Source organism: Chenopodium album, chromosome 15, assembly GCF_948465745.1.
Source record: "Chenopodium album chromosome 15, dcCheAlbu1.1, whole genome shotgun sequence".
Lineage (NCBI taxonomy): Eukaryota > Viridiplantae > Streptophyta > Magnoliopsida > Caryophyllales > Amaranthaceae > Chenopodium > Chenopodium album.
The window spans coordinates 8,351,870-8,419,760 of NC_137848.1; the positions used below are offsets into that span (position 1 = coordinate 8,351,870).

Below are 67,891 nucleotides of genomic sequence, written 5' to 3' on the forward strand. Positions count from 1 at the left end.
GGGTTGTGATGGCCGGGATCAACAAAAATTTGCCAACTATCAAAATCAGAGTCCAATTATTTACAACTTGGAAACATGACTAGATATGAATATGGATCTAACCCACATCATAGAGGAACCAGTAATCTATATATACAGTATATGTTGATTGAAGATGAGGCAACCTTACAGAAAAATTCCGAGGTACATTTAGTTTTAAAGAGCCTTTTAAAGCTGGTATATTGAGAACAATCTAATGCTGATATTAGCTTTAAAAGATCAGATGAGAATTTTGCGGAAATAAACGTTATAATTTCCAACATAATGCTTTATGCTTTAAGCCATCTTTTCCTTTACACCTTTTTCATTATTGGAGTTTACTACAATCAAGGCAAACAAAGCTAAAATAACATTCAAGAAATGGTCATTTCATAACAATTGATCGTATATTTACAACTTTTACAAAAAGATGGGTGACTATTAATTTTTCTGATGACTGGTAAAATGAGATTTAAGAGAGTGTTGAGTTATATGAATAAATTACCAAAGACGATACATTTTTCATCAAACAGGCGTAAAAAGACTAACAGGATCTCCACAGCGGCAAGCACTCAAGGTTAAAAGCTGACTTTTCATCTATGGCTCAGATCTCCACAGTATGCTCCACACATAGCCGACTCTATCTCATTCGTATTTCTCATTGTTTTCCAATGTCTCCTGTAAGAACCTATAATTGAAGGAGCGTTTGAGTCCCAAACTCAATCTTTGACATGCTAGGACTTGTTTTTTAGAAAGTCAAAATTATAGAGATTTTTCTTACCAGAGATCTTTCCCTAAGCTTCTTAAAATATTTGACAAAGCCTAACTGCAGCTCTTCCATCTCCGAAGCTGGGGTTATTTTGGATGAGTTGGAGGTGCCTGCAACCAACATATAGCCTTAGAGATAAAAAAAAAAAAAAAAAATGTCACACAAAAAGGAGATCCATTATTTTGGATTCAGGTATATACATATTTGACTTAACCGAAATTTGTAGTATTCAAAATCTAATTTGAGGATGATATATAACCAGCATCTAATTTGAGGATGCTTTTAACATCAACCTTTATCGCAGTAGCTTTAAATTTGCTTCTATCACCTCCTAAGGTTAGCAGAAAATTTGATAACATATTTGACAAATTTACAGTTTTAGAAAAATCAAATAAGATAAGAAGCAGAGGAAGTGACCACTAATTCACAAACAATAGGAATCTTGTGACCCAAGCAAGATGTTACAAAGACCTTTGTCCTAGCTTTACCTTGAAGTTTCTCTGCTTCCTGCAACTGATGTTTCCCTCTACAATGCTGAGAATGAAAAATAGCTATAATTATTTCCAGAAGTTATTTTCTAAGGATCTATCAAAAGTAAAACGTACGACTTATGATGTTTTTTCAAGAACTTTTTAAGAGCAAGCTGACATCATAAATGGAAAATGAGACACTTTGACAGGAAATGATGATAACAGTCTCCAGTCTTTCCCTTCCCCCCTCTTTCAACTCCATGAATCTATTTGTTCGTATAATTATATATGCAGCAAAGGAACACAAGTTTACCTCGACTATTGGCTCCATTGATTTTGTTTTTGAGAAACCATCCCATATAACTTGGAACATTGCGGCCAGTATCTGAAATTAAGCCCAGCTTGTTGCATGTTAAAGTTATGAAGGTCTAAATAAGACCAAGCATCATTTAAGTCCATATTTGATCTTCAGCTTCGTAGAGCTTGTTTGTGATGGTGCTCCAGTTAATGCCTCTGGTTAACTCAGGGTTTAAACACCACTTCTTGATATTTCACCAATACCATTCCAGTTTCCGAGAACTTAAAAACATGCAGAATCCCTCACACAGTAACAGTAATACTGTTCATCTTTGACTATTTTACTAGATGGCAAGGCGTTGGTAACCAAAATTACTGAAGAAGTAACATCAACAGCCAAAATTCAAGTTGCTAAAATCCACTGTATTTGGTTATTACAGGAGACATTATTGACGTCTAGCCAGTAATACAACAGTGTATTCCATGTTGAATAATCAGGTCTAATACCTTTGCCAATCATTTGATGCAGAATCTTTAATGCTTTCTGCAAATCACCTTTACAGCAATAAGCAAGTATCAAAGGATTGTAAGTTTCCTTATCAAGCAAGCAGCCTCTCTCATCCATCTCCTCCATAAGCTTTAGAGCACTCGCAGTTTTTCCTTGACTGCAGAATCCACTGACAACAACATTATAGGTTGATGTAACAGGAAGGTAGCCATGCCCAAACATCTCATTCATCAGCTGAAATGCTTCTCGGACATGATTATGTTTGCAGAAGCACTGGATTAAGCTAGAGTAAACAAGAGCATTTGGAATTCCACCTTCATGAAGCATTTGGTGATAAACTTCTTTCGCACTTCCTATGTTATTCTCTTCACATAAACCTATAACCCTCAAGGTCCTGTCAACTGCCCTTGGAAACAATTTTCCCATCTTGTTTATAAATTCAAGGGCTTTGTCCCAGCAATTTTCACGGTATAAACCATAAATGACACTATTGTAAGGACTAATGCGACCCCCACTACCATCTTTTGACTCCTCCATGAGATCCAAAACCTTCAATCCACTTTCTAAGTGTCCTTTACAACATAACCCTCTAATCAAGGTGTCAAATGTTACAAAATTATAACTTGTTGCAGCCACTTTCATGTCATTGAACAAATCAAGGGCTACAGAAGACAAATTAATTTCACAGAAGCCAGCAATTAAAATGTTGTATGTGTCAACATTTGGGAGAAAACCTTTAATCTCCATGTCTTTCTTAAAATGCAATCCAACTTTTGCCTTTCCCAGACTACAAAATCCTTTAATTAAAGTATTATAAGCCACAACATCAACAATACCCTCATTCCTTTCAACTCTTTCCAAGACCTCAGCAGCTTCATTGGCACGGCCAACATTGCATAGTAATTCCATCGCCTTGGTTGTCGTCACAACATCAGGAGCATGTCCTAATGCAAAGTTCTTCTCCAAAAGCACCAGCGCTTGAACAAGATTTTCTTCTTTACAATATGCTGATATCATAAGATTATAGGTGACATGATTAGGTTCTACTATCTCACTCAACAAACTCCTAGCTCTACCAACTTTCCCATTCTTACACAGGGCGTGAAGCAATGTGTTATAGATCACCGTGTTTGGGGTCAAACCTCTAGTCTTCATAACCTGTAAGAGTTTGAACCCGTCTCCTATACGATTAGTCAAGCATAGTCCTTTCATCAAAGTCCCAAAAGTATAATGATCCCCCTGAACACCACACTCCATCATCTTCTTCCTAAAGAAACCCCTGGCAATATCAATATCTTCCTTAACCAATACATCAAGTATCGAATTATAAATCTTCAGCGATGGAGCCACACCAAACTTATGCACCAAATCAAGCACTTTGATAACTTCTCGTATCCTTTTGGCCCGTCCCAGACCCCGAACAAGCGTGACAAAGATATCTTCATCAGGCGGTGCGCCAAGTGAGGTTGGAATTTCATGAAGCAGCTGGTGTATTCCATCAAAACGACGAAAAGCACATAGCTTGTGAACCAAACCTCGATAAGTAGATTGGTTATGGGTAAAATTGGGAAGTTGAGAAGCCCATCTAAAGGTTTCGAGGGCTTCCGAGGGCGATTTTTGTTCAAGAATAAGATGAGCAATGTGTTGATGAGTAGGTGGAGGTAATCGGGTTGGGGACGATAACGAGCACATGAAATTCGATAGCAGGGTTCCAATCATAATCTTTGAATCAACATTACAAGAAATGGCAGGATGGCAATGCCAATTGGATGGTATAATTGGATTCCGAAAAACCCTAATTGTAAACATATTCATACAATCATACAACGACTACTACTACATTTCCCAGATTAAAATCTAGGATATTCTCAGTATTTCTGAGTTTAAGAAATTCTTCCAATTACTTGGTATTCTACTAATAATTATACAATTTATGAAAAAGAATCAACAATATGAGAAATGGGTACCCTTCCATAACACCAGAAACATAATCAGTCATCAAATCAAGCAAACCCTAGTTCAAAGATGAAACGTTGCAGGAGAAGAGAGATAGAGCGGTACCTAGTGAATGATTCTGAGTTTGATTTCAGGAAATCCGGCGAATTTCTTGTCGTCCCGTCGGAAAAGTTTGATTTTGCCGAGTTGTTTGTTCCTCGAACTGGGGAGAAGATTGTCTAATAAAGAGAACTGTTAATCAGGGTGTTGAAAATGTGCACAAAGCTACAAACTTTAACTACCATATGAAGGCTGATAGCCTTACTAAAAATACAGTTCTAGTTGAAGTGTTCAATTTCAACTACAGTACAGTAGTAGTTTAATGCAATCGTTATGTATGCCAATGCGGAACCTTGATCAATATTGTATTACTCTGGAACTTTAAGTTTATAAAACTTTGTGAGCAATCTGAGTCATTTTATTGAAGAGTGGGGTGGCCGAAATTGTTTCTGAAATCCACCTAGAGACTAGTACAGTAGTACTCGTAGTTTAAGTTGTTGTAAGTTGTAACGTCTTGTTGGCATAAATCATTTGCTCGGTTGAACGAGGACAAGGGTTCAAGGGTTGGTAAGCAAGGGAAGGGATGTGAAAAGAAAAAAAAACGTTGTAAATGTCATGAGGGTAATTGTAGACGACAATTTTGTGAAATAAAACCTCGTAGTTTCCAAACATGTAACTATTTTGTAAAGAACATACATTTATTTTGTAAAAAGCATATAGTTGTTTTGTAATGAACATCCAATTATATATATATATATATATATATATATATATATATATATATATATATATTTTCATATCTAAAGAACATCTGTAATATTAATAAAGAACATGAATAAACATTATCTATACATAACCACCATAATTTGAAGACAAAATTCAATAAACATTTCACAATAAGCAATGAGCATTATGTCGCAAATAAAAGTACATTACACTGATAATTAAAGAACATAAACATATGTTCTTTTGGTACAAATATGTTCTTTTCACTCTAGGTATATATGTTCTTTTCACTCTAGGTATATATGTTCATTACATTTTAATAGTATGTTATTTTCACTCTAGTTATATGTTCATTACATTTTAATAGTATGTTCTTTTCACTATATCTATATGTTCATTACTTTTATATATCATGTTCTTTCTTACAAAAACGATTGTACGTTGCACCGTATAGGCGCCTGTAGGAACCAACTATTGGCTATATTTTCTTTTACTACTGGAGTTACTATAAATCTATAATAAACGCAGAAAATGAATATCCAAGATTCCAAGTCACTACTTCAAAACCGGGAACATAGAGTAATCCTTGGAAGGATCTCTTTTTTATTTAACGTAAGAGAGTGATGATTGATGAGTGGTTTAATAAAGGTCAAGAGATGAAGAGAACACTGAATTAGAGCATAATGCAATCTCTCATTATAAATTATAAAATAAGTTAACAAAGATATACAAATTTCATCACACAAAACACTCGAATGAGTCCTCACATGTAGATGCAGTTGATTGAGTAGGTACATCTTCCCCAGCAAGTCAAAAGATAGAGCGATAGAGGACAAAGGGCAAAAAGAGGAAACATAAGAAAAAAGGAGCTTCAACTGGAAGTGAAATTCAACACTTTGACCCCCTAGCCTTCTGAATCAGTGGCTCATGATCTGCATATTATGCTCACCGTTCATAGAGCATGATATCGCTGCATTCATGACTGACTCATGTTCTTGTTCGATTTGCTCATTGTCTTCACATGTATCATCACTTATCTTTGGCATGCCAAGACTAAGGCGATTTCCCTTGTCAGAGTTCTTCTTTGCCTTGGCTCCTTGAGGTATGCCAACGGCATCACTGCAACTCTTCCGTCTTCCAAGCTTGGGTGATTTTGGACGAGTAGGAGGTGCCTGAAACTAGCGTAAATAATCATCAATCATTTTTCTTCTTTTTTCAAGTTCCAAGGGGTGTCCAATACAGACTTAAACAATTTTTGGGATTCTTAGGAGTATTCAAATTTTTTATGAAATACCTTCTTCAGGTCAAGCTTAGGAGGCGGTCCATCGTGGTAGAAGCTTGGCATAGGGGTGGCCTTGAACTTTAAATTCTTCCGCAGTTGCTTTATAGTTGCTTCTATCTCTTCCTAAGATTTACAAGAGTAGAAAAATAACCATGCTTGTGTAAGCAGCTTTGATAGAATCTCAGGACACAGTAAGATATTGGAAAGATACTGTACCTTTGTCCTTGCTTCACTTTGAAGTTTCTCTGCCTCCAGCGCTTGATGTTTTTCCTCTAATTTGGAATAATACTGAACATGAAAAATTGGTATAAGTTACTCTAATTTCTTCTGATGGTACATATTTCAGCAGATCTTAAAAATCAAATGCCATCGTAATGTGTATAGTGTGTGTAGATATAAGATGTTGCAATATGAAAATGGACAGAAATCTGTCATAACAAAATGGAATATGAGAGACAAAGTTTGAAAGGAAGTTGGAGAAACACAAACCCCCCCTCACCCCATATGTATATATTTCTATCTAAATTCTGAAAAACCTAAGCAATAACTATTTAAAAGCAAGAAAAGTGAAAAGGAAGTACCTCACCCCATATGTATATATTTCTCTCTAAATTCTGAAAAACCTAAGCAATAACTATTTAAAAGCAAGAAAAGTGAAAAGGAAGTACCTCCCTTCGCTTCTCTGCACGTTCAGATGACCTAAACACTGGAGCTGATGCAACAGTTGTCTTAGCTCTATAAGCGCTCGCAGATGGTGCAGCACTGTTCATGGTTAAGGTAAATCTAGACATCTAGTTCTTCACAACTTCAATAAATAAGCATAAATTGTTCAGCAAATAAAAGCAGCACACTAAACTACAAATACTAATATAATGGGCTGCTTGGAATCTTAGGATACTCAGAAACACCGGAATTTGAATCTTCCTCGTCAGGATGCCTTTTGTTGTCTGGTTGCAGCGGCTTCTTTGATATGAAGATTGAAACATGCTGCAAAGGAAAGAAGTAATATTAGAAAAGTAACAGCAGAATGAACTGTATCTGATTTACATGAAAATTGATAAGCAATCTCTTTTATTAAAAATAAAGGCTATAATGCTATATACCAAATAGCAAATGGGCATAAGTTGCAACTAAGATGTCACAAGATGGCTGGTAGAGTAGTGGTTCATGTAAAAAGACCTCAAAATTGAAAAATGTGCTTTTTACAATTAAAATTGTTTTATGAGAAACTAAAGCAAGCTCTTGTTTTCTAGGTGCAAGAAAAAAGGCATCAAGAAAAGTTGGGGGAAAAAAGGGAATGAGAGAAGAAGATGGTGGAAAGATGTATGCTTCAAGAGGGATAAAAAAAAACCTGATTTTTCTTGCCACCGCTGGGTGGATGTGTAGTCTTTGATTTTGATGACACTTTATTTGCATCAGTTTCAGCTTCTAAAGGGCGAGTTGATGCTCGCTTTTCAGTAGCCAAAGCAAATGGCTGCGGAATTGTGCAGTTAGCTCGACCATTCGTGTTACAAGTTTTTGGTGCAATCTTCGGCGAAACTTTAGCCCTTATTTCACCCTTTGTTTTCAAGCTTTGAGCTTTAGCCTTTTCCTGCATATGGCCATTGTGATCTGTCATACTGGGACAGTCCTGATCTTCACATATTTCAGCCTGACAAGCTTCAGAAATCTCAGCTGTATTATCTGTGGTACATTCCTTTACATCATAATCTTCAACCATGGAAAAGGATTCAGGGACCACATTGTCATGCTCAATTGATTTTAAGCCATCATGATGAGTTTCTACATCCTCATGACTTGAAACAGGGGAAGCACTGCTGGTATATTTTATGACACCATCAGGTTCTTTGTCAGTACATGCTTCTCTAACTTCCATCCCCATAGTACTGCAAAGCCGATATAAAAAATCAACTGCAGAAAAATGATTTGCAACACGAAATTTTTCTAATTACACTAATACGAAAGACACTATGTCTACCTTTCATCTATAACAAAGCAAGATGAAACTGATCAACCTTAGCATGCAAGGATCTCATATGAATAGTCTCAAACACAGTATGCACAGAATAAATCCATAGGCCAATAAATAAAACAAACAACTATAAGCCAAAAAAAACAACAGACAGCTATTGATTATATATTGAAAAAAAATTGTTTAAAGATTGGTGAAGTACAGCCTTCAAAAAAAGTCAAATGCTTGTAGTATCTGCATGCGAGAGCAAAACTATTATGGATAACACTTGGCCATAATAGCAATTATAAGAGAATGCTTCAAATATCAAAAATCATTCTAGGCTTCAAGATGGAAGGTACATCCATACATGAAACCTAAATCATACTGAGTACAAAATAGGAAAACCTTTTTTTGTGCTGGTAGGTTATTTAGACAATAAGAATAATACACCTTCCTCAAAATGGTACTCTCACATCCCAATCGAAATCTCAAAAACCATATATGTCCTCTTAAACACAATAGTGACATACTACTCTACTTTCTCTTGACACAATTCTTGAAAGGCATTTCTCTAATACAGGTGACCAGTAGATGTGACAGAATCACTTTGGCAGGTAAAATATATATTTCTGTACCTACCAAATCCCAAACAAAATTGCATCATCCTACAAAACTAAGCAATGCAAAATTGATTTTTATAAATAATAATTCATGCAAACATGGAAAAAAAAAAAAAAAAAAATTCTTTGAGTTCCTGTCAAAGCTCAAGATCCTTCCAAATTTAAAGTAATACATTTTCCTAGGCTGAACGTTGGTTAGACGTTTGAGAATTATGCAATACAATTCCTAGAGCATACATTTTGTTTAGGGTTGACCTATAGAAGTGGCCTTTCATAAAAGTAGCTTGTTCTTGGCATGAAATGAGGTGATCATATGTGCACACTCCACACCATTATCCAAGTTTGAAATTCAATGTAAACTCACCAAAGTCGGATATTTTCGCTGACAGACTATAAATGACAAGGGGGTAAATACCAAAACCTGTGACTGCAATATTGCTCACTAGAGCATCCAATGCAATGCCTTAAACATAAATAACTAAACCAGTAAAGATCATAATATCCACCTGACTACCTCAACAGCCTACAGCTTCTTCTAAGAAAGGCTAATTCAATTTAATGGTAGTGATAAAGGCAGTCACCACAAACGCGTGTCGTGTCGAAAACAAACATAGGTAGTTATTACTTATTACAGCTCCAAAAGTGAAAAGAAGCAGTTTTTTCAAAGTGACAACACCAACCAACCAATATGAATTTTAACATTGGAGGCACTACACGGCAGATGTCGGCAGCCTATCCCTTACTAATTCATTCATACAAGCATTATGTATTCCATTCCAATTACAAAGGTCTAATTTAACATATTTGTAGATAAACTGAAAGTACATTCATAATTTGAAAACACCCAGATTATAATTAATCATCTTCAAAGCAACATAAACTGACTTGACCTTAAATGATCCCAAAATAGAATTAGGAAGAAAAAAAAATTAAAACTTTAACAGATGTAGCAGATATGAAACTATGACAGCATTGTAAAAACAGACCAACCCAAATTAAGAAAGTTAATCAATAACCCAGAAAACCCCATTACCCTAAATGAAAACCCCAGCAAAATCTTTTCTTTCTTGCAATAAAAGAAAAAAAACAAAACAAAACAAAATTGAAGGTACTATAAAAAGAAACAAAAAAATGGGAAAAATGGCTTACATATAATGAAATCAGATCTAAAAAAGAGAAGAAGCGGCGGTTTGGCGGTGAAGAAGAGGAAGAAAGATTTAGCAGAAGAGAGAGAAAATGGAGTTTGATTGATGAAAATGAAGGTAATAATAATGTAAGAAATCTTACATTACATTTGAGTTTTGTTTGTTGGTCTGTTCAAGAGTAATGTCCTCCAAAATATGTAACGACAGGACAATTTTTATATATAACCCTATGTTTTTTATAAGCGCCGTTAGTTGACGGTGTAACATTTCTATTTTTTCAAAATTTTTAAAACTCAACTCCCACCTCCCCTATATCACCTTCTTCTGGTCCTACACCGTCTACTTTTTACTACCTTGTGAGTTTTGCCGGTTAAGGCATGGTGAAATTAGGTTTGGGTCGAGTTCATTTAAATAACAAAAATAAAAGGTAATGTGAACTTAATTTACTGTTAAAGTACGTTTTGGTAAAATTTGGTAAATAGAATAACCTTATTTCAACTAATTTACTAGTTAATATCAGGTGGATAGAATAATGTCTAAGGCTAATTAAAATAAAGTAGAGTTTTAGGCATGTTTTTCTTTAGATTATTTTCTTTTCAGCTCTAATAAATTCAGTTCAGTTTTTAATTTTCTTCTCTCATAAAATATTCAATTTAGTTCTGTTCAATTTTGCTCCAATAAGTTCAGTTCAACTCAGTTCAGTCAATCAGAACAGGCCCTTATACTTATGCTTATGTATGATTTTCATACCTTACAATTTGATGTAAGGTGATAAAAGCAATACCTCTCCATGTGCATGCTTTTAATAAAATGTTCGTATAGGACTTGTGGAATATCAATTACTCTTTTCGTCCATTTTTTTTTTTTGCCCCATTGAGATCAGGTAACTTTTTAAATTTTTGGTGGGAAGCAGTTGATAATGAGAGAGAAAAGCGGTGGAGCCAAAGTAAATATAGTTGATGACTTGATGCGAGTAAAATTGTGGTTTTAAATAATCATTTATGGTATGAGACAAATTTAAAGGGACATATTAAAAAGGAAATTTGGACAAACATTTCGAGATAGAGCAGAGAATATAAGTTAAAAGTATTATTGATGGTATTCAATTTAATTTGAAAATTTTTACTTACACTTGTATCATTGTGTATGATACATTGATACTTGGTGAACCCAATAGTATTTTGTTTAGTGGATGATTTCATACGGTAACTTCTTGTTAATATGAGTTGGTATAATTAATAGGAAAATGTTATACATAGCCCTAAGAGCTACATACAAGCATTAAATTTACACTTGAAAATCGTAATAAGTTAAGAAATCATCAAAATATAAACACTAATAACACTGATTTACGCGTGTTTTTGTCGTGAATTTCTAATTTTATGCAATTTCCAAGAATATATTTAATGATTATATATAACCCTTAGGGCTACATATAACATTTCCCGAATTAATAATAGAGGTTTATAATCAAAGAACATTCATGAGTTGGTATATCTAATACACTATATGGTGATAATCTTTAACTTGTGTAATCAATCTATATCATGCATTAATGAAAGACTTAATTAACTCAATAGCAGAAAAAAAAAATAAAAAAATAGTGAAATATTAAAAGCTTGATAATATATTCAAAGATGTACCTAACAAAAATTATGGGACATAGACTACTCTAACTAAAGAACAAGGTTAATGGGCCTCAAAATAACGATCAATTGGATAAAAAGAGTACGTGACTTGATATAATAATCTCTATTAAACTATGAATTATGAATAATTAATATGGGTTTATCAAGTGGTTTTGGCACCTTACTACACTCACCTACTACAGTCTACAACCCACTTAGCTTAATTAATTATCCTTGACGGTGTTAACATCACTAATACACTATTTATATGTGGTAGGACGACAATGTCGTTGCCATGGTGCCCATTAAAAATGCTATATATGGGAAAAAGATTGATAACAATGAAGATTAACGTTATGAACAATAAAGATTAACGTTATGAAAAGGGATTTATTTTAATATATATGATTGGTTACAGGTTTAAATAATCTCTCCGCCTTCATTTGTAAATTGTATTTTATGACTCATTCGGACAGCACAATAAGAATTAAGTTAACGTTATACTCCATTATAATTCGTATGTTAATTTAGATAAAAGAAAAAAATGAATAGAAGGAGAAGATGTTCTTTTCAATATTTATTAGGTTCATCATTGATTATTCCTGCTACCCTTTTTGATAAAGCCTTAACACCCTTTAATTATTTTAATTAACCCATTATGTATCCTCTCTTATCACAATCAACGAACCCAATTGCTGTACGTCAATATTAATTAATTGTGTCCCTTTGAAGTAACACAAACTCCTACATGTTGTGCTAAAATTTATATGATGCTAATGTTTTGCCAGGTTTTCTTTACAAAGTTTGTGGATGCATGACTTATTTAGAATAAATTATACTTCGCATATGTTATGGTTGGTGTTAAAGCTAAACAAATAAATGCATGTACATAAACAAAATGCATGACATGATTTTGATTTGAAAAAATTTGTAATTTCTAGCTTTCTAGCATCATAATTGGATAATATATATTGTAATCAGATCAGATCACTTGAATGGTAAAAGTTCTTTATTATCTCATGTAAGTAATTAAATCTATATTTTCCTTAATTAAAATTTGGCAATAAAATTTCATACTTACGATCAACAAATGAACACTCTCGATCTGATCGAAAGCTTTAAAGCTAAAGGTTAATTAGCTTAGGGTTGTAAAGAAAAGAAGGAGAAGAGTGGCATAAATAATTAAAAGGGTAGGTAATTACGTAAACAATGTAGTTAGACTACTTAACAATAGTTGTAATTAACTTAAGAGCAAGATTAGTTGTTTATTATAGAATAAAAAACTTACCAACTTAGGTGAAAATCCTCTAAGAAAAAGTACCTTTAATTTAAGGAGAGGGTAAAAAAGAAAAACTAATTTAGGTAAGTTATAGAAATGAGCTGTAACTTTAGTAGTTCAAGTGAGTGGAGTGCAAGAAAGGGATGCATGATAACATATCAACCCACGCACTAATATTATGTGATATCCTTGGATTACGGTTTCAAAATCAAATTGCAATTTCCCTTTATTTGGAGGGTAACTTGTCAATTTCTTTATTATTAAGAGACTCATCGTGGGTCCTTTAATTACTTGCACAAATCACAATTAATACTAATTGTGTACCCTGGATATTGACATCAAATCCTGGGTTTTTGACATTAATGGAATTCCAACCTTTTTTTTATTTTTTAAAACCAACCAGGAAATATATGATCAAGTTGGTAGTTTGTACATTTATCCCCATGATTTAGGAAATTATTCACTTGCTTGTTATTATTTTAAAGAATACTTTAGGAATAAATTTTCTACATCCGTCAATGTCACTTTGCAATAAAATATATGCATACAAGAAGATTGCAAGTTTGCAACATATTCGTTATAAAAACATGGTAATAGCATACATTTCGAAGTCCTCTTACAATAGATAGTGTCATGATGATTAACTTAACCTGTTTAATTTGTGAGATATTTGAATTCCAATCAATCAAAATTTGACTTAAATTACGACTCAAAATCTTGATGAGCTAAATAAGCAAAGATTAACTTTACTTGGTATATAAAGTAAAGTTGACAAATTAATTATTATAAAACAACATAATCAAAGTCTTTTCCAAAAGAATGGAGTCGGTTGCATAAATAAATAAATAAATAATACTCATACTTCGTACTACCTATAATCTATTATAGACGTGTGATCATCCACAAGTATCTACTTCATCTTCCTCCCTTCACTTCTATATAATTATCTTGCACTACATTTTATTTACAAATTAGTGGTCTATTTGATTCATGTATTTTAATTACCTCTTCTCGTTCAGATTATGTGTGATAATTAACTTATCATAGAAAATAGAAGGCAGAAAAAGGATTATGCTTAATCATTTGCACAATTGCACTTACTACTTTAGGCATCAAATTAATTTTCCACTACTTTTGCAATTTATAGTTTTATACTACCTATTATTCCGTACTACTTTACTTTTATTTGAGCACTATTCAAATCAATTACCAACCACCGAACCACCAACATTTGGTCTATTTTCTTATTCCTAATAGAAATTAAAGTTATTAAACCAATCATTAAATTTAAGTAATTACAACTCACTAGTTTGAATAAAGAGAGATCAATCACTAATTTGAATATTTTTAAATGACAAAACTTCAAGTATATATATTGAAAATATGGTGAAGGCCAATAATTGAGCTGATTAATTTACGATCAAGTATTAATTACATAATATTTTATTATTACTTGTAAACTTGAAGAGCATTTAGCATTATAAAATTCTTACTCCTCTGTTTCTTTTTATTGATTACGTTTTGACTTTACATGTTTACTAAATGTACTTGTTTATCCATTAATATCTTTTTTAGTGCTTAATTGTAAAAATTATAACGATTGGATATTAATAAAGTACTCATTGAAACGAATCAAACATAACCCCACATAAGTACATGACTATATAATGTCGTATCACAAAGTCTTATATATTGAGAATAAAATAGAAGATTACCTCATTTTATAAATAGTGCTAACAATCAAAACGTAACTAATATGGAGTAATAAGGAACGAAGGGAGTAGCTACCAACTTAAACCTTGAACAATAAGTTGTCTTTATTTGTGATAAAATTAAGATGCTATTAGAGTTAAATATATTAATGGAGATTAATATCTCCACCTTTGAACGAGTGACAAATAAATTGAAGGCCGAAAGCGAATGTAATAATTGAGAAGATAAGCTTATCTTTATTAATTGGCTCAAATTATGAGGCAAAAGAATGGGAATTGCGTAGTTAGGTAGGATGCTTAATTGCTAATTAAGCTACCTTCTAATCCAATGCTTAATGTCGGGGGTTACAGAGTGTTTGTATTAAAACAAAACTCAACAATATAAAGCATGAGGTTCTCTAACTACTAACCTTAAAAACAATAACAAATCTCAATGTATCTATGCATGCAAATTCAATGAATACTCCCAAAAATTAATACAAAGTAGTTTCTATAAGAAATTATTTCTAATAGAGAGTGAGGAATAGCTCAAGTGGTTAGAGCTTTCCTTCTGGTTATAGGAGATTCTGGGATCGATTTGTGGCATTTTTAATACAGAGTAATATATTGGAGGGTACAATTTTTATCCATTGATTGCCATACCAATTCACTAACTTTTCTCATACCAAGTAATATATCATGTCACTTCATTAACTTTTTTTTTCATACAAGTAATGTATCATATAACTATTATGTCAATTTCGGATTATATTAATAAACGAAGTAATAACTAAAGAATGCAACTTGTGCTTTACCTTAAACGACAATATTACTCGGACTTGGCACTAAGTTGGCAGTGCTATGATTCAAATGTGGGCATTTTATTGTTTAAGAAAGAGATATTTGAATGGCAGAAGCAAAGCATGAGGAAAAAAAAAAAAATCAATCGATAAAAATTAAAGACATAAGCAGAGTAGTTTTACTTCAATGAAAAATCGAGAGAAGGAAATGGGCAAAAGATAGGCCTTTACTGTTAAATTGACGAATTTTGACCTCTAGGCCTTTTTACATGAGTTTTAAATCCGCAGTGCTGCACAACTTCTCAGCTCTGCGCCTACATTACATCTTTATCACAAGCCTCAAATACAGCCCTTTCGCTTGACTACGTGGGAGACCTCTTATACATTCCTATACCCTCAATAGAACTACAACAACAGCTGCCATCAATACATTTACAAAACCTAATTAGCCATTTTCTGAGTAGAAAGCCTAGTAACAGACCAAAAACTACTATCCTAACTAGCCATTTCCTGAGTGGAAAATCCTAGTAACAGGCGAAAACTCCTAGGTGGAAAATATCTTCTTTCTCCAAAGCACAACTGTGTTAATCCAATTTCGATGCCAATTGCTGTCATTTTCCAGCAAGCCATCCCCCTATAAGTTAACTACAATTTCTGAAGATGTTTCTCTACTGAAACGAACACAGGCCTTAAATTAGGCACCAAAATCTGTATAGGAAAAAAACAATGTATTATGTATGAGAAAGTGTGCAGAAACAATAACATTCATTGATGTAGCACAAAGCAACTTGAGAGCAAGAGCAAGAAATCAAAACCATCATTGATAACACGCTTACAAATAGGAGGACCCATATAATTAACCATAACCTAAAAGTCTAAAACATTTGACTGAACTAGTTTTTTGTCATATTGTCCATATCAATCAAACCTATCTGCAAATCATCCACCCAAAAAGGAAAACTTTCGAGAGTTGGGGCATAACTCCAAGTAACAAGAATGAATTAACGGGAGCAGAAAAGTCATACAGGGGTGGCTTATCAGAAATTCAGAATGTATCAAAACTTATCTTGAACTTACCTGAAGATGTATTTTCTAAAACTATTTTTAAAAGATGAATAAAACATAGGCAAAGATTGCAAGTTTATATAAAGTAAAATACAATAATAAAACAAAAGGCTTACTGCTTTCCAAACATAACAAATTGCAGCAAAAAACAATAAAACATGACCCAGCGTAACAAGCACTTAAGGCACATACCTTCTACATCATCCGTCATCAATCCGTAAAATAATTAAGGTTCAGGAAAATCCATATGTCCAATAATACCACATTATGACTTGAAACTCTTAGCTTTGCCGCTCAAGTGTGTCTGCAATAACACTCCGAGCTTGATTGCACAATACTTGTGCGTCATTTCCTATCAAACATGGGTGAATTACAACTTTGACAGACCCTGGATATAGCAATTTCTCCTTGCCAGCAGGCATGATACTGCCAGTTCCAATTATTGTCATGGGCACAACTGGCACTTGAGTTTTTGCTGCAACACTGAATGCGCCTTTCTACACAAATAACAATGGATACATTGTTTAAAACAAAAGTGGAAGCTTACACATTGCTAGTGGGTTCTCTTATAATTCTTTAGTTGCAAATACATAAACTTCCATGATAAATTAAACCTTTTTAAGCGCCTCAGCAGAATACTGGAGAGACATAATACCGCAATTTAAGATTCTTAAGGTAGCTGACGAATCACCAATGCTTTTCTATTAGACCAGCAACAATGTCTAGCAGCTAATACTTAAGGTAATTTAAACTGTGTTTATTGACTAATGACCATTTAGCTACAGTCTCCCAAATCAGGACAGAATCAGCTACAGTCTCATAAAGATCTCACCTTGAAAGCACCCAACTTTCCATCTTTACTTCGTGTTCCTTCCGGAAAAAAGAACACAGATGCACCTCCCCGGATAAGATCCATACACCGCTTGAGACATTCCTACAATCAAATAATAGAAATCTGTTATTTACTACAACAATGATTAAAATATTTCTCACAGAAAACCGAAATGAAAATGTTGTGTAGAGAACTCAAAGGTATAAACCACAAGTACAAAACAATATAATCCCTAGAAGGATGCATAGCCCCCAGCTACTAGTGTATGCTACCTAAATAAACATACTATAAGTGAAAAGGTTGCATTCTTCCCTCTTATCACAACTAAGGCACTCATGCAGTCACGCATGTCAACAGCTCTGCTGTAAACAAATCAGTGAACCTCTCTGAGTAGATTATCTTAACTTCTGTCGTTGGCTCTAAACTTTCTTACTTGCATAAAGCATACATAAAATGTGCCACACATATCATATTATGCGTTGCTTATGATTCCTGTATATGCAAACAACTATTCAGAAGATACCTCTTATTTCTACTCATTTTCATCAAATTCTCTACAATCAATACCACAAAAAGGTTAGAGGCATGCGAGAAAGAGCATAAAAGAGATTAAACGTAAACAAAAATATGCCTACCATTTGACTTCGACTATCCATGCGCTTTAGTGGTATAACTCCCATTAGATACATAGCCCATCCAATGATAGGGTACAAGAAAATCGAAGTTTTGCTTATAAACTTAAAGCTTCGCCCAAGAGTAAGCAAAGCATAGATGTCAAGGAAGCTCTGGTGGTTAGAAACATAAATCGCAGGTGTATCTGGCTGCGGAAGATGTTCCAATCCCTCAACTTCCACATTAAAGAATGGAGTGATAGATAAAGTAGCCCACATTTTAGCAACAAAATGATGTGCTCTTCTTCTATATCGATCAAATAAAAGAACGAAAGGGTGAGATACAACCATCAGAACAAAGAGAACGATGGCAACTACAGCATTGACAGCATAAAAGCATACTCCCCTAGTCTTGGGCCCAAAAGAAGCTTCTGCAAAATGAAGCAACGATCATTAAACCAAATTCAAACATGTAAGCATAAAAGAAGTTGATAAACAGGCTCTGAACCTGAAAAGGGTAAGGCTGCTTCAGGAGTTCCATTTCTAACAATATCTGATCTTGCTGCTATATGTCTCCGTGACCTATCGAGAAAGCCTAATTCCCTGCCAATATGAAACCTTTCATTCCTCTTAGCGGGGTCAATACAGTAGCAAAAGGCACCTACGCTCTGGAAGCATAAGGGCCCGTCTGCAATAACCAAAGCAAGCAAATGTGAGATTCTGTCTGCAAAATTCTTCACCATCACTATAAACACCGTCCTGTTGACCAAAAATTAAAGGGCCAACAAAGAAACAGATGCAAACATCAGTCATAATTACACTTCATTGACATATACTTTAATGAAGCAACGATCATTAAACCAAACATAGCACATATACTTTAATTACAACTGAAGCCTGGTTCAAAATGTAAAGGGGAAATTTTTCTTACACTTCATTGACCTCTTCAAGCGCAAACAATGTCCTTCACAAGCCCCAAACTGAAAAATGTGGAATAGATAAAATGTAACTAATCACATTCATCAAACGAGGAAATCCATCAATTCCATTAGCAAAATCATAAATGGTCTTCTGGGATGTTTGTCTGTCCAAATGCATGTCTTCTAAACATAATTCATGAGTATTGTAAATTGACAACAAAATCTTCATATATTATGACATCAAAATCGGCAATTATCTCAAAGTAAAAAACATAAAATGTTGGCATATAAAGTAAGCTTAGTAACATCTTCCACTAACCTTTAGAAAACTATCTAAATTGAGAGAATTCCTTTTGAAAAAGCATGACCCCAATAAAGCTGTTGCAGGAGAAATGATAATCATATACAAAATTAACAATTAAACATTCAAATTAAATTTGGAATAGACTTAATACAACCACATAAAATTGCCATCTTTGTTGATTGAAACAAGTAAAATTACAAAGAAATGAATGCAAAAAAAAAATCAGAAAAAGTGGCAAAATAATAAAATCAATAAAAGGGTTCACATTTAACAATTAAAGGTAAGAAATGAAAACCCAAAATCTGTAAAATGAGATTTAAATGCATACCTTGACGACCTCCAAAGGGGGAAATTGCAAGAGGAAGATGAGCAATAATAGCAGGCGAGGGTGCCATCATCATATTCATCAACAAATCTAACACAGAAAATCCCAATTAAATAAGTTTTACAATTGAATTGAAACCTAAATTGAACAATAATCAATGGAAATCCCCAAAATTAGCGACGAAAATTGAGAAAGTCGCCGTTGTTTGGGCGGTTGGTGGTGGCAATAGTTTCAGGTGAACGGTAATTTAAGGATATTGTGGGCTTTATTATATCTGAATTTGGGCTTTTATTACTTCTGTTTTTTCGGATTGCTTCTCTCTTTCTATTGTTTCTGCCGCTTTTATTGGGACTTATCCTATTTGGGAATTAGGAACATCTTTCTCTCATTTTTCTCGTTCTTTTGACCATCCGTCTCATTTTGATTGCTTAATTAAATTGCTCTGACGAAATATTGTCTTTTGGGATAAATATAATGTTTTGATTGTTGTACTCCGTAATTTGGTTTTATGTTAATATGTGTTCGGTTTTTATAACTCTTATACTCAAATCTTTAGTAAAAGATTGGAGTACAAGATAGTAATATGTAGGATTATAACAAAACACACACGATATAAAAAATAATTGAATTAATCTGAGACAATCACAAATCAAGATGCATAGCCTAGGCACATAGCACACAATAAATTTTTGTGCATGTTACATCACACTTGGCATTATGGGGTGGTATCTACTATATTGGAATGAATGTTTACAAAATCTTACCCCTAAATGGATTGGTTCAAGCGACACTATCCAATGATACATATAAGAAAAAACGATGTTAACTTGAATTTATAATTTGTAAAAAAATCATAAACATTAGTAAAGTACACTTTAAAGAACATAAACCGTAAAAAGTACTTCGTAAGTTTCCTAAAATTTTCATGTTTACCATCACAAATTCACAAACGAGTATAGAAATTTAGAATTAGCATTACAGTATAATTACGTTGTTGTACATAGGAGTTAATCAATGGGTTATTTGGTAGATCATGGTGTATTGTGTGATTGGATAAATTTGAAGGAAAAGCAAAAGAGAGAACTCAAGATTCAAGAATCAAGACCTTAAAAATTCAAGAATTCAAGAAAAAGGGTAGAAAAGGAAACGCAGACGGTTATGACATATAACGGTTTTTGGGAAGCGAGGCGGGAAGCAAATAACAACCCATAATAGCAACAGAATCTTTCTATTGACATCCAATAAGGAACCACCACGTGTCCATTTATTTTAGGCCAAATAATTTCTCCTATTTCAGGACTTCTATAAAAAGGGGAAGCTCGTATCAATTTCAACATCACTGAATTCATTTCCATCTTCCCAGAATTTGCTCACAACCTGAGAAATAGAGAGATAAACAACAAATTTAGGAGAGAGAAAGAAGAGAGAGAAACGAAGCTCAACAACAATGGCGCAAGCAGTTTTGGTTATGGTTGCAGCTGAACCAGCACCATTGAAGATCAAAGAAGAGGTTCACAAGAAGAATCGCATTCAAGTTTCTAACACCAAGAAACCTCTCTTCTTCTACCTTAACCTAGCTAAGGTTATTACGCTTCGAATTTCTGATTGATTTCTCTCTGTTTTTTATTTTAATTTTTGGTTTGAATTTGCGATTTCTATCCATGAATTATGATTTTCGATGAATTTTTACTTCTGCGTTGCTGAATTTGGTGGTGCTTTGCTTTTGAAAATCTGTTGGATTGTTCTTCTTTGATTGTTAATGATAATCTACATTTTATTAGGGTTCGAATTTGTGATTTATCTTGAGAAATGATGATTGTTAGAGATATTTAGAGTCATTATTTTGTTCCGAAATTATATGCAAAATCATTATTTCTTGAAATCTGGATTTCATGTTTTGTTTCATTTTAACATTCAAGAATTTCTTTAAGATCAATGTCCTAATTATTGATGATCAATGTATAACATCTGAATTGAATTGCAGTGCTGATACTTTTCTGATTTTTGTTGTTGCAGAGGTACATCAAGCAGTACAATGATGTCGAGCTCTCCGCTCTTGGAATGGGTATTATATATGCTCTTTACACCTTTGTTTGATGTGTTTAGCTTTTTCTGAAATAAGATATATGACATTTCTTACTGTTCTGTTTCTGATTTCTTCTTAAACTTATCAATGAGGTGCTAATCATGATGATTCCAAACAAAAAAGGGGATGATTAAGCATGATAGTGTTCTGATATTGTTTCAGTGCCGACTAATATTTTTCTGATTGTTTTCAGCTATTCCTACTCTTGTTACTATTGCCGGGATTCTTAAGGCAAATGGTGTTGCAGTGGAGAAGAGTAAGCTTACTTCTACCACCATCTCATGTTATTCACATCTCGGGTTATGGATTACCTTTTGTGTTACTGAATATCAAATATTGTATATCTAGTAATAACCTGATCTGAATATGCACCTTGTAACAGAAGTTCTGACATCAACAGTTGGCTCGAAAGATGAGAGCAAGGGCCGTCTTGTTCAGAAGGCAAAGGTATCATCAATTTCTCTTCTGGTATGTTAAGTGTATATCCTTGAATGAATAGTTATTTTATGTTCTCATCATTGGTTATTTTGCAGCTTGAGATTGTTCTGGAAAGGAATGATAAATCTCCTACCTCTGCTGATGCGATTGCAAAGCCTGTACCTAAGACTGAAACCAAGGCAGCAGATGAATCAAAGAAGAGTGACTCAAAGACTGAGGCTGATATTGCTGTGAAGAAGGAAGGATGATCATGTCTTTGATGCAACAATCTACTGCATCTGTGATCTTATACTCAGACAACAAGTATTCTGCAAGTTTCATACTGATAGGGTAGTAATTAGCATGCATAGTTTCAAGCAACACTGTAGGTAGATGATTGTAAGTAGGTCTGTGGTGAAATCTCCGGCACTGCCACATTATGTAGATTTTAGGAAGTAGATGATAAGCCTCAATTGATTCTTTCACTTTGAAGCTTTCTGTTCAGTTTTTTTAATAATGTTGTCGAGAACTTTACGATTCTTAAGGGAGCAAATCACTTGTTGTACAAGTTGTAGATCAGAATATGTACTCAGTTTCTTTTAAAAGGAGAAATACAATAAACTGAATTGAGATTGACTTTTACTTTTATTGATCAAATATCACAAAGGAACACTGACAAGTATTTCAATTATTATTAATAAATATACAAGACATAACTGCTACATTATTTGTAGTATAGTTCCTTCAACAATAAGGATCAATAAAAGAAGTAACATAGATTCGATGCAGCTCTAACTTCTAACGAAGACCTAATGATCAGGCAAGGGACAGCTTTGCTAGGGTTAGTGCCAACACCTTGACCCCATTAGTCAAATCTTCAGGAGCTGAATACTCTTCAGGTTTATGACTATATCCTGCAGATAAACACCACAATAGCAGAAAATCATCAGATACCTATTTAACGAGTAAGATGTGATGTTTACAAATCCAATTTCTATTTGAGATTTCTTAAGGTGTGTGTTTAATTGGGATAGAGAGGAGGCAGAAGTTGTACCTTTATAGCATGGGATGAAAATCATTCCCATTGGAGATACCCTGGAACAAAGAGTGGGCTCATACAGTCAATAAAATATCAAAGAGTTACCTCATACACTCGATAAAAGATCAAAGTGTTGGCTCGTACATGATTGATGAAAAGGACAAACATACCTAGCCATAAATAGGGAATCATGGTAGGCTCTGCTAACCATCAGTTTGTAGTCCAAATTCAGCTCACGTGATGAAGCTTCCATTGCTTCAATTATTTTATTATCAGCAATAGCTGGAGGATCTTGATTTACAATTTCAAACCCTGATAGCTTGACCTTGCGTTTATTGGCTATATCAATAGCAGACTGATGGATTTTCTCAACCACGATGTTTCTTCTCGTTTCATTAATGTCACGCGTGTCTGTAAGATAGCAGATAATAGTTTGTTAATTGCAATTTGGTTTTGTCTAGTGAAAAGCTTGAGGTTATACCTCTCCTGTGGTCCAACCAGAAGAACAGGACAAAAAGGATAGAGGTTGGGGGTGTAAATTTTAGATCTTCATGCTGAACAATAAAAATCTGAACATACCTATCTCCACATGTGCTTTGCTAGGGATGCTGTTGACAGCCCTAGGATGTAGGTCAAGAATACCTAGCAGAAACAGTAGGAAACGATCATTAAAATAACTAAAGAAAAGATAATTCGCTCTGCTTCTTTAGATTACATGAAGTATTACTGAAATCATTCATGTCTTACCTACAGTGCCAACAGTGTCAATAGTCCCAGATTCTAAAACATGCTTTTCAACAGCCAATGCTAACTCTGCAGCAGCTAATCCTGCATCATTTCTGCAGAAGAAAAATAATACTGACAGTAACTAACACGTTATTTTATAAGAATGGACAATCTAGAAGGAAATGACATGAGGGAATTATTTTACAGCTTTGATTGGAGAAATTAATTAATGAAACAACATATGATGAACTTCAATCAGGAAAAAGGGCTAAAATATATTCAATACTGCTGACAGTCAGTGTACATCTAGGATGTTGATGTTGGATAGACAGTTGTTAGCTGATTGCGGGTTAATCTACAGCCTGCATACCAAAATCATTAAGCATTTTCACCTGCTTGGCATCAGGGCAGCACCTGCATGACCTCCATCCCCTTCAAAGTCCACTTTAATGCTAGCAGGAGCAGCAATGGCAGTAACAACACCAATTGGAATTCCTATAAAATACAAATTTACAAATTTTAAAAAAAGCAGGAACAACGCATTTTCAGTTCTGTGAGGGCATCAAAGTTATACAAAAATGGTGCACCTTCAGCTTCCAAAATAGGCCCTTGTTCTATGTGCAACTCCACAAATCCAGAGTAAGTTCCATAATTCATATGCACGCTAGACAGGTCATCTTTATCTCTGGCATATCCAGCAGATTTTGCAGCATCTAGAAAAGATACATTTTGACTATCAAATGTATTCTTCAGAGCTTTTTCAAGGGTTTCACTTCCTGCTATCAAACGGCTGCATATTTGAAACAGTACTCAAGGTTAGAACATCAAAAAGATCTTCTTCCCACAGATGAATCAAAAAATGCCATTATGAAAAAGTAGTGATGGAAAATTTAGCTATACCTTCCTAAGCAGCTGATCCCAAACCTGGTAGGTTCTTCTGATGTGAACATTATTACCTCCAATGATCGTTTTGGCTTAAATCCAGCCCTGTAAATTAATTCTTAGAATGTCCTGAATAGATGCTGGCTGCTAATATATAATAACTTGAAATGAAGAAAGTATGGGAAAAGGAAAAGGGCAATCCAGATATATATTCACAGAATGAAACAGGAGTAAAACTTAATGAAGTAGCCAATTGTCATTTGCCATCTGATTGTCAGCACTGTTGAAGAATAACAAAATGCATAGCAGAAGTGCAGAACTGATGTAATATAGCATTGACCATGATTCAGCATGAGTAGGGCATACTTAAATACATTTCCAAGCTATGTGAAACTCGTGCATTATGATCCTATGATTCAGTGAATTTACCTAAACTGGTTTTACTATTTACACAATTACACCTGATGTCAATATCTGAGAAGCAAAACTTACTTCTTCAGTACATTAATGGCTTCTATAGCACCTAGGACACCAATAACTCCATCATACTTTCCAGAATACGGAATTGCATCTATGTGAGAACCAGTTCCAACAGCAGCAAGTTCTGGTTCATAACCATCCCTATTAAAGAAAAATGTTAGGAACTTTTAGATCAAAAGAAGACACAGAGAAAAGATTATACAAAGTACATCCATCCAATATTCTTTTATTTAAGGGAAGCTTAATAGGCAGTGTGCTAAAGATGGCTAAATGCATGTTGTAGTAGCTTCTACAAGAATTTGATATATATTCTGGCCAATAATAATTCTTCATTAACCCCCACGCCTACTACCCTCAAAAGAGGGGTAGGGGGATGTTCCCTTCCAAAGATTGAGTCAAGGTGCTAGTCACAAACCATAAAATTAGAAAAAGATTCAAACTTACCATCGACCAAATATGTCACCGATGGTATCCTCCCTGACTGAAAGGCCGGCAAGTCCCATCAAGTTCTTGATATATCTGGAGATAGAATACACTATATTACTATTTATAATAACTGGATGCTCAAGGGAATATTGTGTCTTCTATCACATATTTAGCCGACCCCACTTTTGGGATTAAGGCTTTGATTGATTGATTGATTGATATCACATATTTTGCATATAATATGTATATATGTAATTAATCAAGAGAAAATATTAGGTAATATAAATATCAGTCGGTGATGGTAAGAAGGCAAGGATTACAAGATTTTCAATAAGCAAAGTCAGCTGCACCTTCACCAATTACACGGTTGAAGCAAATTTGAGCATGTGGCTAGTAACAGGCTACAACTCTAAAGAATGTATAATGCAACAGTTACATATATCAACTCCAACATACATCTCTGGGTGAAGTACCATTCAAACAAAATAGTAATTCAATTTAGGAGCATTATAAATTAAAGCCTCAGTGACATCCAATTTTCATTGAAAAAGTAAAAAAAACGGTAAAAAAGTTTTATTTTTCGTAATATATTCAGCAGAGACCTGCAATACCAACTAACAGATAACCACAACCCACAAGTCGACCCAAAATTACTGTTTATACATGAAATACTAATCAGCATTCCTCACAAGATGAATCAAAAGTGCATTGTTTGATAGCCCACTTTAACAAACTACCTTCACTAGACCATCATATTAGCAAGAAGCAACTGGTTAGATGATAAATTCACTCCACAAATAACAATGAACAAAGGGTGATGATAGAGTATAAAAACATATTCCTAGACTTCAACCATCAGCTTAAGCTTTTGGTTGAGTTGGTCCGTTCACAGGTGACATACCTCCGGGCAGCAACGTCTTTATCAGTATAGAGAACCCTAGTAACCGATGGGGCAGGGGAATCAGAGAAAGTCGCCAACCCGTCAATCTGAAGAGGAAGTAATTACATATCAGATCAATTCATAAAACAGATACACGCACAATACGCAACAATTAGGCTACTTTAGTCCGATAATCACACAAACAAAGTTCCCACACTCATGGAGCAATCAATGCTTCAACTTCACATAATCACATATCCTTCCAATTAATCTATACTGAAAAATGACAATCAATACTAGTCTGTTTGTCAAAACATGTCGTATTATTCAGCAGATATATGATAGAATTTTAATATAAAAATCATAAACTTTCTAAAACCCTTAAAGCGCAAACAAAATCAGCATACAGCAATCAAGCAGAATCAGAAGTGTAGTACAAATACTAGATAAAAGAAGAAAATATTAAAGACCCAAATCGTAAAAAAGTGGATAGAATGAAGGGTAAAAACCTGATTTTGCAAAGATTGAGTATCAACGGAGAGTGAGGAGAGAGGATGGTGGTGAGGTTCAGAAGAAGGGTACCCAGAAAACTGGTGCATAGTTTTGATTGTAGGATCATCATCAACATCAACATCAGTAGCAGAGATTATAGTGAGAGAAAAACAGGAAATTAGCAGAAACGGTAAGAGAAATTGAGAGTGAATTCGTGACATTTTTTACGAACAAGTAATGCACTTTGATCTTGGATGTTTGGCTAATTTGCTTGTTTTGTTGTTTACGAACTCTTTATATTGTGTGTTTGTTTTGTAATATGGGTGCTTTTTTTTTTGGGTTAAAATATGGGAATCGTTTGTATTGTTGTGAAATTGTGGGAATTGGGTTTTGGAGGGACGTGGTTATTGGAAATCTTACTATTTTTTTAATCCAGATTATTTTTTATATTTTTATTTTTTTTGAAACCAATCCTTAAGGATACCGTAATTTTGTAAGAAAAAATAAGCACCCAAACTCCCAAAGTTCCTAATTTTTCTGAAGAAAATATTTCTATTTATGAAAATATTTTAGTGTTGATGATTAAAGCATTACAGAGGTTAGAGCATGTACAACTGTACAAGTATGGTAATAAGTCATACAGTCTATATATGGCTCTTTAAAAGTTAAAACTCTATCTTTTTTCTTTTTATCATTTCTAGTTTCAAAAATTCAAAAAAATTTGACAAAGACAAAGCTAAACATGATTATTTTTGTTAGGTTGAAAAGTCGCATTTTTTAGTTCTAGTCGTTAGAATTCCGAGTTTTTTTAGAGCATCAACATCAATGAGGATATATATCCTTTTAGCTAACATTTTGGATGGCTAAAAAGATCTTTTTATTGATGATCAAATAGCCAAAAGGATTTTCTTAAGAAGAGGAAATGGTATATTACACGTTCTGAAGAGGAAACAAATCCTCAGCGGTCGGCCCTTGTGCCAAAGCATTGATTATTTTTATTTTTTATTAAATAAATAAATATTGTTATGAATAATTAAGTAAGGTATGTGTAAATAGGATAGCGAAAATGAGAAAGAATCCTCATTATTGTTGGAAAAATTAAAGAGATTGTGGGAAAGAGAATGAGGAAAAGGATGGAGATAGTAGAAAGTGAGGTGCGTTGAAAGAGATTGTGACGTGTCAAATTGAGAAAAAAGACTATTTAAAAAAAAATGGAGAAAAAAGAGAGAGAATGAGAAACGATATATGTATCCTCCTCACTATTCATGCTCAATTACAACATTAGAGATTAGAGCATGTAAAAGTTTGGTGTTCTAGGTCATGTTTATTTATGGTATTAATATTAGATTGATGGATCGTTGGCAGTTGAAGTACACTGTCTATAAGATGTCCTTGGCCTATAGCCCTTAAATCAACATGACCTGACCTAACTAAAACAAATTGCTTTCATGTGATAACATGTTGATTAAGAACTACTCTCAAATTTATATGACTTGCACCATTATATTAATGCTCCTAAAAAGAAATTTTCGTATATTATTGGGAGACTTAAAATAATCAACAAATTATAGGTGATACTCAATAATATATAATCGCAACACTTTAATTTTTGCACTATTCATATGCTTACTTTGACTGTATTTTGTTTTTATCAGTATATAAAAAACATAAATTGCCATGTAAAGTATTTTTGGAGTCTATCTATCTATATATTATATACTATACTAAAAGAGAAGCGCCTCAATGTGAGCCTGACAAATGTCGCTATATGATTCGCTATCTTATATTATTATTATTATTATTATTATTATTATTATTATTATTATTATTATTATTATTTTAACGTTATGTTTTCATATAAAAACAAGAATATTCTAAGTATCTTATTCTAAATGATTAGGTAAAATATTAGGTAAAAAAAAATGTAATTTCAAATTTAATTAGTAAAGTCTAGCATAGTGGTAAATGGTCCGAGCATAATTTTGTTAGTAATATTATGGTAGCATAGCACCCGTGCATAAATATACTTAATTAGTAAACTACTATGCCACTTATTATGGTAAACATCTTCCTTAATTCTGTTAGTAATGTTTTGGTAACATAGGACCCGTGCTATCGTGTGTGTATATACTTCCTTAATTACTAATACCTAATTAGTAAAATGCAATTTCATATCTTATTTGTAAAGTCTAAAAATATTATGCTAATTTGATACAAGCATCTATATAAATAATGATTTACATAAATTAGTCAAATATAATATTTTGTCACATATTTCATACAAAAATACGACAAAAATAAAATATAGTTAACATGTAAATTCAAATAATAATATTCAAATAATAAGATAAGATACAAAATTTTTGTATTATCATCTATATACTACGTTGGGTTAATATAAATAATAGTCATAGTCATATAGGTCTTTATAATTTTCATTTTTAAGGTCATATCATTTATAAATGTTAATATATTGTTATTGATTATGACATGCATGTAGTCATGCACTATGATATCTGACCTCACCCCTCTTAAAAAAACATGGAGAATAAAAGTATGAATTGTGAGGCTATATGGTACCAACCTAAATATTCCAATCCAAAAAAATCAGCTCACTTGAGTTAATTTTAGTTGATGGGAAGGCACACCATAATAGTTTCAAAATAATTTTCGTCTTTTAGATGTGTTTACTTTATAAGTTATAATGCAAAATTGATTTTGATATGATAATGTTTAAAAGCATGGATCTAATTTAATTTAAAATACAAGCAACTATAAAAAAAAAAATCACTTATTCAACGATTTGAAGGTCTGGTGAAAGCGAGCACTTCACGTATTATCTCTAGCTTCAAAGTGATTAATAATATTAATTTTAGTAGGTACGATACATTATATCGATTTATTAACCTTTTTATATAAATTGTATTTTTTTGAAAAAAAAAAAACTGTCAACTAATATTTTTTGAGCTAGAAGACTTGCAGCGAGGAATTCGAATCTGCCTATAATACTTGACATTATTAATTGTTGATGTATATCATATACAATATCAGTTTTAATGTGGACTCACAGTGTTAGATTAGAAAGAACCTTTTAAAATTAAATTGTGTACGTCAAGATAGTTGTGCAGTGTAATCGATCTATGCGACTAAGATTAAAATTAAAAGAGTTGGCTACGGAATTTATGGTTTCTTTGTTTTTTGTAATCAAAGTGAGATATTATAGGATCGATATTAGTAACTAATTACTAATATGGCGTCTTTCCCTGGCATCGTGCTTTTGTTAAATTACTACTTAGATCACAATTATTATTTTCTTGATGAAGACGGTCGAAATCAAATCGAGAAAGCTAAGAATTTTTTTATTAGGCTTACAAGATAGGGTGGGGGTGGGGCATTATTAATTCCATTTCTCTTCGTTTTTACAAAAACATTATCATCCATATTTAATTCTTAATGGAATATTCTAGCTATTAAGGGATTACTCAATCCAAACTCCAACTACTTATAACAAAATTTGGATATTATAATTAGATGGCATCTAGAATAAAAGAATGACATTGATTTATATTTAATTGATATATGAAAATGTAAATGATTAATTCAAATTGGTTGTTTACTTTAAATTATGTCAGTTATACATTTTATTATGCTTTTATATTTATTTTTATTTTTTTATCTACTAATCAACTTAGTTTAATGATTTCGATCTGTGGTCTACACAGACACACAGTACAATAGAGTTCCAAAAGAATATATATTTATGTTTGTGTTATTTTTGTTTATTTAACTCAAGAATATATGCATATCTTTTTCACACTTTTCATAAATCACTATCTACATATCTAATTTAATTTAATTTTAGATTAATTTAGAGTTTTCAAATTGTGAATATACAAAACAAAAGTAAAATTAAATTAACTTAGGCTTAAAAAATATATGTCTAATGTAAATTTTTCCTAAAAAAAAGTTAGACAAAATATTTTTCCTAGCAAAACTATGCCAAAAAATTATGCATATATAAAATAGTTTTTGGTTTTAACATAGATAATATCTAATGAAATTTATATGAAAAATATTCTCATTTCTATAACCATTACATTTTCATATTTTCTTACTCTTGTAATACTCATATTCAAAATTTAAATAATTTAATATGTAATTTTATGAGTTTTATAACCTTCATAGTTATAGCATAAGAATACATGTCCGTAAAAAAATGCATTATTTACATGATTGGTTAGTTGATAAATTATGTCTTTTATTCTTATTATTTTAATAAATATTTTTTAATCATATAAAATTTATCAATAACCATATCTATATATTTGTGTTGTATACTCAATCATCAGTTGTTGATTAGTTATATGGATATTATGTAATAGTTTTTGACACAATGCTTTGCTTAGATAACTGTAAAATATGGCGGTGAATAAGATATAAGGTTATTATTGTGTTTGTAGATAGTGAATGCGACGGGTAAAACAAGTTTTAGATTGTATAGATACTGAACAGATGGTATGACAAGTAAATTTTAGTTTTTCTTCTACTGTTCTTCTATAGTCATGTGCGGATTGTATGACAAGTAAATTTAGTTTTTCCTCTACTTCTCTTACGTAGTTATGTGGGGCAAAATAATTAATGTATTTTTCAATTATAATAAATAACATTATAAAAAATAATAGGGAATAAAAGAAAAGAATTGCAAATGACATAAAATACTATTCAAATCACATCTTTCTTTAATTTATTTACGTATCAACCATTATTGCAACTGAACAAAATTTTAAATATTAATTGTTAGAGAAAATAAGCCCTTTATTACTAATTGAATTATCTTAGGATTTTTTTTCCTACAGGATCAATCATGCTTTTGTCAAAAAAATTAATGATTTGATTTGCAAATCGTGCAATGCACGGGCACTATGCTAGTTACTTTTACTAGAATGATTCAAATTCAAAACTGTTCCAACCCAATCCGATCCAACCTAACCAAACACGACTTAAACATCCAAATTATTACATACTACGTATTTTTTTTTTGGTTAAAAACATCCAAATTGACAACCTAGGGCTTGTTTGGCATTGTTTTTTGTTTTCAGTTTTTTTTTTTTTTTTTTTTTTTTTTTATATAACAAATAAACCAAGAACAGGATACAAGAAAAAGATGTTTCTAGTTTTCTGTTATCAGTTTTCTAAATTGTCTTGATGTTAATATATTTGACTAATTTTTTTATTCATTATATAATATATATCATATGATTTTAAAAAACCAAAAAACCAAAAAACAGAAAACCATAATGATGTCAAACGAACCCCTAATTAATCACTTTCCTTCATCACAAGTTCACAAATAGGTCGTGCTCCTAGATATGGAAAAGGGCGGGAAATAGTCTACTCTTCCGAATCGTATTCGCCAAGACTCAATTCTCAGCATTACACATTTACACCAACACCAACACACAAAACCTTCCTCCTAAATTTGTATTTCTCTGAAGAACCCTAATTTCCGAAAATGGAACCCGAATCAGAAGCAAGACATTCATGCTTGAAGCTTGAATTAACACAAGACACCTCTGAATCTGATTCTTCACCCAAACAAACCATTTTCGTAATGGGAACTTGGTTTTCTTCTCGATTTTCTCTCTCCATTACCGACGGCCTTGATTCTTGGCTCTGCAATGGTATGCTCTCTTCTCTTTCTCTCTCCTCTTTTTGATTTGATTGTTAATTATTGGGTAATTGGTGTTTAATTATGGGAATTTGAATTTGAATAGCATCGGAAGAAGATGTGAGAGAAAGAGCTAGTCAATGGGATCAATCTGTTTCGGAATACATTGATTTTGCAGAAAAGTATTTAGGGTTTCAACAGCCTCATTCTGTCTATCGTTTTTCTGATGCTGGAAATGGGTTTAGAAGGGTTTGTTTTCACTCTGGACTTTAAACTTTATCAAATTTGATTTTTTGTGATTTGGGTGATGTTATAGTATATGATTGTGGAAATGTTGTTCAGTTGTCATGGACATTTGAGAAGGAAGGGATTACCCTGGAATGGAGATGGAGATGTAAGCCGTCGCCGGATAATCGGAAGACAACAGCAACCATATTGGACTTTCTAATGGATGCTAACATAAGATTAAGTGTGAGTTTCTTATAATAATGTCACTGCATAAACTTCTTATGAAATTCACAAATTATAGATGTTTTAGCTTCATTAGAGAACAAGTTTAAGTGGAACCACAATAACTCTATTAGAGTGCAATTGTATCATGGAGAAGTATGAGCAGATTCAGCAGAATAAGGCTCGTAACATCGTGAAGTGATTGTATGTTTTTTCTTTGTTCCACAAGGGTATTAAGCCGTATTTGCAAGCTATGTTTCATTATGTGTATGACAGTCCAACTCCAACAAGTATTTGGCGGACTATTCTTCTTGTTGTGCTAGGTTCAAGGGGGATTAGGACTCTCAGACAATGTTTAACTATAGTTTGATTTTGGTCTATTTGATATGCATCAACACGAGTTCTTTTCTAATGTTAATTGCTCATTTTATCTATTGAAATATTGATTTTTCCCATTGATGTGAAAAAGTTTGCTTAGGGAGTTAGGGTATTAGACCTACCTTGTGTTAGTAGGGGAAAAAACACTTCACAAGTGCCAACTCTTAGTCACATAAGTAGGGATGTGGAAGGCTTAGAATGCTTTGTTCAGGGTTTGAAAGAAATCCAAATCATCTAGCCATTTCTGATAGCTGGGGTCAATCTGGTCATTGATAGTAATTAATTCACACGTGTTTCACCGGCTCTGGTTATCTTGTTGTTTTTTCTCACATCATGTAAAATATTGTAAATTGGTTGAGAACTGTGGAGTGACTTGGCAGTTTAGATCTGAGGTTTAAGAACAGTTGAGAATATAGACAAGTGTAGTTCCTTTTAAGGAATCTTAATGCATAAACTTACACAGCTAAACTTATAAAGTCCTTGCGTGTGACCAGTATTGGCACTTGCTATTACCTTCATGTAATCTACACACTGAATACCTTTTTATATGACATACTTCTTTATGTTTGAATGTTACAGGAAGAAGTTGTCAGAAAGACTGAGTCATTTGACCGGCTGAAAGAAGAAGCTCAGAAATGTTTGGTACAAAGTGAAAAGTTGAGCGCTGAGAAAGATGAGTTTGAAACAGAAGTATATGCAAAGGTACTTTGTAGTTTTTATTTTAGTTGTCTAGACTTTGTACACTTAATTGGAGAAGAAGTTTGAGGATATATTGTCATCTTTTATCAGCATTTTGAATGAGACAAAACTCTACCGTTTTACTGGCTGGGAGCCTGGGATGGGAATGATACCTCCTGTAGGAATAGGAAAAAAAATGAGAGGATATATTTCATTTCAAGCATCTCTAGGATCAGATGCCTTTAGTCCTCCATCTATGTTGTACCGTAGTGTTCTCTTTCTGATTCATTAGATTTTTTGCGGTACTTCTGTGATGATGACATTCTGTATCTATTCTCATTAGTGATTTATATGGAGTAAGTTTTATTTGAAGAGTGCTCCCCCCTCTATTTTTTTATTTGGTGGTGATGTGTGTGTGTGTGTGGGGGGGGGGGGGGGGGGGGAAGCAACTTTGATCATGTAAATGTATGGCACCTGGATGCTCAAGTGACTCCTGAATTGCAAAGAATATGCCTCGTTCAGGAAACAATTAGTCATCTTCAGAGTTTGATAAGAAATTCTAGTCTCAGTTTGATGAATTTGACATTGCATATTTGAGAGTTTTCAAGTATTCCTGAGCATGATAAGTTCAACTGTCTGTTTAAGCAGACAAAGCCCTGGTCAAGAGGTTGTTTGTTTGGTATTTATACGTTTTGCCTATGCTTTTAGTTTGTGAGTGTGCTAAACTCAAAGAAGGCAAAATTGAGAGAGCTTCGTGATCGACTTTCAAAACAAGAAGCGAAAGGGAAGCTGCCACAGGAAGAGGATGCCTCTACTGATGGAACTGAACCATATCGAACTGAGTCTGATGATGATGTGCGTAGTGAAGAATAATATGAAGAAGATGCTTTTCCGAGTAAACTTTGTTGTAGAAAGACAAGTACATGCACCTAGGTATGCAATTTGGCTCTGTTAATTCCAGGGGATGCTGTTTGGCTGCAATACTCTTTAGGATGGTTTCTTTATCTGATGTTTATTCATAACAAAAATCGCTGCCCAAATGGCTACGCTAAGATGCTGTACAAGTTAATAGGTACTGGAGATTATTAGGGTGACTAGCTCACCTGAAATGTTTGAATCAGTTGTAAATTTGTAATCGTACTACTAATCTAGTCATCGGATGTAACTTGTGTATGCGTATTTTACTATTTTGTGATTTGGTTTCCTGTTTTAATTTTAAAATTTCTATCTGTCTCTAGTATGTTCTTTGTACAATATGGGTGTATAATGTCCAAATATATTTCACCTTAACATTAATAATTAATAAGTAAGAATATGATCTGATCTAGTAAAATAATTGTCAAGAGTTGAGTACATTTGAGAAAATAAGCTCATATTTAAAAATTAAGTTTTCATTTTAAAATTTTATGATTATTATTGAAATTTTAAAAATAAACTAGGAAAGTCTACGCGCGTGATACAGCTAGCCATTGTAGTGGAGTTATAAATTCGAACCTCAAAGTTTACGTACTTTGAGTTGCTGTTGAATTATACTTGTCTTAGACGATCAATAAGAGATTATATTTTAATTTATTCAATTGTAGAAATATGTTTTGTGTTATGATTATTTATTTTGAAAATGATCATATATATTATAACTCGCCAATGTAATATGTATAACTATATAAAAAGGTAATCAAAGCTATTGCATCATTCTATGACTACAATAGGAGTGTTATGGAGAGGACAAAACCCTCATTGAACACCCTGGCACAAAGGCTATGTGAATTAGTATATTTACCTACAATTAGATAGTCTTTTGACCATATATTGGAGGAGATAGCATTTATGAGCTACGAGTATTTAAGTGATGATGTATGAGTACATCTTAACTCTTTCCTATAATCATAAACTATAAGCTTTTTGTAGGATAAAAATCGAGACAATGACACGGTAACTAAAGCAAAATACATCTTCAAACAGCCTCTAAATCAAAAGCATAAGACTATAGTACCTCATATGTGAGACATAGCTGCTACATTCCGTAGAAGACTCATCAAAAGAGTTGTTTTGTTTGACTCCCCTATAATCACAACTAAAAGAGAATAAATCAAAAGTATCATTTTTTTTATTTTTTATTTTTTTATTTTTTTTATGTCATTTTAATGGTCTCCAAGCAATTACACTCCACCACTACGAAGGTACCATTATTGCATTCATCCGTCAACTCCACCGATCTTGAGCTGCCCCCAACTCTAACTGGATATGGGCGTCTCCAAATAGCATGCTTATTCACCTCTTCGTATGCTTTTATAACATAAACAAATAGATTGCACAAACTTTACATTTCCTTTAGTATAAAAAAATAAGGGATATTCCCATTGATACACTCCAGGTATTGACTTTTCTCAGCGGTACCACATTTTTTTTTTGACTTCCTGCTGATACACCCCAGTTTATGACTTCATATCTGGCGTGATTAAGTCTGTTAATCAGACGTTAATAACTTGGTTTATTGACATTTTAGGCTTAGTAATAAATGAAATGACTAATATACCCCCCTATTGAATCATTTCCCTCCAAATTTTCCCACTTAATTTTGCTGTTATTTCCCTCCAACTTCCCAAACCTTATTATCTCCCTATAAAACGCCACTTTACCTCTTCTATTCTCCATTAAATTTCTCCTCCATTGCTTCGAACTTATCTCTTCTCCTTTTCTTTTTTTTTTTTCCCTGTTGGTCTCTACTCTTCTGACATGGCTAGTAACACACAAACGACGGGAAGTCCTAAGCTCCCAACAGAAATCACTAGTAAGACAGTCAAGTAGAGGTCATATGAAAAAAGCTAACATAGTGAAAGTAAGTTGAGTTATCTCCCAGCAACAACTATTCGCAGATCATATCAAAAAACCTTACATTACATTTGATCTTAATTTGATCTTCAATAAGATTTTTGATGCGAAATCATTATGTCGATGTCTTCTTGTTTCTAAGAGATTTGCGACGATTGTTTCTGAGGTTGATTCAATCTCAATCCAAATGAGTAATAATCATAGTAATGGGAGTATGAATCAGCCGAAATCGAAGAAACCCAGTGAAGAATCTGCGAAATTATCAACTGGGTCAAAGAATTTTTTCAAGAATTCTATCTTTAAGTTCATCTGTAAGCCGATTAATCTTCTTCAACAGGCGATTTCAAGCAAGAAGATGGCTAAAAATGGAGGTGGGGTTGATATTATGAAATGGGTTGGAAATACTTTGAAGAATTTCCAGGATATTGAGTCGATTAAGCTCGAGCTCCCCTGCCATGGCGGCGAAATCGGGATCAACAAGAACATTCCATTGTTGAAATGGGAAGCTGAGTTTGGAAAAGAGATGGAGATGTGCGCAATTTTAGGGGCAACTTCGATTGTTGAGAGGAGAGAGAAAAAGGGGTTAGAAATTGAGGGTGAAAATGAGGTGCAGGTGTTTTCAGATGAAGAGCTGAAATTGAGGATTATTTGGATCATTTCTTGTTTGATTGCATCATCAGCTAGGCATAATTTGGTGAAAAGGAGAAGAGATAAGTTCGAAGCAATGGAGGAGAAATTTAATGGAGAATAGAAGAGGTAAAGTGGCGTTTTATAGGGAGATAATAAGGTTTGGGAAGTTGGAGGGAAATAACAGCAAAATTAAGTGGGAAAATTTGGAGGGAAATGATTCAATAGGGGGGTATATTAGTCATTTCATCTATTACTAAGCCTAAAATGTCAATAAACCAAGTTATTAACGTCTGATTAACAGACTTAATCACGCCAGATATGAAGTTATAAACTGGGGTGTATCAGCAGGAAGTCAAAAAAAAAATGTGGTACCGCTGAGAAAAGTCAATACCTGGAGTGTATCAATGGGAATATCCCAAAAAATAACCAGCAGGGTCATATTTATTCAACACTTGAGCAACCAGCAAGCTCATAGGAGTTGTTAGATCACTCAAATCACCGTTTCCAAGATTTCATCATTCCTTATCACATTTCTCCGTTGCTCCATAATTGCATTTCAGTTCATATCTGCAACATTTTCCCATAATCTTAACTAATGACCTTAATAAAATTCAGTAAATTATACAAATTAATTAGTTACTTTTGAATATAATAATTGAATAAACTACCAAGGTCATACAACGATCCAGACCAGAATTGTGAATTGGTGTTCAATGAACTACTACAAAATCCCAATTCAGAGATTGAACTACTCTCGCTAGTGACATGACTGTAAAACAACGGGGGATTTAGATGGAAAAAATTACAACAGATCTGTAAAAATGAAAACCAACATCAGATGTTTAAATGAAAATTCAACCGATTTTTATCAAATTAAAATTTCATTTTTAACAAATACGCTCTTTAAACCAAAAGACTTTTCGATTGTTCAATTCGATGAGCACGATTCATTGCTTAAATGTCTGCATTTGGATTGAAATCTAAATTAAATATTATCACCACACCTCAATTTTCGAGACATGCCAATATTAATCAAGCGAAGATTACAACTTTCTAACCATTTGTGGAAGAAAAAAAGGGGCATCATCCTTATAGAGTTATCGCGGCGGTGGGTGGTGATCGGGGGTACCGGAATGAAAATTGACAAAACTAGGGTAGCTAACGCGTGCAATGAACGCGTCATGGCTAGCCATATTCAGAAGGTATTTCGATTTGGCCTTAAAGCATAAATTTAGTTGTTGATATGTAACAAATATGTTTAGAATTTGGTAAAAAAAATTAACTCAGACGACAATTTGGTAAAAAAAAGTTAACCATAAGCGACAATTTGGTAGGTAAAATTATCTCAGGCGACCTTTAAGCCAAAAACTACAAAACTTTTCGACAAATTACTCGCGAATACTTAAATTAGTTTGTTTTTCATGATTTTTTTACCAACCCTTTTTATGGAAATAACAATTACAAGGAAAAAAAAAACCCTTGTTTTGTATCAATTTTCACTTAAGTTTATACCCTTTATTAATGAAATGTTTTAAAGAAGGGGTTGGAAATAAATTTGATATCGGAATATAGCAAAATAAAAAGGAAATGACATATTAATTTAAAATTTTAAAAGGAAAAATAAATTTTAAAACACAAAAAACAAATTAGATTAGGATTTTTAAAGAGTTTGTCGGAAAAAACTAGATTTTTTGGTCTAAATGTCGCCAGAGTTTATTATTTTTACCAAGCATATGGTTAACTTTTTTTTTTTACCAAATTGTCACTGGGTTCGAATCCTCTATCCCACTCTTGTGTCCCATTCCATGTCCCATTCTTTTTTATTGGTCCATGTCACTTTAAATATCAATATTAATGTTAAAAAAAATTAATAGCAAATTAAATTAAAAATTTTACATAATTTATATTCTTTTTTTTTTTTGAAACATACATAATTTATATTCTAGTCCTTATCTATTTTTTTTTCTTTATACAATTTCGTTTAATTCAATCTCATCATTTTTTTCTTTATACTACCTCCATAACTCTAGAAGAACCCTAATTTTTTTTTTTGTTTTTAAGTTACCTCAATTCTCTAATTGCATCCATAAATATTAAAGCACTACAATTCACTTTAATGGATACTCCACGAGAAGTATTGACGAGCAATTTCGACACTTTACCATATGAAGTATGAATTTTTTTTAGTTGAGTTTAATTCTTATTGAATTACGTATCTATGAAATACTATATGTATATGTTTTGTTTGTTTTTGGTCATTAGGGAAGCTATTAGAGTATATATTGATAATTACTTTTAGTATAAGCCATAACATTGTCAAAATTATATTGGGTATATAATTGCTTAGGTTTTGGATACATACTTTTTTTTTTTGAACCAAAGTATATGTCATACTTGTAAAATTTGATAATATTTTACTTAATTTTTTATATTTTAAATAGTTGGTTGGCTTGATATTTCGTAACTTTGATCTCATGTGTTGTTGGCATGTTGCAGGATAATGAATCACATGTTCCATGACTAGAGGGATAGATCTTATGGAAATTATGGCCTAGTTTTTTCGTCTGTGCTCACATATTTTCATCAACTAAGCTAATTTAGTTCCCAGCTTGCTTTTATTTATGTGTGCGTGTTTTTTGCATTTTCAATTTCCTAAAGGTTTTGAATTTACAATGAACGAAGTTGTATCTTTACTTAATTAGGAATTATTATAATAATGATTGATATGCTCGGATTGTTTTATCATGTTTATCAAGGGGTTCTTCTGGAGTTATGGAGGTAGTATAAAGAAGAAAAAAAAAATGATGAGATTGAATTAAACGTAATTGTATAAAGGAAAAAAAAAATAGATAAGGACTAGAATATAAATTATGTAAAATTTATTTAATTTAATTTGCTATTAAATTTTTTTAACATTAATATTGATATTTAAAGTGACGTGGACCAATCAAAAAGAATGAGATATGAAATGGGACACATGAGTGGGATAGAAGATTCGAACCCATTGTCGCTAGGGGTCTTTTTTATTTGCCAATTTGGTCAATTGACCCTATTTTTTTTAAGATACCAAGGTTACTAACATTTATGATAGAAAATAAGTGAGTAAATATTTTTGAGGATATAATTGTCTAAACACTTTTCATTAATAAAAACTTCTACATATTAATGAGAGTATATATGTAAGTATACTTTTTAAAGGGTAAATTTAGCATCACACTATTTATAAAAGTAATCTTCTACTTTTTATAAGGTAGAGAAATAATTTCAATACAGTAATAAATATTTTTTTTTTTTTTGACGGGGTGATATGTAATTTTATGAATATAGAGTTCTTTCGTCAAATAAAATGATGTACTAGGTATGTATTAAGAAACAGAGAAAGTGTATTTTATTAATATCTCTATTTTTTTTTAAAAAAAAATCGAAGTCGGTATGAAACTATGAAAGTGAGTTCTCCGTAAGTGACAGGGAAGAAGGCAAGAAGAACACGGGGGTCCTGGAAGAAGCTAAACATAATCTAATCAGTAATCCAGTTTTTCAGATGTGAGAGGCATTGGAATAGAAGGTGGGTCCGAATTATAATGTTGAAACTACATCTGCTATTCTATTTTGCCACTCTCCACACTTCTTCACTCTCTCTCTTCCAAATTCCGCCTCTATTTACGGGCTTACTATTCTATTATTACATTCATCGGACTTCCAACACCTTTCATTGTACTCCAATCTCACCCTTTTTTTCTCAATTTCTCTTTTAATTCAGGGGCCTGCTGAATCAATCATTCATTCCACATTCTATGTAAGTGCCACTCCTCTTCTTCTACTTCTTCCTAATTTCAAGTTTAATTTAGCAAGTTTTTATCTTTATTGTTGTTTACTGCTTTGTTTATGCTTAATTTCATAATTCCAACCTTCATTTTTGGTCATGCTTTGATTTGGGTTCTGGGATCTTTCATCATTTCTTTTTGGGAACCAAGAAATCTGGCTATAGTTTGGGTAAAATTGAGAACTCCTTGTTGTTCTAGATAACTAATATTGATGCACACCACTGTATTAATTAAGGGGTTAAATCTCTGTTATATGCAAGGATTATCGCATTGTATTTGTCTGAATAATTGAGTCATATTGCCACATATCATTGAAACAACTGTAATTTTTGCAAACAAATCTTATCATAGATATTGTGTATGACTGACTGCTGTAAAGCTGATGTTGCATTTTTTTACAACAGTCTAGTTGATAAAATGGTAGCTGCAGTGGCAGCCTCGGCAGTAATTCAGTCTTCACCGAGACTTTTCCGGTCGTCTATTTCTCATTATTCATCTTCTAGATCACCACATTTTTCATCTATCTCCTCCACCCTTCACTTTAACAGTCATGATTGCTGTTCTTCACTGTTTCTGATCAGCAAAAACCGTAGTTGTAGTAGTAACAACCCATTAAAACTTCGTCCTCGTCCGCTATTCAAGCCAGTTGCAGCCCTTGGCTCTGATCTTCCTCATCCTATTCAACCGGTACTTTGCTAATATATTATTCCTTCACTTTATATTCTTTTTCAAACAATTTATATAACAATTCATGTGCTTAAATATATTTTGTTTCTTGTTTTTGCTGCACTAAATTGAAATCAAAGGGAGAGGAAGGAGCAAAAATTGGTAAAAATGATGAGACAACGAAGCAATGGGATGGGTTGACAGCAAAGTTTGCTGCTGCTGCCAATATTCCGTTTCTCATTCTTCAGCTGCCTCAGATTTTGCTTAATGCTCGTAATCTTATGGCTGGCAACAATTCCGCTCTTTTGGCTGTTAATTGGCTGGTAATCCTAATTAACACCCCTTCCTCACAGTTTTTAGTTATAATATCTTTTTCTTTAGCTTCAGAACATCTGAGTCCAAATCATCAGTGAAGAGTTTTGCAGGGCTCCCTAACTGGTTTGCTTGCGAATCTTTCACTGCTTTCATACTTTGCAAAGAAAAAGGAGACAGAAGCAATGATAGTGCAATGCCTGGGAGTTGTTACCACTTATGTAATGATTTCACAGCTAGCAATGGCTGAAGCAATGCCTTCTCTTTATTTCATTCTAACCTCTGTAGTGGTTGGCACTGGTGTTGTCTCCAATTTTCTCAATTACTTTGGCATTCTTCCGTCTGTTATCTGGGGTTTGTGGGAAGATTTTCTCACTGTTGGTGGGCTTTCTGTCCTTCCTCAGGTACTGCTTCTGATTTCTTTCTTGTCCTCCGTGAAACTCAGCATCACAATCCTTGATTTTTTATCCTTTCTGCCAAATACTAACTTGTGTGCTGCATGATGAATACAGGTTATGTGGTCCACATTTGTTCCATATATTCCAAACAGCATTCTTCCTGGGGCTATATCTTTCGTTATAGCCATGGTAGCAGCTGTTATGGTAAGTTGAAGCTCCTACCTTAGAATTTATGTGGAATAAACATATGAGGAGACATAGGTACAAATAAAAGTTTAGGATCTCTTTAGGATCTTATTGTTCTCTAGCTTTTGAAGGAGCAAAGTGTTAAGGATTATGGATCACTACTGTGCTTGCTTATTATTTGAGGTCCATTTGAATTGGGCGTGATCACTATTTTCTTCATTCTGTGTTGTCCAAGCCTGATTTGTCCTTAAGAAAGCTGCCAATGGAGTAAATAGTAATAAACAAAAACTACTTGTATTGCATATTTACATTAGCCTGTTTGCTACATATACGCTGTCATGTACATTTATTTCGCCTATTTTTTACAAGTAGAAAAGAAAGCAAGGCAGATATGGAAATTAAGTTCTTTAGGTTATGATTGATTCAAATTGACATTCTTTGTAAATGGTAGTACCTTAAAGCATGTGTAATTTATACTTTTCTTACTCAAACTAGCTACTTAATTATCTCCGCATTTATGGCCATGCTAGACTCTTAGCCATTGAGCAAGTAGCATTGGTATCTCGCGTCATTTAAATGGGTGCTAACCTTTCACAGGTTAGAGCGGGTAAACTCTCTGAGAAAGCTGTCAAATTTTATGGAGCTATATCAGGGTGGACTGCTACCCTTCTCTTCATGTGGATGCCAATTCCACAATTGGTATTTGTTTAATTTGGTTATGTTAGATATTTAGCACTAACAGATTCCTGTCCGGGTGAGCCTTTTTTATGACTTGGTTTCAATTCTTTCAGTGGACAAACTTCCTGAATCCTGATAACATAAAAGGCTTGTCGGCTTTAACAATGTTGCTGGCAATGGCTGGAAATGGATTAATGATTCCACGTGCACTTTTCACCCGTGATTTTATGTGGTATTTTTTTTTTTTATCCATCTCAGCATTTGGTGTTTCATATACCTCATACACAGTTAGAGAATGGGGGCAGATATTAACTCCAGATAAAAATTTTGAAAGCTGGTTCTTAATTATCCTGTCACTCATAATCTATCTCTCTATGATTGCATATATTTATGTACATCCAGCTTCCCATGGGGATCAAATGAACAGTGATCCAACTGTATTTTTATGTTAATGTTTAAATATGATTCAGGTTTCTTGGTTCGTCTTGGGCATCTTTTCTTTATGGCTGGGGGAATCTCGTCTGCATGTACTTGTAAGTTGCTAGTCAACGTCATTTGCTTGAACAAATTATACTCAGTGCAGGAGAAACAGATTCTTAACTACTTAAGATATTTCTGCTGACAATGCAGGTTTAACAGCATCAGTCGGGAGTTTTTCTTTGCAACCACAGCAGGCTTTCTTATGTGGATAGGTTATTATTCGATCCATTATCCTGTCGTAGTTACATTTGTGGAATTTTCTAGTATATTGGATAAAATAGTAGTATATAGAGCTTACTACCTTTTTATGTGATTTTCTCTACTCCTTGTACATTCATGTGTTTAAACAATCCTTTCACCTTTTTTGGCTCACAGGACTTACATTTTGGAAGGACAGTCAGGCATGTGGACATTCATCTCCCCTGAGGTCTTTGAAGGAACTGCTATTTGGGTCATAATATTGAACAATTTCCACTTCAGCTTAAGAATTTAGGAAAGCAGAAATGATTCTTGGACAATAGACTAGATTCCTCGTGCATGCATAATTGCAGTTTCTTTGTCACCTGACTCAAATAATAAGATGTATAACATGATTGTGAGTTTAACACTTACAATCTAAGTCTGTATGACAGTCTACGATTCATTTATATTATAGACGACACATTTATGTAATGTAAATATTATCAATTTTTGGAATAAATAGGTTGAGATTTATGCTTTCTTTCCTATATACATACATCTGATAAGAGGGAATGTAGATGGTTTCGGATTTGATGGAGTTCATTCTCTTAATTTCTGTACATTTTACATCATAATAATATTGTTATGTTACAGTAGATAGATCGTTTACCAAGCTCACTAATATAAGCTACTCCCACCAATCCTAATAACGTCAGAATTCCTTAAAAAAGAGCAAAATATAGAAGGTGGTACGTGTTTTAGAGGAGTAGAGGTTGTTGGAACACTGAAAAAACGTTTGTAATGTTGTCCAACTTACCAGTCCAAAATCATAATCAAAGGCATAAATCTTTAATCAAGTATATAGATTCTACTGGGTTCCTTCTATTTCTGTTATCAAAGGAATTCTAGGAAAGGATCAAGGATTGTAGAGACTAGAGAGAACTTTCTAGCAGAACAACTTCTTCTACGTACTGTACTACTGTTTATGGAAGTCTGCATTCCACAACATTAATAGGATTAAATAAGATTAGAAATATTAAGCATCCAACAATTCTGGGGTTGTAGCTCATATGGTAGAGCGCTCGCTTCGCATGCGAGAGACACGGGGTTCGACAGGTTCGATTCCCCGCAGCTCCAGAGCAGGGCCGTAGCAAGGGGAGGGCAGTTGGGGCGGCTGCCCTGGGCCCCTTGTTAAAAAGCCCAGCTTCAATACAATACAAGGCCCCAAAAAAATATACTTGAAGTGTGTACTGTACAACACTATAAGACAATCTTCAATGGTGAGACTCAACTTTGAGTATTGAAATACAAAATGAGTTGTTTTTTTACCTTCAATGGTAAAACCCAACCCACTTCTCAATTTAGCAATCTATGTGAAGTCTAATTTTTCAATGGTGAGACTTTCTAAAGTATACTAATGTCACTTTCAATTTATAGCCCACCAAATCATATTTTAAGTTTTTTTTTAAAACAAAAAAAATTAAAACTCAAATAAATTACAAAACATATTATAATATTGATAAGGGCCCACACTTTTTGTCAAATGAACTCAAAGTTGAGTATCTAAACTTAGCAACTTTCTTTTGGAGTTGCTAAGTTTAGATACCAACTTATTGGAATCCTTTGCAAAAAATACCATCTCTCTCCTAAAAAAACTCCCTTAAATCTAACCATTGAAGAGGGTCTAATACTAATGTAGAATTCCAAAATATCAAATGGCATTTTTGGTCAACGTATTTTGTTCCCTAATTTTTTGCCCAAATTATTCACTTTTCTAAGTAAATTTGATTAATTTTAATTGTATCCCCGTTTTTGGTAATTTTATTTTTCAAATTGTATCTCGTTACAATTTTCACTTAGTTAAATTCCTTCTCTTTCGCGATTCAATTGAAGATGAAACTATAATAAACGCTACTTTTATTCTTCAATTTTCAACGGGAATTTTTATATATAATTCTCTTTGCATATCCTACTTTTTTTTTTTTTGAACGGTGCATATACGACTTTATTCATCAAGATCTCTTCTTTGTATTAAATTATATTTTTCTTAACCTGTATAACTACTTTCATTCAAATATTACAAAATTTGGGGAAAAAAAATCTAATTGATTGGTTGGATACTTGATTTGAATGGTTCGGCTGGTGTAATTACTTCAACGAGAGTTACGAGAATGTAATTTCATGTTTTATGAAATTTGATGTTTTTAAAGATTATTAATCATAATAAAATATGTATTTTCATTTTGCATACCCAATTTTTAAAATTTTATATAGTATATGTGAATTAGGGCCCCAATTTATGTTTTTGCCCCAGACCACCGAAATCTTAGAAACCGGCGTGCTCCAGAGTCGTTTCCGGGGGTGTGATGAATTTAGACTCTTTTTTCAAAGGTTTAACCACTTTGATAGAAGTCAATTTGCAAGAATCTCATGTTTGATATGTTTCTTCAAAACTAAAAGATGGCAGATATAATAATATGTTATAATTGTTACATTAAAATATAACACAAATTTTCATGTTATGGGCAACACGATGTGACTGCGAGTACTCGATCATGAGGATGAGTTACTCAACCGATTAAAAGTTACCTGGTGATTTGGTGGGTGTTTTGGTGTGTATTAGACTATTATTAGGTGGCCGCATGGTGTTGTTTGACTCGCTAAAAAGAGCTTTAAAGATAGAAACATCTAATTACTTCCTCCATTTTTTTTAATTGCGTCACTTTTCTAAAAAGAAAGTTTTAAATTAGTTGCATCACTTTCCTTTTGTAACTATTTCTAATAAATTCTCTCTATCTCTCTCCTACCACAAGGGCCTCCCTTTATTCTCTCTACGGAGCACCTCTTTCTATTCCAAAAATTGTCTAAGAGTTCGCAAAAACAAAAGTGATGCAACTAAAAAAAACGAAGAAATTTGGCCGTGTTTGGGAAAAAGTTGAAACTGATTGTGTTATCTGATTTTAACTTGCTGATTGTGTTAACTGATTTGACTAACTTATTTTATTAGCTTATTCTAAAAAAGTGTTTGGTAAATAGCTGATTATTTAAAGCTGATTGATTATGTGAAATGACCAATAAACTAATTGTGGGTAGGTAGTTTATATAGGATTTTTAATTAAATGGGGGTGTAAGTGTCATTTTACCATAAGAATTGAATAAGCAAATTAAAAAAGCTTCTAAAAGGAGCTTTTTGTAAAAGAACTTATTTAGTGGAATAAGCTTTTTAAATAAGCTTCCACCAAACACCTTAAATTAGCTTATTTAATAGTCAACTAGTTTTTAGCCTGGGCGATGCCCCGAATAATTGTACGTATGTTAAAACTAAATTTTTAATATGATAAATTAAGTGAAATATAATTATTGATTAGTTAATCTTTTTACATGATTATTGTTTTTTTATTTTTATTATTTTTATTTTTTATAAAAGTACTTGTACTTGTTTTTCAAAAAATATTGAACACCAAAATTCATTATCTAATAGTGAGTATCCAAAGTTCTTCAACTGTTATAAGAATTCTCCTAAAATGAAATTATTTTTTTTTCTAAAAGAAAAAACATTATTAGCATGAAAAGTACTACATGTTTGTTAGTTATATATTCTAAATAGTTGTAGAGTTGTATGTTTGAGCAAATGTAAGAGATGAGATTAATTTTGTTATTATATTAAACCCCGTACACTGTTGTTAAATGTATTTGAATAAAAATTGTATATATATTACTAAAGCTTGGAATTTACAAATGTAATTCACTATTAAAGTGGTGGTAAAAATTAAATCATAATGATGTAATGAATATGGAAATAATGATGATAATTAATGGTACTACATGGCGCCACATCATATGTCAAGTAATGGCGTCACATGGCGCAATTACATGCCTTTGTTGACACATGGCAGAATTACATGTATTGTCATTGAGTTTTAATAATATATATATTGATTGATAAGCTAATATTGGTCAAATAAGTTAATTTTGTTTAAATAAGCTAGTTAGCAAACACAGCCTTTATGATTATAAAACGATAATTGCACAGTAAAAACGACAGGAGTGCATGAAAACAAGTATGGGAGGAGTAGTAAGCAGACTTTTCTTCAAAAATTAAAAAAGGGCTAGATGTTTCCATGAAATAACATTCACATACATAAATGCTGAGTTAGTGACTCACTCCTTCCCAATCACCTTCTTGATGTATATGATGATGTTCCAAAATTGCTTACGTGCCCTAATAAAGTTAAAAGAACCATCATCCTACCAAAACCAGCGAGATAATTATCTTAATTAATACAATTCAAAGATAATAATATAATGGAACTTTTTATTTATATGATGATGTTTCGAAGATCCAAAGTATGTCATATATTTATCTCATTTTTACCGATCAATCGCTTTTAATTTGCTCCACTAACTCTACTCATCACTACTTGCCAAATCAAAGGGACCCATTTTAACCAACCCGATTAAAACATCTACAAAAACTTATACTTATCTAAACCAGCCTGGTTTTTTTTTGTCTCAACCAAGTGCTAGTGTGCAACCGTTAATGTCATCCTCGATCTTCAATATTAAGTCACCTTATTTTAGCTAATTATTCATTATTTTAGGTCAATGATAAAAATTTATCTTATAATTACTTGACTTTAAATGTATATACATATAAAACTTTGCACTAGTTTGAATGCTAACTAAAGAAAATACGACGACGGTGTATTGTCACATTTACTTGAATTATTTAATTTATGTTCAGATTAGAAAAACTTGTCCCATGTATACATCATGTACTTAATATAATGTTGTTAAAGTTAAATATTAGAAAGACTTGTTTCTCCGACCATCACAAAAAGTCACATTATTGTAACACCTCGTATGTAAGAAAAGTAGAAAACAACATATTTCTTTGTTTAAAACCCCTTTGGAATTAATGGTTGAGTAACTTGAGTTATTCTTTGGCACTACCAATTTTCAAATAGTACTCGGTACTTATAGTAAAATTAATAACGAGCTACGTTATTTTTATTCTTTTATTAATTTTTATAATTTATTGATTCCATTGTAAAGACTATACAGTATATATGATTGTTTATGATAATATTTTTCTATAAATAAAATACTAAAAAAAAAAAAAAAGTGCAGTGTTATTCATATTAATTAATGTTTTTTTTTGTAATAAGTTGGACAATAGTCACAATACTGAGTAATCATTTAAGTGAAATAATAGAAGAAATAATGAGTGTGTGAGTGTTTCATCACTAATATGAAATTCAAACGATATAATATTTGTTTGTGAACAAAACTTAATATTGCTAAAGTGGGAGGAGTGTTGATTTTATTAATTTGTCTTCTTTATGAAAATGATGAATTGTACTTATATCCATTAAGTAAATACAAAGTAACCAAAATACTATCATTATTAAATTACATAAAAAATAATTATTTTGCCATAATAACAGGAATTACATTATTTGCCGCCTCTTGTGTCGTTATCTCATTGTCACAGTCACTCCCACTAGTGAGAAGCTGTGTAGAAATTGAGGTTCCATTACATGAACCTGGCTATTAATCTTTAAATAAACGTCACAACCAAATATTAGTAGGGCCGCCCTAGTGAATCCTCCTTGGACAATTAACACATTAATTTGGACAATTAACACATTAATCAGCTAGTAATTAAGCACCAAGTATTTGAAGTGGAAGTAATATTGAGATAGGTCAATAGTAATATTATTGTAATTTGTAGCAGGATTGTTAGATTTATTTGTTAAAGCTTATAAGCTTAACAACTAACACAAGAAAGTTATTGTCATTGTGTAATAATTATGATAATGTTTGGGTAGTTTATGTCAAATAATAGCATATCCTATCAACTTGTATAACTACAATCTTTTGGTATATCAACCTAAATAAAAATAATAATAAAATAAAAAATCTTTGGTATATACTTAGCTTGTACGAAGTACTTCGTATATTTTTTTATTTGAGTAGGTGTAGTACAAGTCTTGTTACCCCATAGGCAACACTTAATTAAACATCTTTTTTTTTTTTTTTTTTTTTTTTTGAAGCAACTAAATAAAACATCTGCTCGTATATGGTATATCGATTAATAGATCACTCTAGGCAACTCTTAATTAAACATCTACTCGTATATGGTATATCGATTAATAGAACAGTCTCGGCATTTAGGCAACTCTTAATTAAACATCAACTCGTATATGGTATATCGGTTAATAGATCACTCTAGGCATTTAGGCAACTCTTAATTAAACATCAACTCGTATATGGTATATCGATTAATAGATCACTTTAGGCCACTCTTAATTAAAGATCTACTCGTATATTGTATATCAATTAATTGATTAATTAATACATTATTTTCCTGAAATCGGGAGGGAAGCTCTAACCATTTGAGCTATTCCCCGTTCTCTCAACCCTTCATATATGTAATTATAGATAAATAAATAATATACAAAAAATTTGAAACTCTAAAAAATATAAAATTAAGACGAAATTAACAACAATGTTAACAACCCAAGAAATAAAGTGTACATACTTGTAAATCCCTTTAATTTATGATATTTTAGATGTATGTGTTAATATATTATCCTATCATCTTGTGTAACTTAAATAATCTTGGAATATATATTCTTTATTAAAGATCGGAGTAAGTCTTGTTACCCAAGACAACTCTTAATTAAACATCTATTCGAATTCAGTTGATTAATTAATTAATAAAATACACATTATTATTTCGCATAATTATAATAATATAGCTAGCCTATGCTACCAACATTATAGTTGTACACTTTTACATGATTGATCATATCCTTCCAAAATCCCTATCAAATCCAAACTCTATTTCCTTCCTACTTCTCCTTTAAATCCAATATGTATTAAATTAAATGCACGTGCTTTGATTAAATTATCCCAAATTTTATTATTTTTATTTTACTATATATAACCCCTCTTTTATTTCTCATCAACACTTCCTCTCCTTTCTCAAAAAAAAAAAAAAAAATGGCATTAGTAAGAGAGCGTAGACAACTCAACCTCCGCCTCCCTCTCCCTGAAAACTCCCAACGCCGCCCATCTTTCCCTTTACCACTCCCTCCACCTTCTCACTCCACTACCACCACCACCGCTACAACCACCGTAACAACCACCTCAACAAACTCTTCCGTTCCATCAATATCACTCTCTGATTTCACTAAACTATCTGTTCTTGGCAGTGGAAACGGCGGAACTGTCTACAAAGTAGCCCACAAGCAAAACGGCACCGTTTATGCTCTAAAGCTTGTCTCCTCTGACCCCAACCCCACTCACCTCCGCCAGCTCAGCCGCGAGAAGGAAATCCTCCGGCGTATGATCTCGTCGGACTCGCCCTACATCGTCCGATGTCATCGAGTTTTCGAGAAATTAGATGGAGATTTGGCAATACTAATGGAGTACATGGATGGTGGTACACTCGATCATACTCTTAAAAACCAAGGCACTTTTTCCGAACCATTGCTTGCCAACGTGGCAACACAAATCTTGAATGGTTTAAAATACCTTCACTCACATAAGATAGTTCACAGAGATATTAAACCCTCGAATCTTCTAGTAAATTCCAATTGGGAAGTCAAGATTTCTGACTTCGGTGTGGGGAGGATCATGGGTAGGACGCTGGATCCGTGTAACTCATACGTCGGCACGTGTGCTTATATGAGTCCCGAGAGGTTTGATCCCGATACCTACGGTGGGAATTATAATGGATATGCGGGTGATGTTTGGAGTTTGGGTCTAACATTAATGGAATTGTATTTGGGTTATTTTCCATTTTTGTTACCCGGTGAAAGACCCGATTGGGCTACTTTAATGTGTGCGATTTGTTTCGGGGACCCGCCGAGCTTGCCGGAGGGTCGTGGGTCGGAGGAGTTTAGGAGCTTTGTTAGTTGTTGCCTACAAAAAGAAGCCACTAAACGGTGGTCCGCTGCTCAATTATTATCTCATCCCTTTATTTGTAAAACTAGATAATATTCGTATTTTTAATAATTATTAATTATAGTTTAATCAATCAATTAAGTTATGGTTTATTTTTAAATGAATTGGCCCGAACCGAATTAATTAAGGTCAGTTTTAGAGAGTAGTTGAATGATAGTGTTGGGATGTAAATAAAGTAGAATAGATGGAATATACAAGTAGATTAGTTAGCCTACTTGTTTCTTCTTCGAGGCCACTTGTTTCATTAATATTATTTGGATCTAAAGTTGGTTCTCCTTTCTTTGTCAAAAATGTTAACTACTCCGATCCATTATTTTTTTTCTTTATATTTTTGTTTTCTATCATACTCGTAGCTTTTTCATTTTTTAAAATTGCTTAGTTTACGTGCATGAATTTTTTTAATACACCTATGTCACCACTCACCAACAACGAGGGATTGGAGTATTAATGGTCGGTTATACAAACCTTATAGCTTGGCTAATTTGCTTGCAAATACAAATTTAACTATTAATACTTTTTTTTTTCTTTTTTTTTTTTTGGTACATAAAAAAAAATAAAATAAATTAGAGTAAACAAATATGACAAGTAGATGTTGAAGATTTTTATTTTTTTTTTTTTTTTTTTGAAAGCAGATGTTGAAGATATTTACCATCTTCATTATTAGTTTATTATTACTACACTCTCTGTCCTTTATTTACATTCCTATTTCTTAAATTACACGGAAATTAAGAAACTTTGAGTAACCTTAAAACCCATGATTGGAAAGTAATGTGGGAATTACAAAACATTTATTGTTGCCTTTGAATAAAACAAAGATAGAATGATATTAAATGAAGCACATGTCATCAATCCTCTTAAAAAAAGGACCAATCACATTTTTTGGTGAAAATAAAAGGACCAATCATATTTCAGTATAGTGTTGCACATGAATTCAAAATATTTAAAAGGGTGAGTGCCAAAATTATGGTTTTTGTGCCATTAATTGCAAAAGAAAAAAAATAATAAAAGTAATGCCACATCACAACTATTTAGGGATAATTTGGGATATTTGACAAAAATTTACTTATTAAAAAGGAAAAGTAAGAATGTAATTTTGAAACACCTAAAATGAAAAGCAAGAATGTAAATAAGGGACGGAGGGAGTAAAATCTTATCTAATATTTATGAGAAGGTTTTGCGTGAGACCGTTTCACGTGAATCCATCCCCACCCACTGTCACTGCCACTACCTAGCCACTTATCGGCGGCCGGCGACCACCCTCCCCTTCCCATCCCCCGGCGCCGGCGCAATAAAGGTTGATCAAATGAACCAAAAGCAAGTGATGGTTACGACAGAAGGAAAGTATGGAAAAAGCCGAGAAGTTCATCACCGATTCTGAAGGGCAAGACTAGATTGAAGCACACATCGGAATCTACAAATGTTCAGTAACGGGTGTTGATGAATAATGCATACAGAACACTTACAGGTACAGACAGAAATCGCTGATGATTACTTTCGTGAATCTTACAAGATAACCCTTCTGAAACAACTCAAATTAACCTCTAGACTTGATAAAATGGCCATGGTTGAGAATTGGGGTGAAGATTGGAGGAGAGAGAGTGGATTAAAGTGGGTTCGTGGATATCAAATCAATAAATATCTGAGCCTTAAAAGGCACCGATGTAATTTTATTGAAATTTTGTCTAATATCTGATCAATATTGTCTAATATCTGATACTTATAAATCAAAATCCGACTATAATAATCTAATTTCTGACACTTTTAATCTAATATCTGATAATTATAATCTAATATCTGACTATTATAATCTAATTTCTGACTATTATAATCTAATTTCTGACAATTAAAACCTAATATCTGACATTTATAATCTAATGTCTGATAATTATAATATAATATCTGACCATTATTATCTAATTTTTGACACTTTATCTGACCATTATTATCTAATTTCTGACAATTAAGATTTTTTTTCTGTTTGTATGACCGGACTCACGTGAGTCCGTTCTATACAATACTTTCACAACATTTATTACCAAAGGAAAGTGGTATAATAAAGAAAAGAGAGAAAAGAGATTAAAGGCTATGTTCAATTCATTAAGTCAGACCTTTGAATTGATGTCTTTAAACTTCTCAAATATACAATTTTCATTATTTTCTTGAAATAAGCAAATATTTGATCTCTTCTAAAAAAAAAAAAAAAAAAGCAAATATTTGATCAAATCATTCCACCAAATTTATAACATGAAAATAAACAGGAATAAGATAATATCTAATCGTAATGCAAATGTATAATGGGTATTTTTGCAACATTGTTAGACCGAAAGATCTATATATATATATAATAAGTTGGGAAATTCTCTTTGATAACACCGTAGTTTTTAATTTTCTCAGTGGTGAATTGCAATACACGTCATCTTTCTTTAGTGCTAAACCAGATGTTCGTTAAAAAAAATAAAAATAAATCACCATACATGATAAATTCTCTTTTTGTATTTCATAATACTTCTAGGGTTAGTTAAATTCGATTGGTTTGATAAAGTGAAATGGATTGATATGGAATCTCATATTAGAAAGATGTGGCATATAAATCTCATACTAATTTAAAGTTGTTTGGTTTATATACTTGAATGATTTTTATATTTCATTTGTGGTATAGAATGTGAATCTTAAGATACATTCTCAAAAACCAAACCCTATCCTCCTTTTCTCTTTTCTCTCTCCTAAACCTAAGTCTCCATTGCAATTTTAAAGGGGCTTCCATCGGATTTCACCGGTGGAAAGCCCCAATCTTTACTTTTTTTTAAGCCTTTTGTTTTAGGTTACAATAATGTCTCCCTTAAAAGAAAGGGTTTATCTCCTTCGAAAGACAAGGTTTTATTTGTGCTTAATTTGGTCTCCGGTTGTGCGGGGCTACTATTGATTATGGCTCGAATTAGGGTAACGGAATCAGCACAAGAATTTACTTTCTCACAAAGTTGCGAAGCGACGACGGATCCACTCAAAAAGTTGTGTGAGACAATGAATCGAGAATGTGCCGAATTGTTATATTTATGTATTTGGATTCTTAGTCTTCCCCGATTAATTCTTGTTTGATTTTGTTAAATTCGTTTTCATTATCTTTCATTGTCAATTGTAGATGCCGTATGACTTTTATTAATGAAATTTAGTGTCCTTTAGGACTTCTTTCTAAAGAATGTGAATCTTAAGGGGAGGTGGTACATAATTCTAGTAAGAAGATGGGGTAAAGTTGGAACTTTCTTGTATGTACGGAATGTCATATTAGAAGAGTATGAATTCTAAATCTCATGCTAGTTTGAAGATGTTCGGTTAATATGCTGAAATGGTTTATGACTTCCTATATTTCATTAATGGAATAGTTCATGAATCTTAGGGGATGAGGCGGGTAAGGAATTCTAGGAAGATGAGATCAATGGAGTTGGATTTTTCTTGGTATGAGGTTACATGCATACAAAACTTAACCAAACATTACAAAAATTGATGGAATGGATTTTAACTTCATTATTCTAACCCATTCGAATTGAAAAGGTTTAACCAAACAACACCTATAAAGTATAAAATAAAAAATAAAAAGGTAAATGCCTATATATATATATATATATATATATATATATATATATATATATATATATATATATATTGTTAAACAAAGGATTTAAGGGGAAAAAGTTTTATAATAAAGTGAATAACCTACTATCCACCTGCACCCTCCAAATAGAAGTAATAATGATGAACCAAGTGGCCTCCAATCTACAAGTGGGCTAAATAGAAGTATGTAAGTAGATTAGTAGATAATGTAGTAGAAAACAATCAAGTACCCTTGGAAAGTGACCCCCTTGTTGGGCTTGTACATTTCTAACTTTCTCAGAAATGATACTTGCTATATTTCTGAAATTGACAAGTCTATCCTTGAGTGGACCATTATAGTCACTTTAATCATTGATAATGCGATCTATTCCTATACAAAAATTATGTAAGCTTATGATGTAGCACTCCTTCTTTAAAGCTCTATTCACTAGAATATGTGTCTTATGGCCAATTCCATAGCTTGCAAGTTGATGAGCCAACAATATCATTGCACGTTCTTCTTCACCCCAACTCAAACTCTCCTAATCTAATTAGAGGTAACCCTTTCCCTTTCCCTTTCCCTTTCCCTTTCCCCTGCAAAAATAAAGTTAGAGCCTGTTTTTATTTTATTTCAGTTCCTAATTTCCTTCTCAATCAATCAATCAATCAATCAAAGCCTTAATCCCAAAAGTGGGGTCGGCTAACATGAACCAAATTTGATTATTCCGTGTAGTCATCAACATAAATCTTTCTCCTCCATCCCTTACGATCCAAAACTTCATCCTCACGTAAATCCATGCACTTCATATCCTTCCTCACTCCTTCCAACCAAGTCATCTTTGGTCTCCCTCTTCCTCGTTTAATCCCTCCATCATAAACAATTCATCGATCCATTAATATATAATTTCCATCATAAACAATTCATCATCCTAATTACCTTCTATCATAAACAATTCATTTCAACTCTAATCAGCTCATTTTAGCTCCAATCAGTTCAATTCAATCCAGTAAATCAGAACAGGCCCTTAACCTGTTAAATAATGAATCAGAATATATGATTCGTTTTCATATTAAAAAACCAATCATTTCTCAATTTCCAAATATGCCAAAAGGCAACACTATATTGAAAATTACCTTCCAATGCGAATCCTAGGAGAAGGTTTATAACCAATCAATTCATCGATCCCAACTTCTATCAACGTTTAAGTCCATAGCTTAGGAATGTGGATAAATTAGAAAAAAAAAATGTAGTTGTACAAGATAGAAAAAGAGAAGCAGTCACGAAACACTCACAATAGATAAATTTTTTTTCCAACAGAGAAAATATAATGAACAACATTATATAATGAAATTTTTTACAAGGAACCTGATTAGAATGGTTTAATGCTTTAATCTAATTCTACATATAATCTTCCTTATCATTAATCTTATAAATAGATTCCGTCGAGCCTGCTAAGTGCTAACCCAACGGTGATACCAATAATACGAAATATAATGAAGTTGATGATCTTTTTCCTATCCCAACTATACCACCACACATTCACACCAGCAAGCAGATTTCTTCCTTTAATTTTAGGATATTTCGATTACCATAAAAGTCGGACCATTTATCGAATTATTTCTATGAGAGTAGTGATCCTCTTCCAGCTAAGACTTGCTGAATATTCTGTCCTATCCCCTTTTTTCTCCAGATATTTAACAATTCCACCGGATAAAATGTTAGTTTGCATTAATGGGTGTATGTAATAAATTCTAAAAATCATTACTCACTCCGTGTTTTAATAAGTGTTATACTTTTATTTTTGACAAAAAACTACTCCCTCCGTTTCATATTGTTAATCCCATTTGGAATCTTTTAACTCTTAAAAATTAGAGGGAACCTTCTAAATTTCTCTCTATATATAATAACAAACATAGTCATGTGAGATCTAATTTTATTCGTGTCGATGAGTACTTTATTAATATATAATTTTTATAATTTTTGCTAGTGTGAGATTTAAAATATTTGCTGTTTAGGGAATTTTTACCCTAGACAAATGGACCAATGAGGAAGTGCCACGTGTCAGAGGCTGGCAGGTCATCCTTGGTCAATCTCCAGCTGACACGTGGCCTCTCCAGATATTCTCGTAGAATTGCGGCTTTCAAGGGCCCAATTCCCCAAAATCCGCTATTTGGCGGCGCAGCCCATCAGTCCTAGGTCAGAATGACCTAGGGAGGGGCACTTTTCCCAATGACCCTATAAATAGGGAGATATTCCCCAAAATTGGGGGACATTCAGAAATTTACTATCATTTATTACATCCTACTTTCTCTCTCATCAGAGAACCCCTGAGCTTGGAATCCAAGCAGATCCCCACCTAAATTTCCGCACTTTTTACTCTCTTTCAAGTTACTAACTTGAGCGTTGGAGGCGGAGCACCACTCAACCAGTGTCTTCGTTGTTTTTGCAGGTACAGAGCCAGCAGGACCAGTCTTCGAGTTGTAACTCTCCCAAGGGACGAAAACACCCAAAACATTTGGCGCCGTCTGTGGGGAGAGTACCTCAAGATGGTTCAAAATTCTGTACCAATTCTTAACTCTACTTCTCTACGTCCGGTTACTCAGGCGGGTAACCAAGAGGACTTGCAGCCGGTTATTCAACCGGAAGGTTTTGAAATCCCTCAACCTCCGCCTCAGCCTCAGCCAGAGGTATTCACTGAGGAGGAGGAAGAAGAAGACAATGATGTGGAGACCTACATAACCAAAGATGGCTCCCTCATCTCTAAATCCATTCGTTCTAGAGATCAACTGGAGCGAAATCTAGACCAGGCGGGTCCAAGCAGACGGCCCACTGGGAGGTCAGACGGGAAAACCCGGAAGACCAGAGGAGAGGCTCCAGTCACCCGGAACGAGCTCATGAAATTCATGAACTCCTTCAAGGGTGAAATTAAGGAGATGATCAACAACAAGGCAGGCTCTAGTAAGAGTCCGCCGGCTAAAAAGACTCCCAATGATGGGAAGAAGAAGAAGCCGGTCAAGGACAGGCAGCCAACTCCTCATCCAAAGGAGAAGGCAGCCGCAAAACTTGACCGGTCCAAGATTCTGATGCCCCAGAGGCAGCCTCAGCAGCCCCAGCCGGAGGCCAAAAAGACGTCTACCTTCGATGCTAGACAAGTCATCAATCGAAGGAGGCAGCAACAGTCTGAGTCAGCTTCTACCTCAAGCTTTCCAAACAGCTTCAAAAAAGCTTCTGCAAGGAACTCCATGTCCTTGCATGAGAGTCGGACAGGCGGTAAATCCGTCAACACCGAACCTCAACTGATGATAGGATCTATGCCATACGCACCCCAGGCGCACTATGGGCAATATGGCCTCCAGTTTATGCAGCCACCCCCATTTGGAGGTCAGGCGGCATATACCAATGTCCAGCCACTGGACTGGCAGCTGCGGCTGATGAGGCTAGGCGAACAGTTGTCTGCCTTTGCAGCCAATATAACCGAGGCGGCTCAGCCGGCCAAGGTTAAGAATATTTTGGTTGGTGCTTATGATGGCACCACCAACCCAGAAGACCACCTGATGGCATATACCAACCTAATGTGTTTACAAGGTTGGGACGATGCCACCTGGTGCCGCTGTTTCCTGGCTACATTGAAGGGCATCACCCTACAATGGTTTGGCAACTTGCCAGCCGGATCTATTGATTGCTTCAAGAAGCTAGCCTTCTTGTTTGCCACCAACTTCTCAATGAACATCCCTGCTAAGAAAACAAGTCTAGACTTGAGCACCATTAAGCAGGGAGAGAGAGAAGGGCTACGCTCATATGTCAGACGGTTCAACCTGGTCAGAATTCAGATCCAGGGGCTGTCTGACGAGGTAGCATTTACAGACTTCTTCAAGGGTCTGAGAGACGGGTCGACTTTTAAGTTCGACCTTGTCAGAAAAGGGGCATTTACGCTACAGGCGGCCCTGAGTGAGGCGGAAAGCTATATACAAGCAACCGACCTCTGCACGCCTGGTAGCCAGTCGGACTCCAAGAAATCTGACAAGCAAAAAGAGAGCCGGTCTGTTCAGCTGGCAAAGAAAAAAGAAGAGAGCAAGAAAAGAAAAGAAGTCTGGGCGGTCAGTGATTCTGAGCAGCCGTCCCAGAAGAAGAAAAAAGAGTTTAAACCATACGTCCCCCGGTATGAGTTTAACAGAGACTGCAACTCCATCCTCATGGAGGTAAAGGACCGGCTGTCCATTGAGAAGCCGAATCCAATGAAGAGTTCCGTCCAGTCGCGGAACAAAAATAAATTTTGCCAGTTCCATGAGGAGGTTGGCCATGACACCAACGACTACTTCAGTTTACAGCGGACGTTGGACCGTCTGGCTGACAGGGGGTTTCTAAAGTCCTACATTTCAAAGTCCCCAGCCGGGGAAAAAAAGAAAAACAAAGGTCAGCCCTTTAAGGATACCCCCCAGCCTACTATTAGTTCAAATACCGACAGGGATCCGGTCTACACCATAGCAGGCGGATTCTCTTGTGGTGGCCCTACCATCCGGGGCACCAAAAGCCATCTTCGAAAGATGGATAAGGATGATGATGAGCAGGCGTCTGCCAGCTCCACTTTTCCTGATGTCCTCATTACTGAGAAGGACAGGGGCAGCGTATGCCGCCCGCATGACGACCCGGTTGTCATTGAATGCAAGGTTGCCAACCAGTTAGTTGGGCGCATCCTTATTGACATCGGCAGCTCGTCAGACATCATCAGCCTCCGGTGCTTGCAGAAGCTGAAATACAACTCCAGCAGCATGCATCCGGTCACCCACCCCTTGGTTGGTTTTGGGGGTGGGATGGTCTATCCAGTCGGAAGAATTGACTTACCCATCCGGTTGGGTGAGAAGGGCCAGGGACGACATATTGTCGTCAGATTCTTGGTCGTTGAGGAGTTGACCGCCTATAACATCATTCTTGGGAGGCCAACCCTCAACGAAGCCAAGGTAGTAATCATCCCGTCTCTTATGCTTATCAAGTATAAAAGGGATGATGGCTCTGTTGGTTCCCTGAACGGGGATCAGAAGACGGCCCGGGAGTGCTACCTCTCAGCCGTCAAAGATATTGTGGCCTCAGACGGCCAAGGGAAGGAACCAATAGACCTTGACAATGTCAAGGATGCCACTTCACCCCCACCAGCAGCCGGAAAAAAAGAGAAAAGCTGCAGAGCTGGTGGAGGTGAAGAAAGAAAAGGAATAGCAATCACTGACCGGTGAACGGTCAGAGGAGCTCCGTCCCCAACCGGATGGAGAAAGTATTGATCTTGTTTTGGACGACAGCCGTCCAGAACGAACTGTTAAGGTTGGGACGGTTGCTAATGTTGTTCTGGGTGCAGACTTGCACCTTTTGCTGAAAGAATTCAAAGATGTGTTTGCCTTTGAAGTGGAAGAGATGCCAGGCATCAGTCCGGATCTCGCTGTCCACAAACTCGCCGTGGATCCGAAAATGAAGCCCATCCGGCAAAAGAAGAGGAACCACGGTGAGGAAAGAAGTCAGGCGGCAGCTGCCGAAGTAAAAAAGTTGTTGGATGCCAGGTTTATTCGGCCTTGTAATTTCTCCGACTGGGTGGCAAACGTTGTGCTTGTAAAGAAGCCGAATGGTACCTTGCGGATGTGTGTAGACTACACAGATCTCAACAAGGCATGCCCAAAGGATAGTTATCCACTTCCAAAAATTGACAGTTTGGTTGATTCAACAGCCGGTCATGCCTTGATGAGTTTCATGGATGCCTATTCCGGCTTCCACCAGATACCCCAGTGGAAAAAAGATCAAGAAAAGTCGGCCTTCGTCACTGATCAGGGGTTATTCTGTTATACTGTGATGCCGTTTGGCTTGAAAAATGCGCCGGCTACGTTCCAACGGATGATTAATACAGTCTTCATTAGTCAAATTGGGAGGAACGTAGAGGCATATATTGATGACATGATAGTCAAATTCAAGCAGTAGGCGGATCACCTTGCTGATCTCCGAGAAACCTTCACCACACTCAGGCGGCATAAGGTTATGTTAAATCCTAAGAAATGCGTCTTTGGTGTTGAATCTAGGAAGTTTCTCGGATTCCTGATTGATCAAAGGGGATAGAGGCTAACCCTGAGAAGATACAGGCGGTAATTGACATGAAGTCACCCCGCACTGTTAAGATAGTTCAGAGACTCACCGGTTGCCTGGTCGCCTTGGGGAGATTCCTCAGCCGGTCAGGTGACAAATGCCTTTACTTCTTCCAAGCAATCAGGAAGAAGACTAGATTTGAATGGGGGGATGATGCTGAGGCGGCCTTCCAAAAATTGAAAGAACACTTACACTCTTTGCCAAGGTTTGTCAGTCCTTTGCCTATAGAGAAGTTGTACATGTACTTAGCCGTCTCAGACCATGCCCTCAGTGCCGTTCTCCTTGCTGAACGAGACGGTACTCAGCTCCCGGTATACTTCATTAGCCATGTGTTAAAGAATGCTGAACTCCGGTGCCCTATGATAGAGAAATTTGGTCTTGCTCTATATATGGCCTTCAAAAAGTTGAAGCCATACTTTCTGGCACATCCGGTTGTAATCTACACCGACCAGCCCCTCAAGCGGCCAATGTCTACTCTGAAGTCATCCGGCAGAATGTTGAAGTGGGCTATTGAAATGCAAAGTCTTGAAATCTCCTACGAACCAAGGAAAGCAGTGAAAGGTCAGGCGTTTGCCGACTTCATTGTGGAAATGACCCGTCCGGTTCTCCCGGATAATATTGATCAGGTTTGGAAGGTGTATGTAGATGGGAGCTCTACAAAGAACGGCTGTGGTGCAGACATTGTTTGTGAATCTCCAGAAGGAGATAGATATGAGTATGCACTACGGTTCAAGTTTCAGGCCTCAAATAACGAGGCGGAGTATGAAGCCCTGCTAGCCGGAATCCGCATGTGTAAGGCGGCAGGGGCAACAAAGATTGACGCCCATTCTGATTCTCAGTTGGTTGTTAGCCAGTATTAGGGCACTTATGAAGCGACCCATCCGGCTATGATCAAATATCTTCAGGCTGTCAAAGATGAGGCTGGGACACTTGAGGAATTCATATTGAATCAAGTGCCCCGTTCAGATAACCACCCGGCGGACGCACTGTCAAAGTTGGCATCATCCGCCTGCCATGATACGCCTCGGTCAGTCTTTTGGGAAGTTCTTGAAAAAAGAAGTATTTATAAAGAGCCCATCGGAATTCTGGATCGAAGGTCTATTTGGATGGACGGCATCCGGGCGTATCTTGCAGACGATACGCTCCCTGATTCACCTCAGGAGGCAGCCGTCATGAAAAAGAGAGCAACTAACTTCGAGTTGAGAAACGGAGAACTCTTCAAGGCTGGATTTCTCAAGCCCTTGTTGAGATGTGTTACCCCAAAAAAGGGGAAAGAGGTACTCGAAGAGCTGCATGCGGGATTTTGCGCCTCCCATATAGGCGGCAAGTCCCTAGCCGTCAGAGCCAGGCGGCATTATTTTTGGCCTACCCTTGAGGCAGACGCCAAAGAATTTGTGAAGAAATGTGATAAGTGTCAAAGGTTTGGCAAGCTAATACATCGCCCGGCTACTGATCTGACGGCAATCCACAGCCCAGTCCCGTTTGCTAAATGGGGCATGGAAATTTTGGGTACTTATACGCCTGCTCCAGGCGGAAAGCGCTATATCTAGGTGGCTGTGGACTATTTCACCAAATGGGTGGAGGCGGAGGCAGTTAAGAATATCAAGACAAAGGATGTCATCTCTTTCATCTGGAAGAATATTATCACCCGGTTTGGGGTACCTATGTCTATGGTATTTGACAACGACCCTCAGTTTGAGACGCTTCAGCTCAAGACTTGGTTAGGAGATCAAGATATCTCAAGTTACTTTGCCTCAGTCGGCCGTCCTCAAGCAAATGGTCAGGTTGAGGCATTCAACAAACTCATCTCAGACGGCATCAAAAAGAAAATTGAAAGAGCCGGTGGTTTATGGGCTGAAGAATTAATTCATGTCCTATAGGCCATCCGGACAACTGCCAAGGGGTCAACCGGAGAAACCCCATTTCTCATGGTGTACGGAGTTGAAGCCGTTTTGCCCATTGAACACTATGAGCCTACGCTCAGAGTGATGCTCTATGATGAAGAGGCAAATTGGGAGGCCATGCGGTTGGCATTGGACTCCCTCCCGGAACGCAGGGGCAATGCAGCCCTGCGACATGAGATATACCGTCTGAGAATGACGAGAGCCTACAACAAAAGAGTGCACAAATGTCCTTTAAAAGTGGACGATTTTGTGTTACGGAAAATGGAGGCAGCCGGTAGGGCCAATGAGCTTGGAAAGCTAACTCCTAATTGGGAAGGTCCCTACCGGATTTATGAAGAAGTTAGGGATGACACATACCGCCTGGAAACCCCAGACGGTAGACGCCTGCCTAGAACTTGGAATGTTGATAACTTAAAAAAGTACTACTTCTGAGCATTGTAAAGTTTTTTGTAACAAGAAGTGTTAATGAGAAATGCTTTTTTTTCATTTATTGTCTTTTTTCCGCCTGGGTTTACCCATACAAATGTTGTGAAGTTTAGTAGCAAATTTGATATGTGAATAACTTGAGGCCAATGGCCAGATAAAAAACTAAGTTTGACACTTAGTATTTAAAATCAAAGTCCATAGTGACAAGAGACCAATGGCCGGATCCTTAAGCTAAGCACAAAACCGTTTAGTGGCTATGCAGCCGGTCTCCAACTAGACCAGAGGCCAAAGGCTAGATGGTTGTCTCTTTCACAAATTCGTCTATCCTGTTATGGAAATAAGCGTCCGGCGACACCCCTCCGGGTGCAATCGTCGCAGAGAACAGCCACCTTGCTCGTTATATATACCTATGCAGGCGAAAAAGATTGAACGGCTAGATTAGCCAACTCATAGCTGTCTGGCCAAGTTTTTTCTTCTAAGTAATTTTTTGGTTGTGAAAACTCCGGATGCCCTCAAGCATCAGCCGGAGTACCATCATAAGCTTTTACTTAGGAGAATTCTCTTCAAGTTACGCACTCCTCTTATTAGGGCAAAACCTTTTCGCGTAATGGCTATAAAAGATTACCCAGGCGGTTTGATACCGACTGGGGCAGAGGTTGTATGCTTGTCATTTGACCGGCTGTGTACTTGGTTTGGGGCAATCACTATTGTGATTAATTGTCCTACAAACATCCCATACTCTTTTAAGTATGAGAAGTTTCCATGACAATCAATCCTTGTTCAGATTAAACCAACCACACAGCTGTCCAGGGGCAAGGACAGCCGGATTTGTACCTGCCGCATGCTTTTCATAAGATAGGCAACATCACAAGTATATATTGAGTATATATGTAAAAGTGAAAAATTTGAAAAATTGAAAAATGGTGCAAGTATAAGAAAAACCGACTGAGTCGGTATACTTCATAAAATTAATTGGCCTAAGGCCAGAAATCATTGTTAGCCGAATCAACATCCTGTGTACAGAGAAGTGAAAGAAAAAACAACATAATTACTCGGCACGCAGGCCGGAAAAGAAAAGTAAATTGGCATACAGCCGCTGAAGAAAAACAAAAAATGGTTGGCATACTGCCGCAGAAGTGGAGGAGAGCTACTCTTGGTGCTGGTCCGGCTGGGCTTGAGTTGTAGAAGGAACTTCCTCCGGAACCACAACCTCTTCAGGCTGGCTGTCCTTGGTGCCCAGTTCCTTCATTATCTCATCTAGGTCAGGCTCCTCAGTGTCCGAGACCTCAGCGCCATTCTCTGCTGCCCAGGGCTTGAATCGAGGCGGAGCAGGATCCCCAAGAACCTTGGCATCATACGCCACAGTGGCGTAGTAATACCTTAGCTTGTAGACATCAAAGTCTACCTCAGGGTAGAGAAGCCCCCAAGCAATCCGGAGGCGGATCTCATTATCCCGCTCATTCTCCTTGATGAGCTGTTCCTGCTCAGCCTTGAGCTCTTCTTGATGCTGACTCTTTAAGGTGGAAATCTCGGCAACCAGCCGAGATTTATCCTTCCTAAGTTCAGCATTTTCTTTGTCTGCTCCCTCCAAGGCCTTGAGGTCTGAGCCGGCATTTTTCAGCTGGAGCTCCAGGTCGTTGATCCGGTTGTTAGCCGCATCATTAGCAGCCGTTAAGCTCTTGACCAGCTCCTCCTGTTTCAAATCCAGTGCTTTAATCTCAAGATCAAACATATTATATGCATATTCAGCAGAGTTGAGATTGGCTTGAGCCCTTCTCTTGGCATCAGTTACCTCTTCTTGCTTCTTCCGGAATGGCACCCGGAGCCCATCCACCCGGACCATAACCTGAGCAAGGTCATCCGGGAAACTAAATACTTAGCAAAAATAAAGAAAAATGAAATGAATTGAGATGAAAAAGATAAGGGGCAAGTTTCACTTACCTCCGCCAGCTGCCCCAGAATTTGGTCGAAATCGACCTCGTGGCGGTTGGGCACGGAGTTCTTCTCCGTCTGGGTGAGAGTCCTCACCATTCTCTTGCTGAACCCCGCCACGTCCGGGGGCCCAGAAGTAGCATCTGCACCATAAGGACTCGGTGAGAGAATAGCAGCATATTTGGCATTCATTCTTTGCCGGCTACTCACGGAACCCCCGGAAGGGTCGGTCATAGTCTTGACGCGCATAAAATCAAGCGGCCAAGGAATCTCTATCTTACCTTTTGATTCGGCCCTCGCCGGCTCCTCTCCTCCGACTGCAGCACCACCTGCAGCCATGGGTGGCTCGCCACCCTTCGATGTTTCAGTAGCATCCGGCTTTCTTTTTTACTTCTATGAGTTTTCACTCAGAGTCGCCATAGCTTTGGGGCCCTTTCCCCCGGTTGTCGGGTGGTCTTTGGCATTAGAGCCGGAGACCGTTGAGGTTGCCTTCTTCCCGGCCTTGGCAGCCGGCTTTTGAAGGTTCTCATCCCCAGGTCTTTTTAAGACCTTTGTCATTGAGCGGGGGAGGATTCCAGTTGAAGCCTGCTAAAACGCAAGAAAACCATAAGTCATCCGCTATTTAAAGGACTTGAAAAAATTCAAGAGAAGTTGAAGTTTATCTTACCCCGCCTTTTTTGGCCTCCTTGGCCTCAATATTGGCATTCTTGGCCAGAATGTTCTCTTTGCGGAGGTGAGCCGCAGACTTAGCCGGTGTTTTGGCTGGGTCAACCATCTTCCTTGCTTCCTCTGCAGAAAAACATGAAAAGTGTTAGAACAAGGAAAAAGTTCAAGGCATTGAAATATTTAAATTGCAGGCGGAAGACCGCCGGGTGGGTGAGTGTATCTACCCTTTGGAAACATAGGACTCAACCCGCAGGCGGACAAGAATCTCTCGTCCGCAAAGAAATCCGGATGGTGGATCCAGTTTTTTGGTACAACTATGTGAGTCCCATCCTCCAAGGGCTCTGTTGTTGTTTTGAAGAACTCCGGCTCTATTATTTGCTCCCGGGCTTTGGTAGTGAGAGCTGGGCGTACACACTTCTGGCCCACCAAAGCCGGCTCCTTGTTGTAGCGCCGGAGAATCTTGTTCATTCTCAAATGAGGGGAGGAGACTAGGTACCACTTGTCTTTCCAACCTCCCCACTTGGACACCTTGTCCAAGGTCATCAAATATTCCGGGAGCGTGGAAATAGTGTACCACGCTCCATATCCGCCTGGGGAACTCTTGAGGTAGTGCATATGGGCGAAGGCGGTGAAGCTGGGCTCAATGTCCTGGAGCTCGCAGGCGGCGATATAGCTCAGGATATTGACCCAAGAGTTAGGCGTCAATTGCCACACTCCCAAATCATACCCCTTCAGGATCTTCCGGATGCCTCTGTGAAGGGGAAAGCGGAGGCCGGCTTCTATTACCGCCTCATAGCAGACGAAGTAGTTGTCTGCATTGTCAATGTCATCCCCCAAGCTAGAACAGTATCAGGCGGAGGGACGATGATATCCCAGTCTTCCCCGAATGGGTGTTGTTGTTTGAAAGCCTCAAAGCCGCTTTCCAGAAGAGCTATGTCTCCTGGCTTCATCCGGGTTTTCGTAGGATCCGGATTTATTTCTTTCTTTGCTGTTTGGCGATAAGCCTCATCAAGGTCCTCTCCGTCAGAGCCGGATTCCTCTGACTCTTCAGCAGCCTTCTCGGCTGAGTTATTTGGTTGGTCTGGAGAGGAGGCGGTCTCCTCACCGTCTCCCCTTGCATCGCTATTACTGGAGGTAGACGGGGTGTCCTCAGCTGAGTTACTTTGCTCAGCCGCCTCGTAGTCCTCTTCCCTCACAACTTCACTTGCGGGCACTTCCTTAGTGCGCCGCCTGCTGGGTTTGGTAGCCGTTTG

At 35.2% G+C, this 67,891-nt stretch overlaps 7 protein-coding genes and 2 pseudogenes across 12 annotated transcripts; 5 read left to right on the forward strand and 4 right to left on the reverse strand.

The window, feature by feature from the left end:
* Positions 1-389: 389 nt before the first annotated feature.
* On the reverse strand, positions 390-4,496 carry LOC145581792 (pentatricopeptide repeat-containing protein At2g17525, mitochondrial pseudogene; annotated as a pseudogene). Of its 3 annotated transcripts, none has more exons than XR_014099682.1 (4): positions 4,124-4,496; positions 1,276-1,321; positions 800-897; positions 390-706 (listed from the first exon to the last, which is right to left on the reverse strand). The product of XR_014099682.1 is annotated as a pentatricopeptide repeat-containing protein At2g17525, mitochondrial pseudogene, transcript variant X3 (transcript). The 3 variants fall into 3 exon arrangements; XR_014099679.1 differs by lacking the exon at positions 4,124-4,496 and adding an exon at positions 1,571-4,092; XR_014099681.1 differs by lacking the exons at positions 1,276-1,321; positions 4,124-4,496 and adding an exon at positions 1,571-4,092.
* Positions 4,497-5,508: 1,012 nt separating this feature from the next.
* On the reverse strand, positions 5,509-9,983 carry LOC145581793 (protein WVD2-like 3). Of its 2 annotated transcripts, none has more exons than XM_081638823.1 (7): positions 9,789-9,983; positions 7,417-7,951; positions 6,964-7,052; positions 6,734-6,827; positions 6,282-6,353; positions 6,078-6,188; positions 5,509-5,955 (listed from the first exon to the last, which is right to left on the reverse strand). In XM_081638823.1, exons 2-7 carry the CDS (start codon positions 7,945-7,947, stop codon positions 5,701-5,703), a joined length of 1,152 nt encoding a protein of 383 aa, XP_081494949.1. In that variant the 5' UTR covers positions 7,948-7,951; positions 9,789-9,983; the 3' UTR covers positions 5,509-5,700. The 2 variants fall into 2 exon arrangements, with proteins under 2 accessions (XP_081494949.1, XP_081494948.1); XM_081638822.1 differs by having other exon boundaries at positions 5,509-5,961; positions 9,789-9,981.
* Positions 9,984-15,337: 5,354 nt separating this feature from the next.
* On the reverse strand, positions 15,338-19,603 carry LOC145581794 (1-acyl-sn-glycerol-3-phosphate acyltransferase BAT2, chloroplastic-like). The gene is made up of 8 exons (XM_081638824.1): positions 19,243-19,603; positions 18,930-18,988; positions 18,622-18,670; positions 18,199-18,378; positions 17,715-18,121; positions 17,080-17,181; positions 16,440-16,744; positions 15,338-15,890 (listed from the first exon to the last, which is right to left on the reverse strand). Exons 1-7 carry the CDS (start codon positions 19,319-19,321, stop codon positions 16,529-16,531), a joined length of 1,092 nt encoding a protein of 363 aa, XP_081494950.1. The 5' UTR covers positions 19,322-19,603; the 3' UTR covers positions 15,338-15,890; positions 16,440-16,528.
* Positions 19,604-20,580: 977 nt separating this feature from the next.
* Positions 20,581-22,306, forward strand: LOC145581796 (uncharacterized protein At2g34160-like). Its single transcript, XM_081638826.1, has 5 exons — positions 20,581-20,821; positions 21,256-21,304; positions 21,519-21,581; positions 21,708-21,772; positions 21,859-22,306. Exons 1-5 carry the CDS (start codon positions 20,687-20,689, stop codon positions 22,009-22,011), a joined length of 465 nt encoding a protein of 154 aa, XP_081494952.1. The 5' UTR covers positions 20,581-20,686; the 3' UTR covers positions 22,012-22,306.
* A 48-nt stretch (positions 22,307-22,354) lies between these two features.
* On the reverse strand, positions 22,355-26,956 carry LOC145581795 (ureidoglycolate hydrolase-like). Its single transcript, XM_081638825.1, has 12 exons — positions 26,685-26,956; positions 26,197-26,282; positions 25,314-25,388; positions 24,882-25,010; positions 24,408-24,494; positions 24,095-24,297; positions 23,900-24,002; positions 23,529-23,620; positions 23,361-23,423; positions 22,952-23,192; positions 22,797-22,837; positions 22,355-22,656 (listed from the first exon to the last, which is right to left on the reverse strand). Exons 1-12 carry the CDS (start codon positions 26,886-26,888, stop codon positions 22,559-22,561), a joined length of 1,422 nt encoding a protein of 473 aa, XP_081494951.1. The 5' UTR covers positions 26,889-26,956; the 3' UTR covers positions 22,355-22,558.
* Positions 26,957-32,118: 5,162 nt separating this feature from the next.
* LOC145581797 (DNA repair protein XRCC4-like) lies at positions 32,119-35,066 on the forward strand. The gene is made up of 5 exons (XM_081638827.1): positions 32,119-32,348; positions 32,442-32,584; positions 32,678-32,806; positions 33,743-33,865; positions 34,550-35,066. The coding sequence occupies exons 1-5, from the start codon at positions 32,180-32,182 to the stop codon at positions 34,712-34,714; spliced, it is 729 nt and encodes a 242-aa protein (XP_081494953.1). The 5' UTR covers positions 32,119-32,179; the 3' UTR covers positions 34,715-35,066.
* Positions 35,067-36,577: 1,511 nt separating this feature from the next.
* On the forward strand, positions 36,578-37,424 carry LOC145580730 (F-box protein At4g18380-like). Its single transcript, XM_081637846.1, has 2 exons — positions 36,578-36,632; positions 36,718-37,424. The coding sequence occupies exons 1-2, from the start codon at positions 36,578-36,580 to the stop codon at positions 37,422-37,424; spliced, it is 762 nt and encodes a 253-aa protein (XP_081493972.1).
* A 3,307-nt stretch (positions 37,425-40,731) lies between these two features.
* LOC145581799 (maltose excess protein 1-like, chloroplastic) lies at positions 40,732-44,575 on the forward strand. Of its 2 annotated transcripts, XM_081638829.1 has the most exons (11): positions 40,732-40,868; positions 41,064-41,099; positions 41,532-41,814; positions 41,934-42,116; positions 42,219-42,509; positions 42,618-42,707; positions 43,287-43,388; positions 43,481-43,599; positions 43,838-43,900; positions 43,998-44,059; positions 44,223-44,575. In XM_081638829.1, exons 3-11 carry the CDS (start codon positions 41,545-41,547, stop codon positions 44,303-44,305), a joined length of 1,263 nt encoding a protein of 420 aa, XP_081494955.1. In that variant the 5' UTR covers positions 40,732-40,868; positions 41,064-41,099; positions 41,532-41,544; the 3' UTR covers positions 44,306-44,575. The 2 variants fall into 2 exon arrangements, with proteins under 2 accessions (XP_081494955.1, XP_081494954.1); XM_081638828.1 differs by lacking the exon at positions 40,732-40,868 and having other exon boundaries at positions 40,882-41,099.
* Positions 44,576-51,013: 6,438 nt separating this feature from the next.
* LOC145582868 (mitogen-activated protein kinase kinase 9 pseudogene) lies at positions 51,014-52,276 on the forward strand (annotated as a pseudogene).
* Positions 52,277-67,891: the final 15,615 nt, after the last annotated feature.

What these genes read in the sequence shown, in the direction of transcription:
- LOC145581796 (XM_081638826.1), top strand. Translation starts at nt 20,687, where the DNA reads ATGGCGCAAGCAGTTTTGGTTATGGTTGCAGCTGAACCAGCACCATTG. An exon ending in GCTCTCCGCTCTTGGAATGG is followed by an intron (nt 21,305 to 21,518) that starts GTATTATATATG and finishes GATTGTTTTCAG; the next exon opens with CTATTCCTACTCTTGTTACT. An exon ending in TGGTGTTGCAGTGGAGAAGA is followed by an intron (nt 21,582 to 21,707) that starts GTAAGCTTACTT and finishes ACCTTGTAACAG; the next exon opens with AAGTTCTGACATCAACAGTT.
- LOC145581794 (XM_081638824.1), bottom strand. Translation starts at nt 19,321, where the DNA reads ATGAATATGATGATGGCACCCTCGCCTGCTATTATTGCTCATCTTCCT. An exon ending in CCCCTTTGGAGGTCGTCAAG is followed by an intron (nt 18,989 to 19,242) that starts GTATGCATTTAA and finishes CTCCTGCAACAG; the next exon opens with CTTTATTGGGGTCATGCTTT. An exon ending in TGGATAGTCGAAGTCAAATG is followed by an intron (nt 17,182 to 17,714) that starts GTAGGCATATTT and finishes ATTTGATTGTAG; the next exon opens with GAATGTCTCAAGCGGTGTAT.
- LOC145580730 (XM_081637846.1), top strand. Translation starts at nt 36,578, where the DNA reads ATGGCTAGTAACACACAAACGACGGGAAGTCCTAAGCTCCCAACAGAA. An exon ending in GCTCCCAACAGAAATCACTA is followed by an intron (nt 36,633 to 36,717) that starts GTAAGACAGTCA and finishes AACTATTCGCAG; the next exon opens with ATCATATCAAAAAACCTTAC.
- LOC145581793 (XM_081638822.1), bottom strand. Translation starts at nt 7,947, where the DNA reads ATGGGGATGGAAGTTAGAGAAGCATGTACTGACAAAGAACCTGATGGT. An exon ending in GTGCAGAGAAGCGAAGGGAG is followed by an intron (nt 6,354 to 6,733) that starts GTACTTCCTTTT and finishes TTTCATGTTCAG; the next exon opens with TATTATTCCAAATTAGAGGA. An exon ending in AAAGTGAAGCAAGGACAAAG is followed by an intron (nt 6,189 to 6,281) that starts GTACAGTATCTT and finishes TGTAAATCTTAG; the next exon opens with GAAGAGATAGAAGCAACTAT.
- LOC145581795 (XM_081638825.1), bottom strand. Translation starts at nt 26,888, where the DNA reads ATGTCACGAATTCACTCTCAATTTCTCTTACCGTTTCTGCTAATTTCC. An exon ending in CAAAGCACATGTGGAGATAG is followed by an intron (nt 23,193 to 23,360) that starts GTATGTTCAGAT and finishes GCTATCTTACAG; the next exon opens with ACACGCGTGACATTAATGAA. An exon ending in TTTCATCCCATGCTATAAAG is followed by an intron (nt 22,657 to 22,796) that starts GTACAACTTCTG and finishes GTTTATCTGCAG; the next exon opens with GATATAGTCATAAACCTGAA.
- LOC145581799 (XM_081638829.1), top strand. Translation starts at nt 41,545, where the DNA reads ATGGTAGCTGCAGTGGCAGCCTCGGCAGTAATTCAGTCTTCACCGAGA. An exon ending in CCATGGTAGCAGCTGTTATG is followed by an intron (nt 42,708 to 43,286) that starts GTAAGTTGAAGC and finishes AACCTTTCACAG; the next exon opens with GTTAGAGCGGGTAAACTCTC. An exon ending in AGGCTTTCTTATGTGGATAG is followed by an intron (nt 44,060 to 44,222) that starts GTTATTATTCGA and finishes TTTGGCTCACAG; the next exon opens with GACTTACATTTTGGAAGGAC.
- LOC145581797 (XM_081638827.1), top strand. Translation starts at nt 32,180, where the DNA reads ATGGAACCCGAATCAGAAGCAAGACATTCATGCTTGAAGCTTGAATTA. An exon ending in CTGGAAATGGGTTTAGAAGG is followed by an intron (nt 32,585 to 32,677) that starts GTTTGTTTTCAC and finishes AATGTTGTTCAG; the next exon opens with TTGTCATGGACATTTGAGAA. An exon ending in AAACAGAAGTATATGCAAAG is followed by an intron (nt 33,866 to 34,549) that starts GTACTTTGTAGT and finishes CTATGCTTTTAG; the next exon opens with TTTGTGAGTGTGCTAAACTC.